At 41.8% G+C, this 64,285-nt stretch overlaps 4 protein-coding genes across 9 annotated transcripts in view; 1 reads left to right on the forward strand and 3 right to left on the reverse strand.

The window, feature by feature from the left end:
* Window positions 1-1,734, reverse strand: part of LOC308092662 (uncharacterized protein) — a 14,579-nt gene extending 12,845 nt beyond the window's left edge. Inside the window, exons 1-2 of the mRNA XM_080438720.1 lie at window positions 1,551-1,734; window positions 1,247-1,327 (exon numbers count right to left, since the gene is read on the reverse strand). Of these exons, the coding sequence (XP_080294846.1) occupies window positions 1,247-1,327; window positions 1,551-1,657 (188 nt within the window). The 5' untranslated portion in view covers window positions 1,658-1,734. The remainder of the gene's footprint in view (window positions 1-1,246; window positions 1,328-1,550) is intronic.
* A 5,908-nt stretch (window positions 1,735-7,642) lies between these two features.
* LOC308092637 (CCR4-NOT transcription complex subunit 1) lies at window positions 7,643-41,613 on the forward strand. 6 transcript variants are annotated; one of them, XM_080438661.1, is made up of 49 exons: window positions 7,643-7,783; window positions 10,106-10,402; window positions 10,503-10,610; window positions 11,205-11,303; window positions 13,628-13,696; window positions 13,782-13,836; window positions 14,022-14,225; window positions 14,353-14,521; window positions 15,375-15,501; window positions 15,638-15,748; window positions 16,174-16,344; window positions 16,452-16,579; window positions 16,691-16,931; window positions 17,296-17,415; window positions 18,751-18,873; window positions 19,079-19,230; window positions 19,595-19,745; window positions 20,147-20,360; window positions 20,761-20,898; window positions 21,407-21,531; window positions 22,435-22,721; window positions 22,803-22,881; window positions 23,168-23,413; window positions 24,097-24,237; window positions 24,973-25,152; window positions 25,328-25,444; window positions 25,940-26,050; window positions 26,277-26,354; window positions 26,515-26,695; window positions 28,385-28,545; window positions 29,247-29,543; window positions 29,872-30,012; window positions 30,976-31,080; window positions 31,428-31,547; window positions 31,777-31,971; window positions 32,356-32,498; window positions 34,610-34,718; window positions 35,172-35,341; window positions 35,621-35,852; window positions 35,955-36,203; window positions 36,647-36,810; window positions 37,037-37,154; window positions 37,738-37,839; window positions 38,172-38,345; window positions 38,698-38,847; window positions 39,495-39,675; window positions 39,781-39,913; window positions 40,301-40,435; window positions 40,613-41,613. In XM_080438661.1, exons 2-49 carry the CDS (start codon window positions 10,301-10,303, stop codon window positions 40,689-40,691), a joined length of 7,185 nt encoding a protein of 2,394 aa, XP_080294787.1. In that variant the 5' UTR covers window positions 7,643-7,783; window positions 10,106-10,300; the 3' UTR covers window positions 40,692-41,613. The 6 variants fall into 6 exon arrangements, with proteins under 6 accessions (XP_080294787.1, XP_080294785.1, XP_080294789.1 ...); XM_080438659.1 differs by having other exon boundaries at window positions 22,803-22,880; window positions 23,158-23,413; XM_080438663.1 differs by having other exon boundaries at window positions 20,147-20,348.
* Window positions 41,614-41,779: 166 nt separating this feature from the next.
* setd6 (SET domain containing 6, protein lysine methyltransferase) lies at window positions 41,780-47,683 on the reverse strand. The gene is made up of 9 exons (XM_080438669.1): window positions 47,490-47,683; window positions 45,989-46,069; window positions 45,581-45,725; window positions 45,176-45,317; window positions 44,582-44,776; window positions 44,334-44,472; window positions 43,813-43,993; window positions 43,393-43,529; window positions 41,780-42,727 (listed from the first exon to the last, which is right to left on the reverse strand). Exons 1-9 carry the CDS (start codon window positions 47,514-47,516, stop codon window positions 42,359-42,361), a joined length of 1,416 nt encoding a protein of 471 aa, XP_080294795.1. The 5' UTR covers window positions 47,517-47,683; the 3' UTR covers window positions 41,780-42,358.
* Window positions 47,684-48,922: 1,239 nt separating this feature from the next.
* LOC308092053 (cytochrome P450 2F2-like) lies at window positions 48,923-55,543 on the reverse strand. The gene is made up of 10 exons (XM_080437845.1): window positions 55,328-55,543; window positions 53,870-54,032; window positions 52,866-53,018; window positions 52,496-52,656; window positions 52,051-52,227; window positions 51,649-51,787; window positions 50,199-50,284; window positions 49,931-50,032; window positions 49,658-49,799; window positions 48,923-49,308 (listed from the first exon to the last, which is right to left on the reverse strand). Exons 1-10 carry the CDS (start codon window positions 55,487-55,489, stop codon window positions 49,115-49,117), a joined length of 1,479 nt encoding a protein of 492 aa, XP_080293971.1. The 5' UTR covers window positions 55,490-55,543; the 3' UTR covers window positions 48,923-49,114.
* Between the last annotated feature and the right edge of the window lie 8,742 nt (window positions 55,544-64,285).

The following is a 64,285-nucleotide window of genomic DNA, read 5'->3' on the forward strand; positions in this document are numbered from 1 at the left end:
CAGGTTCGATTCCAGGCTATCCCAGCATATGTGCCGATGATATGAAATTTGTCCCTGAGCAAGACTCTTAACCCCAATTGCTCACAGGTTCTCATTGGAAACAAGACCGCAAGGACTTTCATGAACGACCTGTTAAAAGGAATTATCCCAAATTAATACGTATTAAAAATCTTCCAAATATTCCACATTTGATTTCAAAATGTGTTGAAAATAGCAGATCTACAAGCGGATGTGTGGTGTATTCAAGACTGAAACAGTAAAATAAGAAATTACTATGATATTAATAACATTAGAACCCAGGACTTGTTAAAAGTGTCTCATAACTTGGGGATACCAAAAGGCTGTTAGTGGGGGATATCAGCTGCGGTTGTCTGCTACAGTGGAGGTAATCAAGATAACACCTCCAGCTATCCTGTCTATTGTCTTAGGTGTGAACCTAAAACACCACACCCGGCCGAGCTAAATAAACAGTACTGGGTTTGGTGATGCTCTATATTGTCTGAATCAACTTTGTTTGTGTTGGTTTACGAGCTAAAAGAGTGACTTTGAAAGCTGTTTCAGCATACAATGTAAGTCAATGAGGAGCATATTTTGAATTATCAATTTCTAATCAACGGAGCCATTATTTTTTATTTCTTGCACACCTTTGGAGTTACATCATGGGAAGGTAACTACACAACCCAAACCTCTACCAAAGTGGTCTTGCCCTTTAACTATAAAGATGCAACGCGTTGTGAGCTTGTAGATCGTCTATTTTCAAATAGCCGATGTATAAAGTATATGGGTTTAAAGTTCTCCTGTAGCCTAGTCGTTTATTTTGGGCTGGGTTTTCCTAGACCTGGTTGCTCAGTTCTCTCACAAAATCTGGCAACGCTGATTATCAGTTGTTGGCCATTTATAACGCGCGTGAGCTCAGAGCAGCGTCTCCCTGGCGCTTCCTCTTCTCTTTTGGGGGAGGTTTCTAAACGTTCACCGTTATTGTGTTGACAAAATGTGCTGTTACCCAAATCGCAAGTATAGCAAGACAATGTCATCTGTTAAGAACCATTTGATCGTAAAAGCCTGTCACAATTATTACATAATTGCAATTATTTGTGATAATAGCAATTATTTTTGTATAATCGTTTCCATGTTGAAAAATGTTCATACATTTTCAAATATAAAAAAGAAAGCAGAAATAGCAGATCTACACGCTTCTGATTCTATTAATCTATAATTATACTATGAATGAACAGCGTTAAAGTACCTTTCTTGTGTGTTGTCTCGTTCCTCTGGTTTGGAGTAGGGAGCTGGTCTCCTGAACGCCCGGTGGGGCTGCAGGGGGCCGCTGCACAACAACAAAAACATCAGCGCTATGATCAGCTACCTTTAGTTAGCTCGTTCCCGGGTGGTTAATATACCACACAATGCAATACAAAAATAATAGAGATATATACTGTATTATATTCATCCACACGATACTGCTGACCGGTGGCTAACGTTAGCGTACTTAGCATTATGTCCACGCTAAACCCCCGGCCTTAATTCAAGGAAGCCCTCCTTTTATTTACCTTCCATTCGGGTTGGACTGAGGCCGCCTGCCGCCACCAGACGGTTTTGCCCAAGACGCCATCAGACTTGTTGGTAAACCAACTTCAGAAGAAATCCACTCGTTCATTCACAACTAGAGATAATTCCTGCTTGGTTTGACTTTGTGTTTAATTCTCACTGTAGTAACTGTCTCGACTCGTTCAGTTACCTACACTAGTGTTGCCAGATATTGAAAGAGAAATAAGCATTAGCAACCACGTCTATGAAAACAAGCCTAAAAGAAGCGAGCCTTTTGCCCTTTAAACATATCATTGGCTATTTGAAAATAGCCGATCTACAAGCTCACAAAGCGAGCTCGTAGGTATGCTGGTATGTGGTTTAAACATTTTAACAACACAAATCTTTTATGGGTGGGGGGTCCCTGGCACAAAATATTTTCAGATGGGGCATGGGGGTCCTTGACATGAAAATGTTGGAGAACCACTGGTTTCAGCCATGATTTAAAAAAAAATACAAAAAAAAACAAGCCCAAATACAACTCAACTCAATTCAACTTTTCGATTAATTGAGTACAAAGGACCCCAATCGAAACAAGCCATAGTGCTTTCTTGGGTTTAAAATCCTCTTAACAGACCTTGTATGAACTGTACTTGCAAACTGATTGAGTGTTCACTCAATCAATCAATCAATCAACTACACTTTAGAAACAAGCCCAAATAAGCAACTAGACTTTAGAAACGAGCCCAAATAAGCAACTACACTTTAAACAAGCCCAAAAAAACGCAACCCACAACTTCACCAAGTAATAATAAGCGGACATGGCAACCCTGGTTACCTGCTCTTATTGGTTCAATCCAACCCCAACCCGAATGAGTCCCACCCATAGAGTTAGAATGTGTCCCACCCTCCTCCTACCTCAAGGCAGACACACTGTAACGTTATCTTTTTTTACACTAAAACCCTCATCATGACACGCAGCTCGAAACTATACTCCCATGTATAGTGAGTACATGTGTAAGGCCTACAGACTGAACATAATTCAGTAAATGTAGCCTCTAGGGCCAGTGATTCTCAACCTGTGGGCCGTGAGGATATTGTAAGTGTGTGTGGACCCCCAGTTTGGCAAAATACTAAGATTTGAATGATTATATAACGTTAATATAAAAAAAAGAATGTTTCTTTACAACTTTTAAAAATGAGTTTTCATTGAGATACCGATAAATAGGAACTTAATGTTTGTTCCATCGATCCAAGCAGGAACATAAATGAATATGCTCTGAAAATGCATGTGGCCCACCGAACTGACCAATAACATGGCAGCTGTATTAAGTAGTCTTTCACGTCTTCAGGTCTTTCAGGATTTTCAAGTGCGGCTTGATCCAGAAAAGGTTCAGAATCACTGGCCTAGGCTACTCTTTATTATCTCCGCCTAGCCGGAATGACCGGGTGTTGGAAATTATGTTAACACCCCTGTTCATCCGTCTGTTTGTCTGTTTGTCGATCTGTGATGCATGTCTGTGAACAGCTAATCTCCAGCACCTTTGCACTTGCACCGATCTTGAAACTTTGCACGCACACTACCAGTTTGTGCACCAAGGAAGAACCTCCATCCCCAAATGTTTCAAATCGGCCTTGTTGTGGCACTAAAACAGGCTGCTTGCGTTCACTTCTGGGGGTGCCACAGACGCAAACAGTTGCACCTTAGCTTCCTCGTGTTCGGACGACTGCACCCCACCTGACACAGCCCTAGCCTCGTTCCCAGCCTCACTCATCTGCGAAGAGAAGAGCCTGGTCACGACCTAAACCAGTGAGTGTCTCGGAAGTCCTGAGTGGACAGGATTTCCGTCGTACGTGTTTCCCCCGGAAACGATATTTTTTGACCAATCACAACACTTGTTTCATTCACGGAGAATGTTAACAGATTTGTAAAGCATTAACGTCATTTCCTTGGGCGTTACTTCCTCCAAATTCAACCATTTCCGCCTAGACAACCAACAGTCCAGGTCTTGCCCAGCGTGACACAGCCCTGGGTAGGTGAGCACGCCTGGCAAAGATCTGTGCTACAAGGAGCGCATTGTTCTTTTCTTTTTGTTATGTCGCTGCAATTCTGGCATTACATTATTATTATTTAATAATAACAATATTATTATTATTATATTACTTTAATTATGTGTCACTGTCAACACTATTTAACTATATACAATATTTGATTTTGTGAATAACTTATTTAAAAGGCACCTGATTTTAACCAGGTAAACCTGTCATGTTGAAAATATGTCATGTTGTTTTCTGTTTGAATACCAACTCCTCCCTACAATGGAAACAAGTTGACAATGCAGAATGCTCTGAATGTGGCTGCCAGGTGGCAAGCCTATACTGTAAAAATACTCTATATGTATCTGTAAATCAGAAACCATAAAATATAAATTTACACAACGCTAGTCTTGAAATCATATCAGAGCTGGTACATTGTGTCTAGATAAGTGAATATAAATGCGCACATCAGAAGCCATGGGGGAAAAGGGAAGTACACAAGCCATACTTGAAGCATAATACAGGTATGAGCTCTGGAAGGCATTCAACAATGAGTCATACAGTCACTCACGATAAGGTAAGGTATTGATTGATTGAATATTTTATTGAAATGTTTTTAATTACAGCAATACAATGAGTTAAAAACACAAAAATAATGATACACAAAAAAAAAAATGGCAAAGGCTTACGGTCCATTAAACACTCAACACAAACAACTGGACAAACAGTGCAAAAAGAACTAGTAAGGTGTAATTTTGGAAAATTGCAAGTTTGGTTGCCCCGACGCGAGTCGTGGGTTGCGGCTGCTGGGACACGAGGAATCCGCTGGGAGGAATAGCATCGGAGGCCATGCCACATGCGAATCCAATTTGGTGCTGATCCTGCGTCGCTGACAAATGGTGTTTTAAGAAATGTTTTTGCTATTCTAAGTATTCGTTGAGTACACAAACTTCGACATTTGATTAAAATTTGGGGTCGATTGGACGTTTCGTTCATGATTTCTGGCATTTTTTGTAAAATAGGCCCCTCCCATTAACTTTGGATGCCTATTACGGACGAACGGTAGGGATTATCAAAATTCCACCTATATATATGATTATCACATAGGTCCAGAGATCATGTGTACAAATATGTGTGAGATTTGGACAAAATATGTAGGAGGAGGAGCAAATAGTGTGTTTTAAAGAAAATTCAAAATGGCGGAAAATCTATACAGACGCAAATGGGCGTGGCCTACATGGGGACTTGCGTCATGACATGATATTTGGATTCTACGACCTACGGTTCAAGAGTTAGTCCAAAACGTAAAGTGAGCTGTTATAGCACCACCATGAGTCCAACTGGTTATTTTTTCATAGGCCAATGGACTATGAACATCCTCTCCAAATCTTGTGACTGTGTAGACCTTACGGTTTTCGAGAGAAAAATACTTGAATGGGAGTTTTCGCATTTTCCCATTCAAGTCAATGGGAACAATTAATTCACTAATATAATATAAATTAATCTATACAACCTTGCGTAGCACAATGGAAGCGTACATATAAATTATATGCCGCAGTAATCCTCACAAAAATATGAATATTCAGTCAAACATTCACATGATACAGCATTTATGATGCCCACACACACAATTAGGACTGAGAGAATAGGTAGGACGTATAAGCGTTTTTTTTAAAAGATGACACAGTTGAAGCAGATATCAGCTCATCAGTTAGGTAGACAGTAGGACCTATAGTGACTAAAAGCACTTTCACCACGGGTAGATATACAGTTAAGAGACAAGTATCTGATGATTATTTGACTTTCAAATTCAACCTTAAGAAATGGCTTAAAGCAAACCAAACTTGTTAATGGGTAATTATAAGCTCAATTAGTCACTGGTGTCATTTTTCATATTATACCATAACTGTTCTGTCTCCTGTACTATGTTTACTTGTCTTGTATTGATATGTCTGTTTTGTATTGATAGTTATATCATCACTTTTAACAGCCTGCTCAAGGACTACACATAAAAATTTGCTCTTTGTTAACCCTGGCTCATTTACATGGATGTGAAAAGTGAAATGTTGATTAATGTGCACTGTCCCTGGTAAATAAATAAATACATCGGACAGGTCTGATTGGTTGTTATAGGCAGAGTTTACAGTTACGATGTGAATTCAGGAGCTAAACCTTGTAAGAGCTTTGTAAATAAGTATATATATATTTATTTTTAAACCTTCGTGGGTTTGGCCACTTTCTATGTGAAAGGCCCCTGTAGGCCCTGACGGATACAGGTTCAGTGGGCAGCGAAACAGTGTGGCCAGCTCAATGTTAAATGGGCATTTGCTTCCAAAATATAAAAACAATGAAGTGTAATAAGGAAAATGGTGGGGAATAATATAAAGTATCCATGATTTTAACATGCATGTGACATCTCCTGTGATCTTAACTTAGTCCTGAAAATAATATCCTATGGAAGAAGAGATATGTTTTATAATTTTTCGTTGTATGAACAAGTTTTGGTCAGTGAGAGAGGTGCATGTCGTCTCATCTTTTGCTGCCAATGGTCGATAGGAATATTTTGACAACCTTAATACAAGATATGTCTTGAGATTTTATGCTAGAAACAGATCTGCCAACTCCACTCCACCTGATAAACACTGCGTGATAATGAATGATTGAGAGAGAGAAAAAAGAATGAGAAAACAGCTTTCTTATCCTCTGTTCTTTGAATGGATTAAAGTTACAATCTCGCGGGCTTACAGTCACCTCTCGCGCGAGTATTAAGTACTATACCGTACAAATGAAAACGGTTGCTTATCAGGCAATACCAGAACTTTTGCTGCCAAAAAGGGCATGTGAATTGCTATTCCAGCAAGTTATGCTAATTATTTTGCTGGAAAAAAATCTGGCACTGTAGTGAAAACGTGGCATTAGAGGCCAAGGAAAAACCTCTGCCATGCATTTTTCACATCTGCCTTTTATAGCGCCACCAGGAGGCCAATTTTTGCAAAACTTTTTTTTTTATATTACTCCTACAGATTTTGTCCAAACATCACGCAAATCGGTACACAATATCTCTGTAGTCATTATCTCTATAGTCATCAAGACGGATCTGTCCGATTTTTCATATTCCATCAACATTGCTGGCCCACAATAACCTATACCTGACCTGACCTGTGCTCCGAGGAGCACTTTTTCTAGCTGGCTTTCTGTTTTGTTCATTTTATTTCCTTTATCTCAAAAACACTTTGTAACATTGTTAAGAAAGGTGCTAAATAAATAAAGTTTATAAAAGTGCTTCACAAGAACAGTGTTGGTTTAACTGAATTTTTTTTAAATTTTGTTTTACATTCATGTATTATATTTTGTTTTACATTCATGTATTATGACATAACTTTCATGTGTTTTAACCCTTTCACTTTTATTTCACCTGGCACTTCAGGCTTGGCCTGGCAGTTCTGTTCTGTGATGTCATCATGCATGTCGTGGCCATGGCAGGTTGCATAATCACAGATGCAAAAATGGATGCATTGCATAAGGGTTTCTAGCTAGAAGCTAATTTGTTGCAAACTGTAAAAAGCTTTCTCACAATTAAATAATGATGCAATTTAATTGATTTCTTATCCATGAAATGCAGTGTTTATATAAATACTGATGGCTATAGATAGATAGACTATAATAAAATGTTGGGTTGTGCCATTGCTATACCTAGTTTGAGCCAATAGAGGTCTCTGCTAGATCCAAGATCCATAGACTGGGTTAAATGTTTTGCATAATAACATGTCCCTTGGGCAAGGCAGGATCTACCCAGACTTTGCAGTTTGCACCAACACAGTAGCCTACCTCATCTTCTTCTACCGACACGAAGTTAGCCATTTAGTGTCCTATTTGATATTGGCCCCTTTTAATTAGTAAATACAGAATCGATGTCAAGATACCCCAGGGGAGGGTTGGACACGTTCAAGAGCATATACATGTTATTATTTGTTTTGCAATTAAGCAATTAACTACTAGTCTAGGACTAGGAGGACTAAGTTTAGTGTGATGATCCATTTGCGTGTCGCGAGCGTGGACTCGTGCATTAGCACTGTGAGCGCGCCGTGGCGGTGACGGTCGCCATTTTATTTTGAAAATCAAACAGAGCTGTTAGGCAGAGCGACCCTTGTTTTTTTCGTCAAGTTTAGTGAAGTGATCACGAAGGGATGAACATCTAAATTACCTTCTCTGAAGCATGGTGAGTTTTATCACACACATCCAAAAACGAACGGACGGTAGTACTCCTTCCATGTAATCCAGGAGCAGCTGTGCAGCAATGAGGCCGTCATAGCCACCAGCAGCAGTGTGGGACACGTCTATCTGCTGGGAGGGAAATGTCGGTTTCGTCGTATCGGTTGAGACGTTAGGTTAATATTTCAGCGAGCGAGAACGACTTCGTTCTATTTTTCCACGCACATACCGAGCGAAGAAACTTAAGCTTGTACGTCGTTGTAACGTGGACGTTGTGTGAGCTACGCTCTCTCAGCGTCAGCAGACGGTTGTAACAGTTTGACACCTTCTGCGAGCCCCGACTATCGTATGGCAACGGCTAACGTCCCGTTAGCCGTTGCCATACAATAGTCGGGGCTCGCAGAAGAGAAGATGACTAACGTTAGCTGCTAAGCTACATGCTAACCGCAATGCTTGCGGCCGTGTGGGGTTCACACACGGCCTCGTTTGTAACGTTTTACCGATGAACCCCGACTGACCAGTTAGTCGGCCAGCAGATGCCTAGTTTCATCTACCACTAAATACAGTGAAACACGAGTGGTTACTGTTTTCAACAAGCACAAGCACTGCATTAAACTGTCCCTAGAAGACGTGCTGCTAACAGTAGTGTGTGTTTGCTAGCATTGGTTTAGACGATCAGCCCCAGAAGATCTGCACCTCCAGATCGGCGGTGGGGATGTGTGGATTAATATTATGATAACTGTTATTATGAGTATTGATCCCATAACAGAGACACACTGTATGGTTTATAGTGACAGCTGTAACACATTGTGTGATGTTGGTATCGGGTGTTGACATGTCAGCTAACGTTGTTTTGTTAGCATGACCTCCTCGGCTAACGTTAACTCGCGCCGTGTTTATTCATTCATTGTGAATACCTCTCGAAGAGTTCTGTAGTTGAGATTACGATGGTATATCTTCTGGTCCAGTGTTCGGAGCAGACATGGCTGGTTACCACTAAACCAACCAGCTTAATGTCGGGTTGTGTTCCGCAATGTGCTGCTAGCTGTCGGTGCAGCTCTGGCACCATTAGCTGTCTCTTTGTCTAAGCCAGTGGTTGTCAACCTTTTCAGGCCGTGACCCCCTCAAAGTAATCTTATTTGAAGTACTGGGGACCCCCCAAAATAATCTTATTCGAACTGGGGACTCTCCAAAAAATAATCATATTTGATTGAGGCATTACATTTAGTTTGACTCGGTTCTACACATAAATATTGTGGAAAATAGCCGATCTACAAGCTCACAACGCCTCGCTAAGTGAGTCGATGTGAGCTTGCAGATCGGCTATTTTTTTTGCCTCTTACTTATATTATTTGGCCAATGTTTGACCAGTTTTTATAGTATAGTTTATTGATTACTTTTGATGCAGTACGGTCTTTTTTTTCTTTTTTTTCTGTATTAAAAAGGTCTTTAAAGTCCTTAAATGGACACTTCACTGTCATCTGGGGACCCCCCCCAAAATCATGTGGGGACTCTCCTGGGGGTCCCGAGCCACAGGTCGAGAACCACTGGTCTAAGCTAACAAACAAGCAGCATATTTGTTCTCCAGTCGCTCCAGCTAAACCAGCCAGAGAGACACGACTCTGGTGCTTATCGTAATATCGTTGTTGTGTCTGTGTGTAGCACTTTACTACGTTTACAAAGTTAACAGTCTGTTATTTGACAGATTTGTTGGTGGCTTTGCTTTTGCGTCTATTATTAAAGTGCCTTGTCTTGCGGTAACGTCGAGGCCACTGGTGCTGAAAAAGTTACGCGTGAATATTTGACAATAATTCTCTGAATGAACTATGCTGTCCAAGTGTACTATAATCCAGGAACCGTATTCGACTGAAAACTGCGTATTATATATACGAAAACATTATAAATAATTATTAATAGCCCGTTGGGTCGTCATGTTAGCAAGGCCTCAAAGCCTGTCACAGTATGACCAGTAGATCATTTGTGTGTCACTTGTCTAATGTTTGCACAGTTTATAAAATAAGTGTATATATTATTTCATTAGGTTCAAGTACATTAGCAAATTCATATTTAGCTTTTATTGAAGTATTGTACTGTTATTACATGTAACCCATTTCTCTTATGTAAGTTGGGCAGAGCCTGCTTTAAATTTGGTCCTCTATGAATTGAATACACAGGACCACAATGGAAATAAGCCCTCAGGGCTTTTTGTGTTATCCTTTTAGCACCGTTGTATAATCATACCACTGTATTATTTGCTAACTGTTAATAAAGTATTCAATCAATCAAAGAAAAAACATGTTCAACATGTGTACATATTTTTACGTTACAGATGCTGAACTTGATGGTAAACTGAGGGACTCTACCTGCACCAGGAGCCGCTGAGAGTTTACACTCATCTGGAATTTGATATATTTTTTACACCTTTGGGGGGGGGGGAAGCAGTAACCTATCACTGAAGTGACCTAAAGGGGAATAATGGTGATTTTGCGCCGGGCACGGCCGCCTGCTTCCGCCCCAACCAGCAATGAATCTTGACTCGCTCTCGCTGGCTTTGTCTCAGATCAGCTACCTGGTGGACAATTTAACAAAGAAAAACTACAGAGCCAGCCAGCAGGAAATACAGCATGTGAGTAGCAATAATGACATTTATGCTCTTGTTTATATATGCAGTTCTTGAATGCCATGCTTGTGACATGTACACTGATGTTTTTCATCTGTCATTCCAGATTGTTAATCGTCACGGTCCTGAGGCAGACAGGCATCTACTTCGCTGTCTCTTCTCCCATGTGGATTTTAGTGGCGATGGTAAAAGCAGTGGCAAGGACTTCCATCAGGTAAGATAAGGAACAACATTATTTGTAGGAATAATTTTCTTTAAAAGCTGCAATCCGTATTTTTTATGTATTTAAATGGAGAGGTAATTGCAACTGTATAATGTATTATCTGTGTCTCCCTCGTGGGAGACCACACATCTGTCACTACCCAGAGGAAATATGCATTTGGCCATATTAGCTTCAGGCAGGGCAAAACCCTGCTGTCCTACCTGACACCAGGGTCTACATTTCTCAGTGGAAGAGTAGGAGGGTACCACATAATTTTGTATTCATTGCAATAAGGATTGCGGCTTTAAATGTTGTTGGAAGATTATATTTTTGGGGGTTCCCCTTAACTTCTCATAATGACAAATGTCGGTACAGTTAGTTTGCAAACAATGACAATGGTGTCAAACATCTTTTCACATCGAGTGTACAGAATGTATGCCCGATAACGTGAAACAACACGTTTTAAGTCTTGAAATTAAACATTTTTGTAGCGTTAAATTTGTGGATGATTGTCCTGATGTTTCTTTTTTGTAACTTACCGTTTTTGATTTTGTTTTTCTCACTCCCTTACTCTACCCTATATTCTCATTTTTCATCTTGCCCAAGACACAGTTTCTGATCCAGGAGTGTGTGTCGCTGATCTCAAAGCCAAATTTTATCTCAACTCTCTGCTACGCCATCGACAATCCATTGCACTACCAGAAGGTAAGAGGCAGTGTAATTGATCATGTAGATCCTTTTAAGAATGCTATTTTTTATTTTGCCACAAAAAACTGTTTTATTTAGTTATTAAATAATAAACTTAATTCATCTCCCATGGGGCAGTAAAAAATAGCACAAAATAACTTTTCTTGAGCTGTTGCATTTGGTGGCATTATACTCCACCTTATCAAACAACCCTGCTTCACCAGACATGTGAGTAGAGTGCCGCGACACGTCTGCCGCCTCCACTATAATCAGGTGAAGGTGCTACACTTGTCACATGTCGTGTGGGTAATCTCTGTTTTTGTGACATGAGGTTGCTTTTACAAAGTAACAATAGGTGAAACTACATAGATAGAATGCTGTTTAAAAAAACTATAATTCATTTAAATGTGTTTAAAATTAACGCTATAGTGTATGAATGCAAGGCAGCACAATTATATTTGGCACAGAACATCTGGTAATGTAGGTGCAGACTCAATCTTAAACCTCCCAAAGGTTTTGTGTTGCCCTGATCATTTCAAACTTGTTCAGTATTTATTGGTTACAATCTGGATGGTTCTCAGAGGAGCAAGCTGTACAAGTTTGTTGGACAACTTGGAGGATGGAGGAGTCAAGTTCTTATTTGTCATATGTGAACAGTACAGCCAGCACCTTTTGCGGACTGTGAAATATTTATTCAAGCTTTCCTCGACAGTAAAATAATTTATATTGTAAAATAAGTATGCTACATTGTAAACAAGAAAAATGTGTTGAAATCAAAGAAAAACGTAAGTAGCTATTGCTCAGTTTACAATGACAATTATTTATTGGATCTGGATTGGACTGTTGGATATTCTAGGCTATGAACCCGTTAGAAACTCGGAACTTTGATATTTAGTAGGCTATTATAGACTTTGATGGCAGAACATTGCACTGTCTGCACAGCAAAAGCGTGTATTTAACTCTGGGAGAGTCGGTTGACTACAAAATAAACCAAACAGACCAATTTTTACACAATCCGAGTATTATGAACACTGAGGATTTGGCTGTGTTCATGGATAGTGGAATACATGATCGCACACCCCACATACTTATTTTCTATGGGGGTATAGTTTGATGTGCTCTGAGTCTGTGCGCTCTACGCTCTCACTGAATTGACATGCTCTACCGATCAGCGACAGGTCTTTTCGGATCCACTCAGGTATTATACATACATAATGATAATCAGATCCGAGATAATGGAACCGGGCCTGAGTGATTATGGTAAAACAAGGATCTGGACCCATAAGGGTCTCGGGTCCTGTCGGAATCGGGGGACCCGTGAAGAGCTCTACTATGTAGCCCACCTTGAGTGTGTGTAGTCATGTTAGCCTCCCGTTCATCTATGAGGGATTTGGACAGGTGGATAACTATTGCATAGTTTAACTGACTATTGACAGGTGGACAGCTATAAACTATTGCGCCGTTTACGTAACTTTCACAAGTGGACAACTATAAACCTTGAGTGGTACATTAATTTACCTGCATTATATTCATTACTTACTATGCAAAATATATGAACAGTAATAAAATATTTGATAATTTTCTTTTTAGCTCTGTTGTAAGCCCTAGTATATACTTTTTAAGAATCATTATTTTTCATAATTAAATTGTGAGTTTTTGTTTTTACCTACATGAATATAACCATAAATACAGTATAACTATATAAAATCAAAACAAGTGAATTGCTGAATTTAAAGAAAATATGTAATGAGTAACAGTTTTCCCTGTCTGACACCCATCAGCACATGACATTTTCTCTTGGTTTTGTGTCTCTTTATTCTCTGTTTTGATAAAGTCACAGTTGGAAAGTTTCACTGTTGGAAAGTCTCCTAAAATGTAAAATCACCATTAAAGTTGCACAGTTGGAAAGTATCCTTGGCAACGTGGCTCCCACACCACAGAAATACAGCTGTTGTAGCAGGTAAACCACTGCACCCTGCCTCGCTCCGCGCCGTCAATTGTATGTGTCTGGTGTAGCAGGGGCATAAGACAAGACTACTTGTCATACAGCCTGCACTGGTTTTGTTAAATTAAGCAGTGTGAATGTATGTGTTGTCATGGGTTCAAGAACTATACAACTGCTTTTGCTTATGCTCCGCAAAACAACCCTCAACCCTGGCTTGACAGATGCAGGATGCGACTCGAAGGAGCCCTGTTGCAATGAAATTAAAGTTTTCCCTAAACCTTTAAAACACCAGTTGTAAAAAGTAGGATAAACATTATTGTGCATTTGAATGTATGAATGAGAATTCACACTTCTTGTAATGATAAAATAATTAATTTACCTGAATCTCATCTTTCAGAGTTTAAAACCGTCGACACACTTATTTACTCAGTTGAGTAAAGTTCTTAAGCTCAGCAAGGTCCAAGAGGTAAGCCAGCTTTATTGTAATGATTTTGAAAGAGAAACATTCAGCAATTGAGAACAATCTAATATAGTAATTGTTTTCCCCCCAGGTGATTTTCGGCCTTGCTTTGCTAAATTCTTCCAACGGAGACCTACGAGGTTTTGGTAAGTAATCAAAAGATGTATTCAGTATTAGGTATCCAAATGGGAGCTGCTATCAAAAAAAAGAAATTGCACAATGACAAAACATTTTCATCCAAGTTGGGTAGTTAACACAAAAATAATACAGATCTGCACAAAACACCCAATTATTGATAAAACTTCTGAAATGTTGTGTGTTCTGTTCTTAGCGACGCAATTCATAAAGCAGAAGCTCCCGGATCTCCTGCGGTCGTACGTGGACGCAGATCTTGGAGGAAACCAGGAAGGTGGCTTCCAGGACATTGCGATAGAGGTCCTGCACCTGCTCCTCTCCCATCTAATATTTGGTCAGAAGGGAGCTTGTGGTGTAGGGCAAGAGCAGATTGACGCCTTCCTCAAGACACTGTGCAGAGGTAAGCTTTAACATTGTGGGGACCATCTGGGGCAGACATATGGTGATTGTCGCATAGTGGAGTAACTGAAACGGTGCTGATTATGCTGTGCCAAGTTTGCTCATAGAAAGTGCTTGTTGTGCTTCAGATTTCCCCCAGGAGCGCTGTCCTGTGGTGCTTGCACCACTTTTGTACCCTGAAAAACGGGACATTCTGATGGACAGGATCCTTCCAGACTCGGGAGAGTTAGCTAAAACCATGATGGAGAGTTCTCTTGCAGAGTTCATGCAAGAAGTAGGCTATGGCTTCTGTGCAAGGTGAATATTATTGTTGCCGTAACTAGCTTTGTCTCTTAAGCTAATTCTTTGTGAATGACTTGTATGATTGGCCTAGCCTCTGTTCAGTAGAGCATTGATACAACTGCTACATTTTAGTAGTCTACTCCTAAAAAGTAGTTGATTAATTTTGGGTGGTGTATCATTTTCTTCACCCAATAACAATTCTGGTCGAAAAGGTCTCAAATACAACCTTGGGGTACGTGAAATAGTATATTCTGCGATTGGCTCCGAGAGGCTGTTTACAAATAAGCCGCAATCTGATTCCACTAAAACCCCAGCAAGCTTGTCTGAGCTGAAGATACTGTTTGTCTATAGTAACAACATGACTGTATTCTTGCAGGGATTCCCTTCTGTTAATACCTTAAATGATGTTTATTTAACACAACATTGTTGAAAATGATGGGTTGTTGTTGAACGAATGTATTGGTTTATTGAAATCAATATTTGTGCTACGACAAATCTACATGCTAAATACTAAAACCATAGATGAACAATTAGTCTACAACTATGCACAGTGTCGAATAGTGGTTTTGATAGTCACATGGATTAAAGTTCTCAGTCGCTACTTAAAGTTCTCAGTCTGTGATTTCTTCACCTGGTTGGCAGTATGTAGACTAGCAGTATAACAGCATTACTAAATCATCATAATTTTACATACTGTGTTAATTGAACAGCACTAGTGTGGGGGGCTCCTTTCACAGTGTTTCACAAATCGCATAATAGGACTTCGGCATGCATTTTTTTTCAGTCAAGATTTTACGCATTTGCCTTGGAATTGTTCTAATGTGTCGAATGCCAAATTCTAATAGAGCTGTGTGTACTGTCTTCCTAGTCTTGATGAGTGCCGAAACATAATCCTTCAGTATGGGGTGAGAGAGGTGACGGCCAGCCAGGTGGCCAGGGTTCTGGGCATGATGGCTCGCACACACTCTGGACTGGCTGATGGCATCCCACTACAGGTGAGCTGCTAACACTCCAGTGAATTATTAACCCTGGCGTCCCTATTCTGATGGGGATGCCTGGCTATCATTAACCTGAGTTAATTTGTTGGCAAATTGAATGTGTTTAAAATGTTCTGTCCATATTCTCCCACAGTCCATCTCTGCTCCAGGAAGTGGTATCTGGAGTGATGGGAAGGACAAGAATGATGGCTCGCAGGCACACACCTGGAACGTTGAAGTTCTCATTGATGTGGTTAAAGAAGTGGTAAGTTGATGGTTTCATTTTAGAATTGTATGCACTTGTAGGGCTTTCCACAAGGATTTGGAGTAGGCAGCCAGCGGGAAAAAGTAGCCAGCCAAGCGTAAAATGCCCAAATCTGGTTACCTCTGGCACATTCTAAAGCCACCATTCCATTATATACAATACACTGATCTTCAAGTATTGCATATTTTAACACTTATATAAATGACTTATCGGTAGTTGACTGGGGTCCTCCAAGGCTCTAGCGGCCCTATCTTGCCTTTCTAAAGGCATTTCTTTACTATTTTGAAAAACATTTAAAAATGGTTCAAATAGCCAATCTACAAGCCCAGTACAAATGTCGTAAAATGTGTTAAATGACCATTAACAACGTGTAACATTTCCATCCCTGAATGAAATGGCTCCCTTTCCTTATCTTCTTCCTATAGAACCCCAATCTGAATTTCAAGGAGGTGACATACGAGTTGGACCACCCTGGTTTCATGATCCGGGACAGTAAGGGTCTAAAGATGGTGGTCTGTGGAATCCAGCGGGGGCTGGGCATGGAGGTTTTCCCTGTTGACCTCATTTATCGGCCATGGAAACATGCCGAAGGGCAGGTAAATGAGTCACCGGCACCACCTTTACATGTATAAAGCCTGGTTTATACTGTCACTCTGAAAATAGGAATTCTACAAGCTCACAAAATAAACTTTTCTTCTTCCAGCTGTCATTCATCCAGCACTCCCTGATGAGCCCAGAAGTGTTTTGTTTTGCTGACTACCCCTGCCATACAGTGGCCATCGATATACTCAAGGCCCCACCAGAAGATGACAATAGGGAGATTGCCACCTGGTACAGCTCGCATAGACTATAAACACACACACACAGCAATATAACATTAGCTGTTAAGACCACTATTCCCTGGAAGCGGAGCATTTGAGCTTCATTTTCCTCCATTCACAGGAAGAGCCTGGACCTGGTGGAGAGCCTGCTGCGACTGTCTGAGGTGGGGCAGTATGAGCAGGTGAAACAGCTGTTCAGCTTTCCCATTAAGCATTGTCCGGACATGCTCGTGCTGGCGCTGCTGCAGATCTCCACCTCCTGGCACACGCTTCGCCATGAGCTCATCTCCACCCTCATGCCCATCTTCCTGGGCAACCACCCCAACTCTGCCATCATCCTGCACTACGCCTGGCATGGACAGGTGAGTGGTACTGTTAACAGCTGACCGATAGTTTCTATGGATTAACCACTTAAACCCTCTATTCTTAGTAAACTCATACTTGATTGATGGTCGTCCGCTCTGTACTTGCTCTGTCCGATCTATAAGCTGAAGCTCACAACACGTCGCAACTGCTACTTTTTACGAATGTTGCCCCCAGAATAGGGAGACTAGAGTTCAAGTGGTTAATGCTACTGTTGCTTTTAGAGCTATCTTTACTATAGTTGAGTGTATGTGTGCACACGCTTTACAGGGTTTGAGGCCACAGGTTTCTGACCTGGGCTTTCAGCTTAGGCACGTTTTTTGTGTTGCCTCTGTCTCTAAAACTTAGTGGTTGTGTTTCTAGGGCCAGTCCCCATCCATTCGCCAGCTAATCATGCACTCAATGGCTGAGTGGTACATGAGAGGCGAGCAGTACGACCAGGCCAAGCTGTCTCGTATCTTGGATGTGGCCCAGGACTTGAAGGTATGTACAAAGGTACCAAATAATCATCATAACAATGCAGCAGATCAGTATGTTTTACCTCCAAAACAAGAGGAAAAACGAAAGTTTTATGGGAGGGGGTTCAGTAACTTTTGGTGAAATTTGCTGTTTTGGATCTAATATAGGTCATGTAAGTGACTTGTGTTGGTCCCATTACAAAATACATTTTGTTTCGTTTGGGGGTTATGAGCGTACTGAAAGCGTGACGTGTGTGAATCTACTGTCGGCATGCATCTGAAGATGTGGAGCCATTTAAGAGACAGTCTGTAACCTGTTTAGGAACATTGTTAACCATCTTGCTAGCTACACTAATGTAGAAGCAAGGCTCCCGCATCCTGTGTTCAAAATAAAATGCAAATACAATTCAAATTTTTGGTCCATAGACCAGATCTATACCAGGTCCGTATATTCAAATAACTTGATGAAGGTCTACAGACCGAGACGTTGTGATTCCCATTCAACATTTTATTAGAATTTGAAGACTGCGAGAGTCTTGCTTCTACATTGCCCGGCCCTTGATCTTCTCCGACACACCTGTTGTAGTTTGTCTGTAGGTGTTCAAGAGTTTTACTCGTGTAAGATACAGTAATGTTACCATTTTGTTAAGTTGGCAGATAGATAACCTAAAGCTGTTGGCAAACGGCAAGATAATTTACAAAATACTAAGTGTCACTCACTCAGAGTAACAGATGGTAACATTAGCTTGCTCATGTTACAACATTGTTACATTTCCAACAGTGTGAACTAACTATAAAGTCAGCTAACCTCCAAAAATAATGTTAATAATGTTTACTTTCAGACTGAGTGATTTTAAGAGAAAATTATGTATATAAGTGAAGCGGGTGGAAGCAGGGATCAAGTGGAGATGGAGCTGGTTGTGGCTGAAATTGGAGGTCAAAATTGAGGTTAAAGGACAAGAGCATACAGTATGTATCGGATCAGATTCAGTTGATCCATTTTAACAGTGACGCCGTTTAAATTGTTTGTAAGAAAACAGTTGGTAATAGAACAGCTCAATCGACCACACAAACCGGTCACAAACATACTGTTTGTGGGGTCGAGATGCACGACTTGAGCGTTCCAAAGGGACTACAGTGCCTAAGGCCTGCTCTCCTCTCGCACGCGTGTTTATAGCAGCTGCAACTGGCTGCGAGTGATGGGTGCGTTGCTGAAGCAACTGTGCAAAGCACATAGTTATAAATTAGTTTATGTAATTGTGATATAAAACAAATTATTTGGGTTAATCCTGAAACTCTGGCGGGCAACTTGAATAATGGCAGCTTTAGTCTAAGTCATTGTTCTTTGTTTGTTCTCCAGTCCCTATCCATGCTGCTGAATGGTACTCCTTTTGCCTTTGTTATTGACCTTGCTGCACTTGCCTCTCGCCGTGAATACCTCAAACTTGACAAATGGCTGACTGACAAAATTAGAGAGCATGGGGTGAGTCTTTGACTATACGACAATGGTTTCTTTCCAGTAGTATTCTGAAAATATCAGTGATAGTTCTAGGGCTTATTTCTGTGTGCTATGGCGTTCTCAAGTATATTTTTTAAATACATTTTGTGCATATTATGTTCATTACATTTTTGGAGTTCCATGAGAGAATCTTGTGTTTGCGTGTCAATGTGCAATATTTTTGTTCCAGGAGCCCTTTATCCAAGCCTGTGTGACGTTCCTAAAGAGGCGTTGCCCATCCATCATGGGGGGCCTGGCCCCAGATAAGGACCAGCCTAAAAGCGCCCAGTTGCCCCCTGAGACGTTGGCCACAATGCTGGCCTGCTTGCAGTCTTGTGCAGGGTAAGAAACTATCTTGTTGACATAGTTGTTTTGTTATTGTTGTTGGTTTTACTTGTAGCTGTTAATTGAGTATAGAATATTATGGTCTCATTAAAAGAAAGTAATGAGACAAACACTCAGTCTTGACGCAAACAGTATCTATTTAATAGGCCAAGATTTCTCTGTCAGTGCATGATGTCCCATAGTTTATTTCAACCCGGCACGGTCACAAAATCTAGGATGTCCGGGCAGACATAAGCTGCTGACGAACGTTTACGTCATGTGGACCCTTGCGGCTACGCAGTCGCAGAAAGTATAATTTGGCCTTAACTGATACTGCTGGTTTGACTGCATTTTTTCCCTTGTATTTTTTTTTCTTTCCCAGGAGCGTTTCCCAAGAGTTGTCAGAGACCATCCTGACCATGGTTGCCAACTGCAGCAATGTAATGAACAAAGCCAGACAGCCACCACCAGGGGTGATGCCAAAGGGTCGCGCTCCCAGTACCAGCAGCCTCGACGCCATCTCTCCTGTACAGGTATCATTGTTTATTTCACCTTCTGGGTGGAGGGTACCGTCTGGCTGCTGCATACCTATCACAGGGTTGTTTCCTGGCTTGCCCCCAAATATAAAACCTGGATTGTTCCTGACCCCAAAGCATTGTGCGAAATATGCGCCAAAGCAATTGACATCGCCAGCATAGGAGAGTCATCATTGGTCAGCAATTTGCAGGGCATATGATATGCAAGTCTTGCTGCCAGTTATATTAGATTACCACTAGTCATGAAAAGATAGAACAAAACCAAACACTTACCCCCCCCCCACACACACACACACTATTTTAACGTTTATTTTAAATAATAACAAAGGAATGGCTTTGGACATGCACGGTTTCCACCCGACAGCACCGATTTTGTTTTCTCTTTCTCCCTCCTGCAGATGGACGCTCTGTCAGCAATGGGTTCTCTGAACCTGGGTGGCACAGCCACCTCTCATACCCAGAGCATGCAGGGCTTCCCCTCCTCCTTGAGCTCGGCCTTCAGCAACCCTCAGTCCCCTGCCAAGGCCTTCCCACCACTCTCCAACCCCAACCCCAGCACACCGTTTGGGGGTATTGGCAGCCTTTCATCGCAGCTTCCTAGTATGGACTCTGGTACTTATACTTTTTGATTTTTTTCTACCACAATACACACGTCAGTTTTCAATGTGTCCTCTTTTTAGGTTTGTTTCAACCCCAAAAATTAAGGGAACAAGACTTTGTTCATTGTTCTAACAACGGCAATAAAGCTTCACAGGTTTTGTGTAACTACATGCTGTTGATGAACACAAAACAGGCTTTAAAGTTTTTAAATGGCAAATAGCAATCATTTTCATATTGCATTTCCTTGTTTTTATCTTTAAAACATAGTCTTGATTCCTCTTACTGGTTTTTATTTTGGGCCACTACCCAACACTGAAGTCAAATAGATTATTTCTAAGAAATAAACAATTCTAGTATGAATTGTAAAGTTTGAAGAGGTAATTTACTAAACACTCTTTTGCTACCATTTCAGGTCCTCTAGGTTCAGGCATCGGCTCTGGTATTGTTTCTGGTCTTGGTTCTGGTCTGGGGATGCCGGCGGTGAGCAGTGACCCATTTGGCACAAGGAAGATGAGCACACCAGGCCTGAACCCTCCCACCTTTCAGCAGAGTAAGATGAAGGCCTGTAAGTGGCGGCAGTGGTGTGACTGAGAGCCCCGCCCTGCGCTGCTCAACACTGTATTTCCTCTCCAATTATTTCTAGATCAATTTCTTAGTACCAGGTTTTGACTGACAAATGTTCTCAAAATGTGACAGGTTTTCTGTCACTGACGGCCTCTTGACATCAATGAGGCTATTCGTGTTAACTTAGAGAAATGCCTGACATTTTGTACTACCTATAAAGACAACGTATAGCATTTTAACCTTTTTAAAATGGATGAGGAAATACAGATCAGTCTTCCATTCTGTGTCAGCCCCACTTGAGTGTCACAAGTGTGCTTTTGCCATCAAAAAAAGCTCCGACTTTATCAGTTGGAATTCTTTTGATGTATTTTATGTTGCTTTGAGGTTTTACCCATACCTTTTTTATGTTTTGCTGTATTTGTTGTTACCAATACTTTATTAGTGTTAAGAATGTTCAAGAGGACTAAGGTAATTTTTCCCTCTCCTCTCCTTAGCGGACCTCTCTCAGGTGTGGCCAGAGGCAAACCAGCACTTTAGTAAGGAGATAGATGATGAAGCTAACAGTTATTTTCAACGCATCTACAACCATCCACCACACCCCACCATGTCTGTGGATGAGGTAGGTAGCTAATGGCTATATAAGCACACTTCGGTTTATTATGTCTACCATGTTGTTCAAATTCCTTCTTTAAAACCCAGTATATCAAACTGCAGCATTTCAGAATCATTTCCATCTTGGGGGGTGATTACACTAAGAAATATCAATAGAAATGCAACAGCTGCAAAACCATTGTTTTCCTAATGTACTGTGTGCCTGGTGTGCACGCTCACAGTTGTTCTGGGGTTTTATTTAGGTGCACCCAAGATATTATATTTTGTACTTTTGGGACGAAGGCGCAGAGTTGCAACGCTCATCAATGACGAGGGGTCTGATGGTCATGGAATCTTTATTTTTGTTGATCACCCAATTAATTAACTAAATTGGCATAAACATCTCATCTGGGTGGGGTGGGGTTACCGTGAGTGCACACATGCAGCTTGTTTTACTGATGTCGTGTCGTTGTAAACAACGACGCAAACATGTTGGCAGCCTCTGCATTTACATCAGGGCTGATGATGGAAATAGTCACATTGTTCGACTCGCCAACAAAACATTACAGTAGCCATTTGTTCATGTTTTTCTTTGGTCGCCAATTGATGCCCGCATGCCTGCTAGTGATGCTTCTTGTTGTCACCCCCTTAATTTCTATGTGAAGCAAACTGTTCCCCTGGTTAACATTCCTTTTATATTTTTGGGGCTTTTCTGCCTTATTTGGATAGTAGAGTGACAGGAAACAGAAAGAGACGGGGAGTGACACGCAGTAAAAGTCTTCGGGTTCGGGAATCAAACCTGCGACTCGCTGTCAGGCTGCACTAGAGCCTTTATGTGGTATGCGCCTTAACCACTAGGCCATCAGCGCCCTTGGTTAACTTTCCTGACCCCGGCTTCTCTTTTTCCCTCTTCACACCCTTTTCTCACAAGGTGCTTGAGATGCTGCAGAGGTTTAAGGACTCGACCATCAAACGAGAGCGGGAGGTGTTCAACTGCATGCTGCGCAACCTGTTTGAAGAGTACCGCTTCTTCCCTCAGTATCCGGATAAGGAGCTTCACATCACCGCCTGCCTGTTTGGAGGCATCATTGAGAAGGGCCTGGTCACTTACATGGCCCTAGGGCTGGCCCTCCGATATGTCCTTGAAGCCTTACGAAAACCTTTCGGATCCAAAATGTATTATTTTGGCATTGCTGCTCTAGATAGATTTAAAAACAGGTATGGGACTGAAGAAAAATGATCATTTAGTTTTGTTGTATGCGGGAAGGCAGGCTGTTTGATGTTTCCTTTCCCCTTCAGGCTAAAGGACTATCCCCAGTACTGTCAACACTTGGCCTCGATCGGTCACTTCTTGCAATTTCCCCATCATTTACAAGAGGTAAACAGGTTTCCTTAATCTATGTCCCCTACATTCCCAGTTTTTCTTTGTGCACCTGTCAAAAATGTCTGTAAAAAAATATATATATAAGTTCACAATGTGTTGCAATGTGTTGTTGAAAAAATTATAATAATCATGAAAGTTAATTTGTCCAAGATAGGCACACCAGCGTTAATGTGGTTATTGTCAACCCTAAGCTCTGTCCTAGCCATGGCATGGAGCAGGGAATCCTACTCCTAGATAAATAAATCTCTCGCTCTGCAATTCCCATATCCTGTGCGTGCAGTATATCGAGTATGGCCAGCAGTCACGGGACCCGCCGGTGAAGATGCAGGGATCCATCACCACCCCTGGCAGCCTGGCTCTGGCCCAAGTCCAATCCCAGGGCCAGTCTCAGCAGCCCGGTGTGCCCAAGGCCCCGCAGCAAGGTCCCCCCAGTACCCTGGTCACTACCACTACTACGGCCACCGCCGCTGTCAAGACCACCACCATCACTAGACCCACGCCCAGCACCTTCAAGAAAGATGTGCCAGTAAGTGTGGCTATAACCACCAGCATAGATCCTGTTGTCACTTTTGCCAATGTGATTAATATGATGATCAATTCTTTGTCCGTCCTGGCTATGCCCCATGGTCGAGTTGTAAAATCCTGAGTGTGAATTTTACTCTGAGAGTGTACAAATGTAACGCATGCTACATTTATGCACTCTGTTACAAATTGATAAATGAATACTGAGGATTTTACTGTGTACAATTTAGGCATTTAGAAGACACTTTTATCGAGAGTGACTTACAAGGCGAACGGCAGGGTAAATGGGTCACATAAATACTGAAAGTGCTTCAAAGTAACTAGGTAACCATCAGGTATTCAGATAAACATCAAAGCTAACATCTGAAGAACATGCTTGCCATCTAAATAACATACTTGGGATCTGTGGACAACATAGTATATATCTGTATAAACAACATCGCACTATTAACCAACATACAGTACATCTGCATAGCATAACTAGCAGTGATGAAATTAAATAACGAGTGCTAGGTGGTGAGTTTTGAGAAAGATTGTCCTAAATGCAGTTTTAACCTGCCCAGGATTTTGATTCAACCCCATGCGTGGGCACTTAAAATAGAACCTTGTCTCCAAGTCACCTGTTGAAATTGTATTTGCTACTGCAGCAGCTGTTAGAGAAACAATTGTCTTGTGCTTGCCTTGCAGCCCTCCATCAACACGACCAACATTGACACCCTGCTAGTGGCCACAGACCAGAATGAAAGGATTGTGGAGCCTCCAGAGAATGTCCAGGAGAAGATCGCCTTCATCTTCAACAATCTCTCTCAGTCCAACATGACACAGAAGGTAAAGGATGGAATGAATAGATTTTTGTTGCTGCTTTCAACTTTTCGATCTCAGTGGATCTTCATCATGGAAATTCCTGATAAAGATTGGCTGAGATCTTGTAGACCTGCTATTTTCATTATTAAAAAATAATCTTTCATTAAAGGTAGGGTAAGTGATATTTTTTGGTTAAAACAAAAAGTATTTTTTTTAAAGGTTAAAATACTATATTCTGATCGTAATCATTGCTATAGAGTGTTTGTTCAGTAACAGGAGTCTCCCCGTCTCTCCAGCTCTTTAATAAACAGAAAATACATTTTTCGGTAGGTGTCAAAATCTCAGCCAATCAGGAGAAAGTACCCATTTTTAAGCTTAATTTGTATAGTTTTCAGTTCCAATTTTGCATGCTCATTTCTTAGTGTCATCACTTCCAATTTCACCTGTTTAATCTGTATCCTGATTGAGTTCTCTGTCCTGGTTGGATAAAATTGGAAATGAAACTACAAAAAAAAAAAAAAAAACTACAAAATACATTTTCTGTTTTATAAAGAGCTGGAGAGACATGGAGACTCTTTATATGGACAGGACACTCTATAGTAACGAGCACTATCAGAACATAGACCCATTTTGCAATTATTTGAAACTTTGCAAATCACTTACACTACCTTTAATTGTAATCGAGGCAAAATTTGAAATGATCGTGATATTGATTTGAAGTTGCCAAATCCCATTAAAAAGCTCTAACTATTTTGCCAGGTTGAAGAACTAAAGGAAACGGTGAAGGATGAATTCATGCCCTGGGTGTCTCAGTACCTGGTGATGAAGCGCGTCAGCATTGAGCCTAACTTTCACAGTCTCTACTCCAACTTCCTGGATACACTCAAGAACCCAGAGTTTGTCAAAATGGTCCTTGCCGAGACCTACAGGAACATCAAGGTAAAACGTTGCTGTCTTAATTTAGAAAAGACTTCCAGGGGGGTTTTACATGCTTGGGTGGAAAGATTGCGGTCCAACATGTGAATGAAAAGAAAGCTGTCCTTTGAAAGACTCCCATCCTAAATAAACTGCCTTTCTTCTCTGTTTTCTCCTTTGCCTAATTTCTTTGCTTTAGGTTTTATTGACCTCAGACAAGGCAGCTGCCAATTTCTCTGATCGCTCCCTGCTGAAAAACCTGGGCCACTGGCTGGGCATGATCACGCTGGCCAAAAACAAACCCATCCTGTACACGGTAAGCAGCTTCAGTACCTGAATACAGACTAGGGCTGAGCAATTAACCGAAAATGTATCAAAACCGATATTTTTAACCGATAAACGAGAATTAAGGTTTCTTTTTAATATAATTAATTATTCCTTGTATATCAACAAATTGACATGAAAAAAAATTAATATTGTTTTTATGATGGACTAAGTCGATTGAACCTCTTAACTCTGTAATATACTTTGTTGTACAGTGGTGGTGTAAAAAAAATAGATCTGTCATTTCCACTATTTAAAAAAAACGTTCATTAATCGTAATCGAGGCAAAAGTTTGAAATAATCGATCGTGATATTGATTTGGAGTCTTATCGGCCAGCCCTAATAGAGACTACTTATTATTATTTATTTTGTTTGTTTGTGTGTGTGTGTGTGTGTGTGTGTGTGCACATAAATGATCGTTCAGGGTGCTTTCACCCAGTTCTAACTTTTCTGTTGACCTTCCCAAAACCTTATACCTTCCTTCCAGGACCTGGAAGTGAAGTCTCTCCTGCTGGAGGCCTACGTGAAAGGCCAACAGGAGCTGCTGTATGTGGTTCCTTTTGTGGCCAAAGTCCTGGAGTCCAGTCTGCGTAGCATGGTGAATATCAAATCTAAGTTGGTACATGGAGTATACTACTCTATGTCCATCCTTTCTTTTTTTTAAGGACCCTAATGGCAGGCAAAGCATGGGCTTGCATAGTTTTGATTAAAAACTAAATCCCAATACACGTTATCTTATATAGTTTCTTACAGTATTTTGGAAAAGTCGCTTATGACAATTGTCAATGTACTGTAATTGAATATCTTTCTGCCCTGCATTGTAGATCTTCAGGCCCCAGAACCCCTGGACCATGGCCATCATGAATGTTCTTGCTGAGTTGCATCAGGAGCACGACCTCAAGGTAAGGAAGTGATCATCATCATCTGCAGCGTTTCTGCTGCTCTATGGTCACTACTGAAATATATTTTATTCTGTTAGCATCTAAACATATAATATTAGGCCTAATATTTAGGTGTCTTTTACGCCCTACTGATTAACCTTGTTTGTCTGATTTCCTGTAGTTGAACTTGAAGTTTGAAATTGAAGTTCTATGTAAGAACCTCTCTCTGGACATCAATGATCTCAAACCTGGCACCCTGCTGAAGGACAAGGACAAACTGAAGAGCCTGGAGGAGCAGCTGTCTGCACCAAAGAAAGAGGTGATGAAGCCTCCAGAAGAGATGCTTCCTATAGTTACCACAGGTGGGTGCTTGAGTGTATACCTTGTTCACCTTGTGTCCTAATGGCCTTTGCTTTGTACCCGAGTTTCTTTACAGCGTTTACCCCAGAATTTCTCTTAGCAGTGTGGTTGTGCTGCCTGAGTAAGCATAGTTGTTCTTTTTATATTTACAGCTTTTTAGGGTTGGATGGTATTCACAAATTAACACCCCAAATTAGTTATTACCAGATGTTAAAGAGGAGGGGGGGGGGAGGGGAATGTAGACACTATTCCATGTGTCCTAAGTCATAACTCCTAGCATAAATGTAGGCTATATATACTAAATTAATGAACAGCATTACAACATACATTGTTCTTGTGATTGGTCGTGTCTGTCTGCCACTAATCTCCCAAACTACTAGGCCAATCAGCATCATATTTCCTGTGCAGCAGACAAAAGACCTAAATTCTCCTATATTTTTTTGATTCCGTCAACAGCTATTTAATTTGAAGAATTTCATATTGGCAGAACAATTGTTCCTCCAGGCTATGGGATAAGCATCTCGCCACACTATGAACCGGAACTAGACGGTTACAGCAGGCCATGGCTTAATAAGCTATGGCCTGGAACTAGCCAATCGCACAAATGCATGTTGTGATGGTGGTGTTGCTGCAGGAACACAAACGTACCCCCCATGAAATCATTACAGCAACTGACTAAGGTTTCTGCATGTATGGTCATCGACCATAAATGCCATCGTTTTACTAGTTGTCCGATTTGAAAAGGATATAACCGATAATGCTCGGTGCAGTACAAACAGTGACATACACACAGACAGACGGAGAGAGAGGGAGTGTTGAGATGAGAGAGAGACATAAGAAACTCATTATACCACCAACTTCGTCATCTGACATAATGTGTTCAAGTGACACTGCCTAGTGTAGATTGTATATCCAACGGAACCACATCACTATGTTCTACAATTTGTCCACCAAGAGAGAGAGAGAGAGAGGGAGACGAACAATTTGACAACTTGAAACATAATACCGCATCAGGAAGATCCATGTTGTATTTGATCATGCGATTATATCTGTTCAATGTCAAGACTGTAATCTGCAATGGAAACAAAACTGTCTTTTGAAATGCAACTGAAATGTGAATATACCTCATAGCCATGACCCTTTTCCTCCTCTAGAAACACTCCCTGAACCTCACTAATATTGACACACTGTTGTCGTAATGTATTAACTTATGGGGTTAACGAGGAGGCTGGAAATTCAGCTGTGGCTGTACATGTCTGGAAATCCTGCTTTATGCTGTGATCTGTTATATTCTAAAAAGTCCATATAAGTCTTGCTAATTTGTGTTTTTATTACCTCTGCCAAGGAGGTTATGTTTTTGCGCTGTATGTTTGTCTGCCTGTGACCAACATGTTGAAAAGGAGTTCATGACATTCAAGCTTCCAAGACGAAGAAACCTATTGATTTTTCAGGTTGTCCTCTTGCACCACCATCAGTCCAAACTTTAAAATGAAAAAAAGATTTTTGTCAAAGGTCTACACTGTACCGAGTGCATTCTTGTTTGAACTAAGGAATTTGATTGGTTTAGAATTTGCATCTGTACTGCAAGCATGTGTGTCCATGCTTTCTGCTTGCTTTCTTGCTTTGCTTATCCAGCCTCTCAGGCTTCCCCTTAATGGATTTTAACCATAAAATCGTTTTGTAACCAACAGGAGAATTTCTTCCATTTGCAGTTGCCCCATCCACCCCTGTTGCCACCACCACCACTGGGCTCACCACAACCACTGGGCCCCCCACCCCACAGTTTAGTTACCATGACATCAATGTGTACGCCCTGGCAGGCCTGGCCCCACACATCAATATCAACGTAAATGTAAGTACGCAGGTCATCGGAAAGTTGGTTTCACATAGGACTGTAAAGAAAGTGATGCTGTCACAGGGTTTAGAGGACAGCCTGCAGCTGAAATCCTGGTCCACTCATCAAATGCCGCAGCCTCTAAGTCTGGGACAAGCTTGATTGAAAGATGTTCAAAACCCACTGGATGGGTGAATTGAGATCTGATGGTAGTCTTGTCTCCCCTCGTTCCCCTTTCTGTCCTCTTTTCTCTTTATCTCCTCTTCTGCTCTTTATCTTGTCTTCTGGATCTCTTTACCTAACTTCCCCCCCCCCTGTACTCTTCTTTCCCCTCTTCTGCTCTTTATCTCCTCTTCTGCTCCTTATCTCCTCTTCTGGATCTCTTTTCCTAACTGTTTTCCCCCCCTGTACTCTTCTTTCCTGTGTCTTATATTGACTTCTACCTCCCCATAGTGCGTGCCTGCGGGCTACTGCATAGGGTATATTCTGTTTGTGTTCTGGTTGCTTACATTTTGCATAAGCATAGTTACGACAGAATGATTGTGTATTTCTGTCATGCATAGTGCAGGCTATGTATGCTATTCATTATTGATGGTGTTTTACCCTGTATCTTTCAGTACTTACTGTGTCTGTGCTTGACTTTTGTGCTGCCACTGTTGACTGAATTTCCCCCACGGGGTCAATAAAGGTCTTATTTGTCCATCTCCACACTCCTCTAGATCCCCCTGCTACAAGCCCACCCTCAGCTGAAGCAGTGTGTACGTCAGTCAGTGGAGCGGGCCGTCCAGGAGCTGGTTCATCCTGTCGTCGATCGCTCCATCAAGATCGCCATGACGACCTGCGAGCAGATCGTCAGGAAGGACTTTGCCCTGGACTCGGAGGAGTCCCGCATGCGCGTGGCCGCCCACCACATGATGAGGAACCTGACCGCCGGCATGGCCATGATCACCTGCCGAGAGCCGCTGCTCATGAGCATCGCCACCAACCTCAAGAACAGCTTTGCTGCTGCTCTTAGGGTGCGTTTGAGACCTGCCAAAGGGTCTATTTTAAGGGCTTCAACTATTGATTATTTTCTTTCGATAACTTTTTCGGATAATCAATAAGCACGTTTAAAACAAAACAATAGTTAAAACAGCTGATCTACAAGCTCACGACTCATCTTTGTGAGCTTGTAGATCAGCTATTTTAACTACTTTTTAAAACCTTTTGCCCACCCCTAGTTATTTCCTTAAAAGGCAATGTTATTCTTCTTGGGCAATCATTGATCTTTGTATGCTTGAAAACGAAGGTCTTTTTAAACATACGTCTTCCATCCGTCTCTCATTCCCCCATTTGATTCCCCAGGCGCCAACGCCCCAACAGAGGGAGATGATGGAGGAGGCTGCAGCCAGGATCGCCCAGGACAACTGTGAGCTAGCTTGCTGCTTCATTCAGAAAACGGCCGTGGAGAAGGCTGGCCCAGAAATGGATAAGAGACTGGCCACGGTGAGACCTGCAGGCTGACTAGTGTAAACTAGTTGTGCTGACAATTGAAGACCCCTTGCATTGGTTGTTAATTTGATTTCATACTAACCCTGCCACTACTGTACTTAAAGTTCACGGCTTTCAGAAATCTGTTGACACGTTATTTTGACCCTGTAATGCTTGAATGACAAAAGAGGTTATTTTTGGGCGGTGTAGCCGCCCCTATAAGTGGGGTGGGGACACCTCATTAGTATTAGTTTCCTGCACTGTGATTGGCCCATTAGTAGACCCTAGCTGTACTGTGATTGGCTGACTCTATTCAGCACTGTGATTGGCTAGCGAGACACATGATGACATTAATAACCTATAAATAGGATTATGCACTTCCAAAAATCAATTTTTTTTGGAAGTGAGCTTCCATCACTATGATGACCACTGTGATGACCACACCGCCCACTTCACACTGGGTGTGATTTTTGGGCGGTGAAACCGCCCCTATAAGTGACGTTTGGAAATTTGTACAATTATCCTGCGCTGTGATTGGCCAAAAAGTACCCCGCCTAACCCTGCACCGTGATTGGCCAATCACAGTCTATTCAGGACTGTGATTGGCCAGTGTCACATGAGACATGTGCATAGCCCTATATAAGAAACCATAACTTGTTTTTTTTAAGTTATGGTTTCGTCCATCATAAAGAGTGTTTCAATAAATGTATTTATTTTTTGTACATGATTGGTTGACTCCATTCAGTATTGTGATTAGCTAGCAAGACACCGCCCACTTCACACAGGGTGTGATCTTTTTTTTTTACAATGGGTAACCCATTTATATCTATCTCTTATCACCCTAAAGTCCTCTTTGACAGTTTACAGAATCCCTGTGCCACAGTCAAGTCACTAGTAATCTGTAGTAGCAGTTCTCTGGAAAAAGCATGTTCTCTGTAGATGATATGAGTTTAATTCAGCATTTCTGTCTTCTTCCAGGAGTTTGAGCTAAGGAAGCACGCACGGCAGGAGGGCCGTCGTTACTGTGACCCTGTGGTGTTGACCTATCAGGCTGAACGTATGCCTGAGCAGATCAGACTCAAGGTGGGACCACAGTTACCCACCATCAGCTTAACGCACCACACTTCTAGCTTCTAATAAACACAGTGACTAATGAGTAAACTACAGCTAACCATTGCTACTAGAGAAACATTCAGTGACTTGTGGGAGGACCTTATATGCTATATATACCTTATAGACCTTATAATATTATATGCTGATCAAGATCTATTGACACCATGATCACCTCATTTAGATGAGGTTAAGAATGGCTTGTTTAACTTGAATGCAGATAAAGATGGCTTTTTTAACTTGAATGCAGATAAAGATGAGTCCCTGCTACCTCAACTGTTGAATTGACTGTTAAGTACATAACATTTTTGTCTGTGTAGGTGGGAGGAGTGGACCCTAAGCAACTGGCTGTGTATGAGGAGTTTGCCAGAAACGTTCCAGGTTTCCTACCCAGCAATGATCTCTCCCAACCCACTGGGTTCTTGGCTCAGCCCATGAAGGTGGGTTTATATTGGTAGTCTGATAAAATGGCAACATCAGCAACCAATAATTAACAACACACAATTAAATCTTCCATTGGCTTGTTGCACCGCAATCAAAGTGGTTATTTGTTAGTACTGACTGAATTTTATATGGTAGATTTTACAAAGGATTGACAAATTAATGGAAGTGTGAAATAACATTTGAGGGATACAGTGTCTTATACCATGTCTCCCTTCTGGTTCACAGCAACAAGCATGGGCCACAGATGATGTGGCTCAGATCTATGACAAGTGCATGGCAGACTTGGAGCAGCACCTCCATGCCATCCCCCCAGCCCTGGCCATGAACCCCCAGACCCAGGCCCTACGGACCCTTCTGGAGTCGGTGGCCTTGGCCAGGAACTCCAGGGATGGAATCGCTGCTTTGGGCCTGCTGCAAAAAGTAAGACAAATATTCTACCCTTGCAATCTCATGTAGACAGATGTACCTTTTAATACCCTCTTACAGGATATTTAAAAAATAATGGAGGCTGTTGTGCAATCTTGGGCCAATCTCCAGGACCACAGCGACTTTGTTCTTCCTCCAACATGGTCTTTCGAATCAAGCTAATTTAAAATATTACATGGCAGTGGTGCTTGGCCAAATGGCTTAATGTACATGTTGCAAACATAATTTAAATGCTCAATACAGTATTATGCCTTATTGACGGCAAGAACACTTGGGTCCAACTACCCAGGCATTGCATGAACTGCTTTCAGTCTATTAATATTAGTCATTTATTTCCTTTCCTTCCGTCATTTTCCGTCATTTTCCTTCATTTCCTAGGCGGTGGAGGGTCTATTGGATGCCACCAGTGGGGCAGATGCTGACCTCCTACTGCGATACAGAGAGTGTCATCTGCTCGTCCTGAAAGCCCTGCAGGATGGACGAGCCTATGGACCACAGTGGTGCAACAAGCAGATCACAAGGTGAGGACCAACAGGCTTTGGCAACCGGTATATTTTGTATAGGAATGCAACTATCGATATTCTTCGTGAATTTCTATTGATTACTTTCAATTAATCACATTTTTGAATATACAATTTTATAAATCAACTTAAATATTTTAGATTTTTTAATAATTAACTAAATCGATAAGTCTGGGGGCGCCGATAGCCGAGTGGTTAGGGTGCGTACCATATAGGGTCCGATGCCTGACAGCGAGTCCCTGGGTTTGATTCTCCGATTTTCTCTCCCTGTTTCCTGTCTCTATTCCCTGTGGACTATCAATAAAGGCAGAAAAAGCCCCCAACAATATATTTTTAAAATAAAATAAATCGATCAGTCTGATTAACCACTTAAGCCCTATTTTATACTTTGTTGTCATGCGAAAGTAGCTGAAATATAACCTCACAATGCATTGGTGCGTTGTGAGCTTGTAGATAAGCTATTTTCCCTATTATTTTTATTAAAGTCGATATCTTGTTTTAATCCATTAGTACAATTAACTGTTGCACCCCTAATTTTGTATATTCTCTTAGTTCTAATGGGTGGAAAGCTTGAGAGCTCCTGCTGTGACAGAGCATCTACAGAATGTCTAGGACGTGTGTGTGTGTGTGTGTGTGTGTGTGTGTGTGTGACTACTTTTTATTGCTGCTACAATGTATGAGGGACCAACAAAATATTTCATGTACATAATAAAGAAACCTTACAAACATTACAAAATGTCTGATTTACCTTTCCCAGAGTAAAGCTTCTTTGGTACTAAACCAATATATTAAAAAAAACACAATATCCAAACATGTATGACAGCAGCACTCACCAATTAACTTAAAAAAATAAATAAAAAAAAGACAGACAGACAGTGCCTTAGTTTCACCCATTTCTTGTTTTGCTGAACTCAAAGTTTGTATCCTGGCTGTAATTGATGACAAGCAGACATGGACTCATGTACACAAGATGTAATAATAAAGAAACCTTGAACATACAAAATAGGACACATATTCAATTTGGCCTACAAATATATAAACGTTGTCAGTGCAATGAATGGAGGAGTTGGATTCACCCATGGGCTGCAATACGTTTCAAACTTCTTTGAGGTGAGGATTTCATACATTTTCTCATCGTCTCCATTGTCAAAAGTAAACGTGTTGGGGGCACGGTGGCGCAGTCGGTAGCGCTGTCGCCTCACAGCTAGAAGGTCCTGGGTTCAATTCCCGCCGGGGACGCTGTGGGCGCTGGGAGTGTGTTCTCTCCTCCGCGTCATCAGTGCCCATACCCTAGGTGGGGTTGGCGAAAGGGCCTTTCTGTGTGGAGTTTGCATGTTCTCCCCGTGTCTCCTAGGGTAGTTAATACCCTCACAAAAACATGCAGTAATCCTGGTCACTATACTGCCTCCCCCTGGTCAGCCAGGGCGCCTGATGGAGGGGAAAGGAATTGGTTGGAATAACGTGTTCCTTCCACACGCTACGTCTAACCAGGGAACCTCCCCCTGTCGGGTGATAAGAAGCGGCCTGCTTGCTCCTCATGCATTGAAGGAGGCATGAGCTTCAGCTTGGGCTCTCCCTAGGCTGGCAGAGGGAGAGTAGCGCCCAGGATTACATAGGCAATTGGCACTGGGTGAAAAAATATGGGTTACAAAATCGTGGGATAAAAATTATAAAATAAAAAAAAGTGTTTAATACACTAAAGCCTCTTCTCCAATAGTATGCATCGAGTGAAGATGTTATAGTTTGTTTGGGTTCTTTTATAATAATAATAACTTGACACACTTGGTGAGTAGTTTTGTAGCAGCACCTTCGGTTTACTGAGAACATTAGAACAGACAGGCTTGAGTTGTTGATCACACGTCATGTCAGTGCAGTACTCTCAATTGAACACAGAGTACAATATATCACAGGTGAGGAGCCAATAGATGCCAGCCCACGTATCTATTGTCAGCTTTTTTTGTCTTAATTTATTTTTCGGTCAGTTTTTCCAAGGCAGGTTGTGCACTTTCAAAGTTTTACACGACTCACCCAGTCATCAGACGGCACACCAGTGTGCCGAGGCACACCGGTTGAAAAACACTGGTCTAACCTGTTAACATGTCTCTGTCCAGGTGTCTGATCGAGTGTCGTGATGAGTACAAGTACAACGTGGAAGCAGTGGAGCTGCTGATCAGAAACCACCTGGTCAACATGCAGCAGTACGACCTGCACCTGGCACAGGTACACACAGGGAAATGACTCCTGTCACTCATATGTGCTAGAGTAGTAATTGTCAAACAGTTGAATTTCAAGGACCTGGTATGCATTAGGCCACGGACCCACATAACTCTGAGAGTGTGCAAATGGAACCAAATGGACCCATACGAGTTCATTTAGTTCCAAGACCCTCCATGCCTTCCATTTGTACACTCTCAGAGTTAGTGGCTGTGGGTGTTTTAAGTTCGGTGTGCCCAGAGCCATGGGTGTGACCATGTGCAAACATAAACGTATTGACCCACCAAAATCTAACGCACCCATGATTAATTTAACTGCAGCTGTGTTGCTTACATCTAAGGTCTTATGCAGCCTTCCCAACAGAATGATATGTATGGGCAACTTAAAGTCACAGCTCTTGTGTGAACTGTGAAATATATTTGAACTGTAGGCTAAGCTGTTTTCTCCATCCCCTTCCAGTCAATGGAGAACGGGTTACACTACATGGCAGTAGCGTTTGCCATGCAGTTGGTGAAGCTGCTATTGGTGGATGAGCGCAGTGTCAGCCACATCACTGAGGCTGACCTCTTCCACACCATCGAGACCCTGATGAGGACCAGCGCTCACTCCAGGGCAAATGCTCCAGAAGGGTAAGAGACGACTCTAAAGGCCCCTACATCCCAAACTGACTGACTACTACAGACTGCGGTCGGGAGAGCAGTTGGGTCAGACAGGTGTTTAAAGAAATCGCTGTCTCCATGCTTTGTGAGCTGGTAGATCGGCTATTTTTGAAAACACTGTCCCCTATGATTTTGTATATGTAATTGATTAGTTAAATTAACTGTTGCACTATTATATTCGGCAGACTCCTATGCTCTCTTGTCTGATCACCTTTTCTCCTGCCATGCGTTTCTCCTCCCTGCTCCCAGTCTTCCGCAGCTGATGGACGTTGTTCGTTCCAACTATGAGGCCATGATTGATCGTGCTCATGGTGGACCCAACTTCATGATGCACTCCGGGATCTCCCAGGCGTCGGAGTACGACGACCCTCCTGGCCTTAGGGAGAAAGCAGAGTACCTCCTGAGAGAGTGGGTCAACCTCTACCACTCTGCTGCCGCTGGCAGGGACAGCACCAAGGCCTTCTCTGCCTTTGTAGGACAGGTACAAACACCTGAACTTGCATTACTGTCCGATCTTCAATGAAAATGTCAAAGTGTCATTTTATTTACAGTACATAACTGTGCTTCCTCACCCCATCCCCAGATGCACCAACAAGGCATCCTGAAAACGGATGACCTCATTACACGGTTCTTCCGGCTTTGTACAGAGATGTGTGTGGAGATCAGCTACCGTGCACAGGCCGAGCAGCAGCACAACCCAGCTGCCAGTGCAGCAATCATCAGGGCCAAGTGCTACCACAATCTGGATGCCTTTGTTAGGCTCATTGCCCTGCTGGTGAAACATTCTGGAGAAGCCACCAACACGGTTACTAAGATCAACCTGCTCAACAAGGTAGAACTATACATACATGTGTAAACTAACAATAAGATTTTAAACGGGTCTAGGAATGTTAAAACTCCAGATCGGACCCATGTTTGCAATGCAAACCTTTGAAGGAGTTGAAATATGGATAACATCACTTTTGTAAGTTATAAAAATAAAATAAATGTCTGTTATGGAACTTCCTCTTTCACCTCTTCATGGTGGTGAATGTTGAAAACTTGCGTCCCTATTCTTGGGTGAACATTCAGTAAAAGTAACCGCTCTACAAGCTCTTCGCAACGCAATTCTTCCTCAGCAATTCTTGCTGAGGAAATTTATTGTAGAGGAGGAAAAGGGGGTTCCTAATGTTTAAGTGGTTAAAAAAGGAGATGCACAAAGATCATATGTAGCTGTCTTCTTTTTGGCTATGTACTGTATTTCTGCTTATGTGCATTGTTTGTGTGTGCGTCCAGGTGCTGGGTATTGTAGTAGGGGTATTGATTCAGGACCATGACGTGCGTCAAACGGAGTTCCAGCAGCTGCCATACCATCGCATCTTCATCATGCTACTGTTGGAGCTCAACGCCCCCGAACACGTCCTGGAGACCATCAACTTCCAGACACTCACTGCTTTCTGGTAGGATAACTGAACATCCGACATGGTCTCTGAACATCCGACATGGTCTCACACTGTATTCAAGTATTCACAGATACTCTGTTGCTCGATAGTAAAAAAGACATAATTTAATCTGAACCTAAAACATCTATGTCCAAATTCTGAAGAATATCAATCTGGAAATATAAAGGTTTCAGAGAGTTTGTCCTTGTTGAACCCATTTTTACTGGATTTCCTGTCCTTGCAGTAACACCTTCCACATCCTGCGGCCCACTAAAGCACCTGGCTTCGTCTATGCTTGGCTGGAGCTCATCTCCCACCGCATCTTCATTGCCAGGATGCTGGCACACACACCACAGCAGAAGGTAAGCAAGGTGCACATCCATATATTTGCAGTCCAATAGTACACGCACATCCGAACAGGAATTGAAATGGTGCAGGATAAAAAAAACTAGCTAAAGAAAAAGGATATCTGCACACTTCTTGATGCTTCCAAAGTGCAATGTATTTAGTGTAGTAAAGTATTTTAACCTGAATGGTCTTCGTCAGAATCTGTTTTTAATGTACCTGGCAAAGCATTCAGGTACAAATGTGTTTTATTTGGGAGCAAGGGCAGTGTGTGGATATACTATCCTTTTCTTGCACCTCCATACATTGTCATACATACAGATATTACAAATAGATAATGTTGTTTACTTTTGGTAGTTTATTCATATTAGAATTCAAATCACATTGCTTTTTCCCTGTCATTTAACCACTTAAGCCCTATATACTTTGTCGTCGTATGACAAATACATATCCGATCTACAAGCTCAGAGTGAGCAATTTTCAATATTTTGGAATGTATTTGAATATGCCAAAATGTGTGCACATATCATTTGACAAATTGTGGATGCCAGTTTAAAAGTTGTTATGCTCCAATAACATAGTGATGTTTCTTTCTTTCAGGGTTGGCCCATGTACGCTCAGCTGCTCATCGACCTCTTTAAGTACCTGGCACCCTTCCTAAGGAATGTAGAACTCAACAAACCTATGCAAATCCTCTACAAGGTATTCCACTTCCCCCCTTGTTAATTTATTTACCATAGAGAACAGAACGTAGCTGTAATATGAAATATGAATAATTTTTTAGACTTTGAGATCTTCTGTCTAGTGAAATACAAATAATGCTATTAAATATATTAAATATATATAATATAATATAATATATATATATAGACACTCGTTACGCAGCCAAAAAAAAGGTTATTTAAGAAGAATTACTTTTCTAAAGCTTCATTTATGATCCATTGCGTGATGGTGTCACTTGTGACAAGATCCGATCTACAAGCTCAAAACGCTTCATGACACGTTGCTTGACCCACATTGCTTCCACTCCTCAGGGCACCCTACGCGTCCTCCTGGTGCTGCTGCACGACTTCCCAGAGTTCCTGTGTGACTACCATTATGGTTTCTGTGACGTCATCCCGCCCAACTGCATCCAGCTCCGCAACCTCATCCTCAGTGCCTTTCCACGCAACATGAGGCTGCCTGACCCCTTTACGCCCAACCTGAAGGTAGACAAATGCACACGAAAAGGCTCACTATCGTCTATCACCTGGGACAAAACACCCTCAAGATATCTGCTTTCTTCCCACTCCCATTTCTTCCCACTCCCATGGTGGGCCCCTGACCCACCATCACTGACAACATGCACACAAACATGTGTTATGCTTACTCCAGCTGACATTGTTAGTTGTATTGAACAAAATGTATAGCATGTATAGCAGCAATCATATCACATACTAGGCAGATATTTACGGTACATGTCAGCTGTGTTCTATTTGTAAAAAAGAAAGTGTATACACTATAGTATATGACATTTGGGTCTGATGTGGCGTTTTTCTGTTGTCCATGTCTGTGCTTCAGGTGGACATGCTGAGTGAGATCAATATCGCTCCCCGTATCCTCACCAACTTCACTGGAGTCATGCCCTCCCAGTTCAAGAAGGATCTGGACTCGTATCTGAAGACACGCTCACCAGTCACCTTCCTCTCTGAGTTGCGCAGCAACCTGCAGGTAAGGGAATGGCAACAGTAATGAGAAAGGTGGGTGCGGATAGTTTTGCCTTTGTGCAAGGCACCCAGCCTCTAGAGTTGCACCGGTTGCTAAATGCTTGAGAAAGAAATGTTCCTCAAAACAATGGCATCTGTGTTCTGAAATGGTAAAGAAAAAAAATCACTGAATGAATTGAGAACTCTGGATAGTTTGGAGAGCACTCCACATAGCCAGTAGGAAAGTGTTTTGCTTATTTTAATGAAGAAATAATAACTTATTTTATGATGACGTATGTGAGTACAATATAACTAGTACATCTGCACTGGTTGGAGATGGTCTCCCTACTTGCCTACAGTACTGTTTGACACTGTCAAAGTTATTTGCAGCAGACTGCGCACAGGATTGAACACTAGATGATCCGCCATCTTTAGTGTAGTTCGCACATCATTGCAATTGCATATCTCCAGAAGGAGACAATGGACATAAAAGTAGGAATTTTAGCTGTAATTTAGCCAAGGACATGAGTGCATGTCATCACAGTGATGGTCAAATTAAATGAAAGTGGGCAGACAAATAAATGGCAATGAAGAGCATGATGTGTAAGACAATTAGTATCAATCGCACACATCTTCCTGCATGAAGGTTGACTGGTTGTTGTGCAATGGCAGGTTTCACAGGACCCAGGGAACCGTTACAACATCCAGCTGATCAACGCTCTAGTGCTGTACGTGGGGACGCAGGCCATTGCTCACATCCACAACAAGGGCAGCACCCCCTCCATGAGCACCATCACCCACTCTGCTCACATGGACATCTTCCAGAATCTAGCTGTGGACCTGGACACGGAGGGTAAGACGCATTTCACTGATGGATGATTTGTTTAAAGACCGTTATATTTCACGATATAACGGAATGAAAAATTCTGATTGGTTGGCTTGCTTTATATTTCTCCAGGGCGTTACCTGTTCTTGAATGCAATAGCCAATCAGCTGCGCTACCCCAACAGCCACACCCACTACTTCAGCTGCACCATGCTTTACCTGTTTGCTGAGGCAAACACTGAAGCTATTCAGGAGCAGATCACCAGGTAAGACTGTGTTCAGAGGTTTTATTCTGTAACACTTTGCTTTGACCAACACGCTGGTCATGCAGTGTATATGATGTGTCTGTGTAATTGCAAATTGTGTGCACTGGATTAAACAATTGGCAATTGATCCGCTCTGATCCTGTAGACATAAACACTTTGTTTAAGGATTGTACCTACATGTTCCACAGCAACAGTACCCATTACCGATAGTAAACTAAGGCCTCCCTCTAGGAAAGCGAGACCTTTTGTAGTCCCACAGGAGAAATTAAGTTTAATCTTCAACCAGATGGTTATGATGAGCACTCATGGGGGGAGCATTTAGGGGTTTCTGTTTCCCAGACGTTGTGGTCATTCTCTGTGTGTGTTTGTGTGTGTCCATCTCGCCAGGGTTCTGTTGGAGAGGCTGATAGTGAATAGGCCACACCCATGGGGACTCCTCATCACCTTCATTGAGTTGATCAAGAATCCTGCCTTCAAGTTCTGGAGCCATGACTTTGTGCACTGTGCCCCCGAGATTGAAAAGTAGGTTCTGCACTTTTCCCAGTTCTTTAATTCACGCTTCAGCACTCATCACTCAGTTGCTTTAATACAAAATGTGTGGGAGGCATGTACTCTCATTGATCTTATTGTTTTTGGATGTAGAGCCTGTGTTTGAAGTGCAGCAATAGAACTATGTATGTTCTGCCTCTCCCCTCTCAGGCTGTTCCAGTCTGTAGCCCAGTGCTGCATGGGACAGAAGCAGGCCCAGCAGGTGATGGAAGGTACTGGTGCCAGCTAGTCTGGGCACCAGGCAGCTAGCGTGTGGCTTATGGGAGAGATGCTGGGGCTGACCCACCCCACACACAGCTCCTTGACCCCCCCTCATCCCAACCCTCTTACTGCTGGCACTGGACAAACTGGCAACGACACTCATTCTAAATGTGGATACAAGGACTACTGCTCATGGATCTAAGAGTTTGATTTTTGTTTTTTTCCCCTTGGGGCTGAATACAGAGACGAAGAGAGGGTTTTGGACTTGCTGTTTAATATAATTTTTGATGCTTTGCTGTAAATATTGGGAAAAAAGGGAGGGGAGAGCTAGACTAGATAAGTGGAAAGAATGTGTTCCATAAAAATGTAACATGACATGTAAAGATACATGTAAACATATTTTCATTCACTACCAAAGTCCCTTGTTTGCCTCCCTCTCTCACAAGATCTATTTTTTTCCTCAGAACTTTTTTTGGTGCATTCAGAAGCTGAATGGTATAGGATTTAAGAATAAATCTGCCTGCTACTTTGTTTTTGTTTTTTTCCCCCTTCTCTCCAAGTGGGAAGAAAGCGGGGGAATGATCCACTCCTTGTGTGTATGGGGGGATGCAGTGTGTGTGTGTGTGTGTGTGCGCGCGCGTGTGGTTGTCGGAGACAGTTGTCGACGGTGCACCCTTTGAAACTGGCTCGGAAGGCCTCTCTCCCTGGCACTTGTAAAATTTGTGGAAAAAGTTAAAGATGGTGAAGTTGTATGTTCAAAGTTTGTACAAAGATCCAAATTGCAGAACAACAAAAGGAGGACCAATACAGCCCATTTTGTAAGGATTTTGAATGTTTTGTAAATGTATTGGTCCGTGTGTTGTATTTTGTAGTCCTTTGTAGTTGCCTTTAGTTCTTGCTACTTACTGCAGTAAGCATACATACATAACACATTAAACAATTGAACTGCATCTGTCTGTTTTTGTTTATTTAGGACAATTAAAAATTACTTTATGCTGATGCTTGTGTAAAAAGAGAAAATGGTCAATTAAAACCTAAACAATGTGAATTTCCACCCTCAGAAGGAACCTGTAAATATAATGCAAGACACATTTTGAAGTTCTAATGGTTTAAAAATGTGGAGCTTTGATTGTGCAAGTTTGGTGAAACTGGATGTTTGATGTGCAAGTTCATTAGCCCCATTCAGCAGCTCAAGTGTGTGTGTGTGTGTGTACCATGAGAGGATGACTCAAACAAGTGACATGATTTAGTAAGCCAATCTAGAGGTTGAATTCTGTGCCACATAATAGAAACATGAGGGCAGCTTTATTTAGACAATACACCAAAGTGAAGAATTGTTCTGAGGAGCGTTTTGGATTTGATCTAAATTAGAAAAGAAAAGTTGTCATTCTGACCCACACATACATAAAGGCGTAACCACATGAACCCTTGCGTTCCTATCCTAGTCGAGTCCGAACCAGGTGATAATTCGGCGAAGAATAGCTTGCAGATCTGCTTTTTTCGCTGAATGTTCACCCCAGAACAGGGATGCTAGGGTACATGTGAGAAATGCCATGAATGAAATAGAAGTTCAAAGCAGGCATATTTTCTCGTTGATGAAAAACACAAAAATAGATGACTGTTGCTGGAGATGGATGTTTCGTGAACGACCAGGCAAAAAGAAGATGGCTCTGGTTTTGCTGTGTGCACCTGGATTCATGAGCTGGTGAGCTCCATCAGTTTGTACAGGATGCTCTTCTGGCCATACCGCACCTGCAGCGCCCTCTGCTGCCGGCTGTTCAGTTGTGCGAGCAAGCCATTGTCCCCCATCAGTGCTTGGTCACTATCTATGACCTGTAGATAGGAGGAGGAGGAGGGCTCTTCTCTCTTCCCCTCTTTGTAAGACTCCAGAGTGACGCGAGCTGCTTCATGGATCATCCTTCGCCATTGAGCCTTTAGGCTGGGGAGACCATCGCTGGAGAAAGCCTGGGAGATCTTATCTTCATCATCCTCTTCATCCTCTTCCTCCTCCCATCCCTCATTCTCTCTGAAATCAACAAACTCCTCCTTTGACATGCAAAGCACCTGGGAATGGAGAGAGGGAACAGATGTACACTTTACATTTCAGTTGGAAATGGCAAAATATAAGTGTAAAGTGATAACCGTGCACAGCAGAGCTCTTCACGGGCCCCCCGATTCCGAAAATACCCCACAGGACCCGAGACCCGCACGGGTCGGATCCGTGTTTTATCATAATCGGCGCTATTACCTCGGAACTCGGGTCACTCTGTCTAGCATTATGTGTAATACCGGAGTGGATCCGAGAAGACCTGTACTGTTTAAACTTGTGTGTGATGTTTTAGACAGACCTAGGATCAGGTTAGTGCATCTTGATGTTTAGGCTGGTTTAAGATCAGATTACTGCAGCGCAGTAATTTGAGCTACGCAATGCATGCGCACCACCATACTGCAAGGCAAGCCAGCTGCCAGGCTGATTTGAAAACACCGGTGTGCAAATCATGGCACACCTTTGATCATAAAATGGTCACTGGTCAATAGGTATGCTATTATTTCATAAAGTCCAAATTTATTTACAAAGAAAACCTTTTTTCCGAACGGCTCGGAATCGGACCAAATTTCCTGGGACCATTTCGGTCGGGTCAATTTTTTTAAACCCTGAAGAGCTCTAGTGCACAGTATAATTTATGGAATATTTCTGGAATGCATATAGCCACTGTTCTAGTTGTTACCTTAAGCGTGGTATGAAGCTCGGTCTCTGTGAGACAGCCCTGTCTGCTGAATATGAAGGCTCTGGTCTCTCCCATCATCTCACGCAGCATCTTCCACATCTCTTCCAGCAGTTGCCGGTCCAAGTCAGACTGAACACCTGGGAACAGGCGAGAAAGAAGAGATGAGGTGTGGTATGAAAGGGGGAAGACGGAATGGGAGGATAGAGTGGAGAGAGGTTAAATGTTGAGACCTGTTCCAACTTTAGCAATAGAAACTGTTAAAATGGCAAAGCTTACACTGAGAATAGATGACGGTGCAGTAAGTGATATTATTTTGCTTGTAATTAGCTACTCACCAACACTGGTGTGTGTGTGTGTGTGTGTGTGTGTGTGTGTGAGAGAGAGTACATTTGCTACACAGTTGATATTGTGGCGCATCACCTTGAGTGGCAACTTTGTAGAGGCCGGCTGTGGGGATGTCAGCCGTTTCGTTGGTGTTGGTGGGATACGGCTCAGTGAAGCCATACATGTGCAGTAACTGCCAGTTGGCCATCTGTCCGAAGGTGTTAAATACCTCCTCCCCTTTACGAATGGGACGCACACACACCATCTTCAAACTGTCCTGAGAGAGACAGAGAGAACGTGAGTGAAGGAATGGAGGCACAGAGAGAAAGGAACAATCACAAGAGTCTGTGAGTATGAGTTAGACAAACACAATGGGGAAGACAGAGATATACTACAAAGTAAAATCCTGAGTTAATTGAAACAGTTCATTGTCTTGCTTTTGCTTTTGATCTCATTATTTAATTGTTCACTTTTAAATGATGATTTAATTATGTTTTCATTTCAAAGTAAACAATGATGAACCATCAAATACAGATGGTGTCATTTCAATAATGGTATTTTTATGTTTCCCATGGAAATTGTGGGCACTAAGAGTAAAGCAGTCTGATGCTACTCACTGGTGTGTACTCTAGATTGGCATTGTGGTTGGACACATGATTGAGCATGTCAGCCATGGGGACCATCATCGGTGGGTTGGGGGCCCTCTCCTCTTCCTCATCCTCTTCTTCATCCTCCTCTTCCAGGGGCTCTTGGAAGCTACAGAGAAGGGACAAGGTCAGGGAGAATGACTGAGTGAGCACAGGTGTGCAAGCGTGCATGTGTGTGTAATGTATGTATGCTTTATCCATGTCCCATGCCTTCTCACCTGTAGGCCATGACAAAGGCCACCAGACGTGTGTAGAGCTCTAGTGTGTGTGTGTTGGGGTTCCACAGGTCAGGGTGTTTGGTGATGAAGGGAAGGACCACATCTGTGTATTCCTTCTGGATGTTCGCCAGGTCTTTGTCCACAGCCTCTGGAACACCTGTACCCCTCAACAGCCTGTCTCTCTCCTCTTTGGGCCTGAACAGGAAAAGGTGTAAGGTGTTACAATTAAAAAATATTGGGGGTAGGATAGCAGCAATGGAACCTTTTTTGGGTGCTACTGTAGATGAGTCTACTGTGGCTGCCTCCATAGCAGTGATGAACTTGTGGTGATAATAATAATAATAATAATAATAGCTTGTCTCGCTAGCCAATCACAGTGCTGAATAGAGTCAGCCAATAGAGTCAGCCAATCACAGTACAGCTAGGGGTCTACTAATGGGCCAATCACAGTGCAGGAAACTAATACTAATGAGGTGTCCCAACCCCACTTATAGGGGCGGCTACACCGCCCAAAAATGAGATGGTGTTCATTCATTTTCCCAAATCCAGTCAACATTTATGTGAGATTCACTCAGGGGTTCTTCGGATCCTCACCAGAACATAGGCTGGTCCAAGGTACTGAAGTCTGTCCAGAGAGAGAGGTAGGGAGCCCAGTGGGACTGTGGGGAGCTGTACTCATACAGCAGGGCCAGCAGCAGGGGAACCCAGCCTGAGGAGTTCTCTAGAGATACCTTGTCTGGGAGACAGAAAGGGAGAAACACAGGAGGAGCAGAGAACTCAGAACACAGATGACACTTTATTGCCACCAGTAGGACTTACAGGATGGGGTTAGGTCAAAGTGCAAAAACATGAAGGATAGGACAATAACAATTTACAAGAAAATCAACAATTGACTGTATCAATTGTCCTTGCAGTGCAGAAAAGTAGTAGAATACATGTGCAATGCATGCACAGTGCACACACACACACACACACATTCTCCTCTTTGCTCATTATTACCTTGATTAAGTAGAGCAGAGACCTTGCTTGTTCCGTGGTGGAGAAGAGCAGACCTGGGGATGGTGAACAGAACCTCCCCCTCTTCTATGTCTGCCTTGGCCAGCATGCCATACTCTGCCACTGTTCCTTCTTTACTCACGTACACCTGAGGTGTGAGAGAGATGACAGTATACCTTTAAAACAGATGCAGCTAGAATGGTGCACTGAGAATAGTGCAAATCTCCACCAGGAGGCAATGCCCTAATAATGATAGTGATGTATGCAGTTAACCCTGTATACATCTTTAGATTTCAGGTTTTTGCAATGGCTATTCAAAAATAGCAGATATACAAGCTACAAATGTAGCCTGATTGACTGATTAAAGGTGGACAGAAAAAAAGTGACATTACATGCTACTGAAACAATTACCTTACTGCTGAGTGTCAGACCGACTTTGTCACACCAGCGTAGGAAGTTCTGTAGTGGCTCCAACTGTGAGCTGTAATCTACCTAAAACACACAGGGTTATTATTAGCCATGGTTCACATGACGCTTGTATACAAGCGTCATGGTGCCGAGTCCCCCTGGTCTAAAGTTGTGTTCGATTTTTTCATATTGCCATCTCTCACATAAACATAAACGTTCAGATTTCAAATATAAAGTGCTTACCACTGAGCCACGGATGTTACAAGGCGATGCGGACCGCGATGAGTACCCGTATCTCCCGTATTGTTCAATAAAAAGCATTTTAATCCCATCGCCGGCCATTTTCTCCAAATTGTCTCCGATACTTTCAACCATGCGACACTAATGGTTGGGAGGTGTATTGCACTCTGATACATTACAAAACAAAAAAAAAGAAAAAAAGAAAATGGCCGGCGATGGGATTAAAATGCTTTTTATTGAACAATACGGGAGATACGGGTACTCATCGTGGTCCGCATCGCCTTGTAACATCCGTGGCTCGGTGGTAAGCACTTTATATTTGAAATCTGAACGTTTATGTTTATGTGAGAGATGGCAATGTGAAAAAATCGAACACAACTTTAGACCAGGGGGACTCGGCACCATGACTGTCATGGTATGACAGTCATGTTTCAGGGCTAGGTTATTATGTGCTTCAAATACATAGCCTACAACATAAAAGAGGAATCGTCTCCTACACAGACAGCAACCAGCAACCATGGCTAGCTAACAGCTATAATAATATTAGCCTTGGATCAAGACTATCATAGATGTATTTTATCGAGTCTGACTTTTACTTTCGTATCTACGATAGTCTTGGCCTGCAACTCCCAGTGCGTCCTGTACTTTCACCAGTAAAGCCCGTACTTCTCCGTACATGTACAACAAATATATATAAGGTGCTTACCCGGTTGCCCCAAATGTTAACTCAGCATTCGGAGTCTTTGTGCAATGTATTAGTCCATATTTTTCAATAGATATGTGTTTTAATCCCGTCTGTGCCCGAACGCCGCCCCCCCCCCTCGTTCACTTCCTGTTTACACTCTGTAATTCCGGCTTTCACCGGATGCGCCCCGTCACTACCGCTCATTGAACTTCCGACAGAATCCGACACAGACGGGATTAAAACACTTCTTTATTGAAAGATACGGACTAATACATTGCACAAAGACTCCGAAGGGCGAGTTAACATGTGGGGAAACCGGGTAAGCACCTTATATATTTTTTTAGTACATTTACGGAGAAGTACGGGCTTTACTGGTGAAAGTGCAGGACGCACTGGGGAGGTGCAGGCCAAGACTATCGTAGATACGAAAGTAAAAGTCAGACTCGATAAAATACATCTACGATAGTCTTGATCCAAGGTTATAATAATATAATAATACATTCACTGCAAAACATGCACACGTAAGAGTTAAAGCTTTGGGTTTTTCTTAGATGGGGATAAAACAGAATAAACTCTAACCTTTAATCTTTTAGATGCTGTTGCCATTTTGTGAGTCCAAGAGATAAACAGCCCTTAGGCTAACTCAAGCATAAAGTTATGGAACCCAAGTGTCAGTTTAGGCCAACTACACTAATGTTACATACAGTAATAGTAGCATGTGGATTTTACACACTAAATTATACTTCTGTCTTGAGTGAATCTGTGTTACACGAGACGAGAGGTATGTCTCTGCGCATGCGCCTCTGTCTGTATGTGAGGAACTTTGTTTTCTGAATATCGCCACCTACTGCACCGGAGTGTAGTAGATACAGTAGTACAGTGGTTCTCAACCTGTGGGTCGGGACCCCCAGGGGGGTCCCCACATGATTTTGGGGGGTCCCCAGAGGACAGTGAAGTGACAATTTAATGACTGTTAAGACCATTTTAATACCTCAACAAAAAAGAGAGAAAAGAAAAAAGTAATCAACAAACTATACTATTAAAACTGGTCAAACATTGGCCACATAGTCAAATATAAGAAGAGGCAAACATTTTGAAAATAGCTGATCTACAAGCTCACAACACCTCGCAAAGCAAGGCGTTGTGACCTTGTAGATCTGCTATTTTCACAATCTTTATCTATGGAACCGAGTCAAACTAAATGTTATACAATTCCAAGTGCTTGTCAGGTTTTTTTTTTTCTCGTACTCACAGGTCATAGGCATGTAGGCTACTGAAGCAAATAAACAAGGTATCTCAAAACAGTCAAGAAACTGAGTGGAGAACAGGATAGACAAATATTAAGGGTGAGAAAAATTCATTAGGGTATAAACAACAGCAAAAACGAAACAAAAACAAACAAACAACACACACAAAAAAAAAAAAACTAATACACCATGTACAATCTCCAATAAAATGAATATACAAAACAGTCCACGGTCTATAAAAGCAATCTTACATGTCAGTGAGGTGATAAGCATTAAGCAGGTATACACCAAGGGGTTATTTATTACACAACAGAATGACTTCTGCCATTTATGCAGGTTACATACCCCATTGGGTTCCGTTGTGATTGATCAATATTTAACATGACATTATATGTCATGTTATATAGATTCTGACAGAGCCATCCCCTCCCACTAGCATGTGCTGTCAACCTGTGCTGTTTATTCATTACTACATATTTTTCTTACTTATTGCTTCTTCTTTTTTTGTTTATTACATTTAGCAAATACAATAAAGGAAAAGAGAAGGAGAGAAGAGAAAAATGTTAATCCTTTATTTAGTGTGAGGATACAAGTAAAATAATATATATATTAATATATATATATATATAATACAAAAAATGTTCAGCTACTGGAAATACACAGTACAGTACATTTTCTTCACCTCAAGACACAGCTTTACCTTTGTCCTACTGCATTATCAGTCAGTCAAGGACACTGTGACATGTTACTATCTACTGCCTCTGTTGGCAGTTGACTTTTAGACGGTGAATGTTTAATGAAGGATTACAAGCAGGTATAACTTTCTATCCGTCAATCCAAATCTATAGTTCACAATCAAGATGTTATTGATCATTTTCCATTCGTAAATAATTTTTCTTAACCCTAATTTATGCTTTGTGGTAACGACCACGTCGCTCACCAAAAATAATAATATTCCTAGACCTCCTGGCTCTCTCTGAGATGTACAATCATGCGGTAGGGTTTAGGGGCCTGTGTGATGCCAAAGATAGGAGTGAAGTCTGGCGGCCCTGAGTCCTCCGGCCAGACAAACTGAAACTTCCTCAGCAGAGTCACCAAGATCAGAAAGAGCTCCATACGAGCCAAGCCCTCTCCCAGACACATACGGGGACCTGGAGCAGGAGTCAGCACCATATTTTATCAAGAACAAATTTATTATATGCACAGGACAAAGTGATTCATTCGTGTTGTTCATTTAACCACTTAAACCCTATATATATGTATATGTACAGTACTTCCTTGACCGTGGTCCCCCAGGGGTCTGTACTTGGTGCCCTCCTTTTTTCCCCCTCTACACCAAATCGCTTCGTCAAAAACAGCAGAGCTTGTAGATCTGCTATTTTGGGTGAATGTTTGCCTATTATGACATGCCCAGAATAGGGACGCTATAGGGTTCATGTGGTTATGTCTACCCGATAGACTATCTCCCCAAGGACAAAGCCTGTAAATGTGAATTATTACCGATAGAGAAAGGCATGAACGCTTCGAGTTTCACCAGTTCTCCCTGGTCATTTAGAAAGTTTTCAGGGTTGAATTCATATGGGAATTTCCACTCTCCCTCCTCGTACAGCACTGACGACAGGTTAGGGATGACCAAGGTTCCCTGAGAGTGGGAGAGAGCGTGGTAGAGACAGGGACAAAGAAAAGTATCGGGGGGTGACAGATGAGCTTCTGTTGTGTGAGCAGTTATTGTTACTTGCTGTGCTGTATTGTAACCCTGCTCTGTTGCTGTACCTTGGGTATGTGGTATCCCATGAGCTCTGTGTCCTTAGTGGTGGAGTGGTAGACACTGAGAGGCAGGGTGCTGGAGAAACGCTGGGCCTCCTGGATCACTGCCTGCAAGGAAAGTCATCAATAATTAGAATGTTCACAGAATGAGGAACTTGATTAGATAATAAGGACAATAATGGTACGGTTTATGTTACTGATTATGTATCTTTTTTTCCTTTTTTTTTAGGTTACTTATGAGCAATCATTGTTGTATATAATATTTTATCTGTACCTGCGTGTAGGGCATATTGTGTCTGTCTTCAAAACTGACATGGTCCTTGGCCTCCAATGCCAGGTCTATCTCCTGATGACAACGCTCTGGAGGACAAGATGACACATTATAATAATAATAATAATAATAATAATAATAATAATAATACATTTTATTTGTATTGCACTTTACATTTGAAACAAACCTCAAAGTACAGAATAAAAACAAAGGGGAGCGGGGGGGCACTGCCATGGATGCAAATGGTGGGTTAACAGGGAGATTTGTATTCTGTCTGGGAGGAGATGGGAAGCCAGTGCAGTGAGGGGAGGATGGGTGTGATGTGCTCGTATTTACGCACTCTCATCAGGATCCTAGCAGCGCTGTTCTGGATGCATTGGAGCCTTTTAAGGCTCTTGCTTGGGATCCCGATGAGAAGTGCGTTACAGTAGTCAAGTCTGCAGGAGACGAAGGCGTGGACTAGCTTTTCAGCTTCAGGCAGATGCTGAATAGAATAGAACTGTGTTCATGTTATGCTGTGCTTGTGCACACCTCTATTGGAACAGGAGACAATACAAATACAGGATACAAAATTAACTATACAAAAATCCCAGCAACATAAAATAATATCAATAAAAAAATATACAGTTTTATGATTGGGTTAATAAGTGGTTATTATGTGGTTACAGTAATAAGTTCTGCTGATCCTCCAGAACACATCCACAGTCTGGACCCCCCAGAAAAAAATCGATCTAGATCGTTTGTAGAGGACATTCTGAAGATTTCATGTTCCCAGTTTGGCATCAAATGAGTAAAAGTCAAATATGTGGAGGGAGACAGGTTTGTGAGAAAGAGAGAGTGATTGACTTGATTATTCCAACCAACTCAAACATACGAACGTTTCTGCTCACGTGGCCCTACTTTTAGGTGAAGGTGACAAAGTGATAGCCTGGCATTGGCCAGACTGATAACGTGGATTCACTCACACGTTCCTCCCCGGTATCAGTCTGGACTTCGGCCCATAGGGAGCGAGTATGAGAAATCAGAAAAATATTTTGATGCTTTTCACTGTTGTACGGACAGCAGTTGAAACGCAGTCACTGATTGGCCCGATCATTTTCTGATTTCTCATACTCGCTCCTTATGGACCGAAGTCCAGTCTGATGCCGGGGAGGAACGTGAGTGAATCCACGTTATCAGTCTGGCCAATGCCAGGCTAACAGAGTGATAGCACATACAACCGACTTGTTATGAATTGTCAAGGATTTAAATTTGAGACGGTTGTGGCTGTGACGCCATGGGACTATTGGCCCACAATGATGAAGCCAGTTGAGGAAGTTTGCCATCAGACTGGACCTGTGTGCCAGGTTTTGTTCATTTTCATACTTGCGAAGGCAGATTTCCTGATTTGAATAAAGCGGGACCAGCAAAATAGCCCCTAATTATAGACAGAAAGACTGGGAGTGGGACTCACCTTGGATTTCAGTGTGCGTCATGAGATACAGCACAGTAAAGCGGATGGTGTTGGAAGTGGTATCTGTCCCAGCAAACAACAGGTCCAGTAGCATAACCACCATCTGATCTTCATCAAACACACTGCCCCCCTCTGACGTCTAATGACACAAAGGACAGGAAACATTCAATCATGGCAAACGATGAGAGGGTGAAAACATTGGAGAGGTGACATGGAAAGTAGGAAAGGACACACACGCACGCACGCACGCACGCACGCACGCACGCACGCACGCACGCACGCACGCACACACACACACACACACACACACACACACACACACACACACACACACACACACACACACACACACACACACACACACACACACACACACACACACACACACACACACAGCCTTACCCTCTTTTCCATCTGGTCGAGGTAACTGTCAATGACATCCCTTGGCTCATTGGGCGTTCGTGAGGCTCTGTGCTGCTCTATGATGTCTCTGACGTGATGTTTGATGGCGTTATAGGCTTTCAGAGGGTTCTGGAAGGGCAGCGGCAGGGCCCTCAACAAGGGCATGGTGTCATAGATCTACAAAAATTATAATAATGATAATAATGATAAGAAGAAGAAGAAGACATTCTAGTTCTATTTACCCCCATGGTGTTTAAAAATATATAATTATTATGTTGTTATATATATCATTTATTTATTTAAGTTTTAAATAAAGAAATGAAAAATACCTGAAAGATTGTTAAAAAAAGTGAATTGATGTGAATTGTCTGCTTATTCTTAAATAGTAAGTGTAATAACACTCACCGTCCCCCAGGGGCCATTGAATCATAAACGTAACACCCACCATTCCCCAGGGGCCGTTGGCGATCTTGGAGTTGTCAGACATCATCTTTATCATGGCCTGGAAGAAGTCGTGGTCGTATTCATAACGTGCCCCGAACATAATAGAGCAGATGATGTCACAAGAAGCATTGTGGAACAACGTTTGCGGGTCTACTGACTTTCCTGTGCACAGAAAGAGATGAATAGAAGTTTCAACCACTTAAACCCTAGTGTTCCTATTCTGTGATTCGCTAATCTACACACTTTTAGATCAGCTATTTTTACTGAACCTTCACCCCAGAAAAGAGACACTAGGGCTCAAACTCTATACTCCATATAACCGTGTTTGTAGACCCTTAACTATAGGCCGCACTTGATAGATTGATGCTGACCAATGTTATTCTCCAGTATAGCAGCGACATGTTGTGTTTCTCCTAGAATCCTCTGCTCCATAGACTGTTTCCCCAGGCCAAAGTTTCTCAGGGTCGTTAGAGCAAAGCGGCGGTGCTCCCTCCAGCCAGGGCCATAGTCTGCCATGATCACTCCTACAGAAGTAAAATCCTCAGTGTTAATTAAACTCAGAAGAGTGTGCAAATAGATCAGTGATTCAGGCTGCGTATAATAATGACAGACAATTCTGTATTAATAGTAACTGCGTAGTGGTAGTATTAGATGATTTCCTGGTTGAAATTAGTCAGTGGTGTGTTCTACCGTGTTACGCTATATACGTAGTATGACGTGCAGAATGTTTTGAAAAAAAGCATAGCCCTCTACTAACCATTTCATCCATTGACCATGCGCGAGTGTAACCACGACCACACGCAGGGAATGATTATTGTATGCCCTCCGAAAAAAACTTGAACACACCACTGAAATTAGGATATTAGGCAGCAACGAGCCCCGTTTGGAACCTCACTCTGCACGATAGCTCCGAGATGAGGTCCTGCTATCTTGGTTCCCGGCAGAGGAAGAGTCCTTCCAATTGCAGTGAAGATCACCTTTTTCGCAAAACATCGTATCCAAAAAGTAAAGGTCAACCCGGAAGGTCAAGCCATCAACCCGGAACCCCCGACGGCAGGTGCCAGTACTGCTCCCGATTCGGCTACAATGGGAAAACATGGCACAGGCTGACTAAATAAGCGATTTAAACGTTTTTTTTTCAACCCGTCGGTTAAATATTACTTTCTGGTGAAATCTCAGGTGTCTCGGACTACCTTTACTTTTTGGATACGATGTTGCGAAAAATGTCATCTTCACTGCTTTGGATGGACTCTACCTCTGCCGGGACCCGAGACAAACGGGGCTACAACATGGGTGGATGGACCATGAACTGTATTAAAAGTGTAATTTGTTGTGCTTGTGTCTGGTGGAATGACTAGTGTAGAAGTAAACATGCCTTTGCCCTGTGTGAGATGGCTGAGCAGCACTTCATTTGGACGTCCGGCAAAGTCTGTTGCCTTGGTAACCAGGGCTTCTCTCATGGCCTTGGATCCATTCAGAATGACGGCTGGCCGGCTTCCGAAGAACAGGCTGAAAACCTTGCCATAGCGGGCACTAAGCTAGTGAAGAACAACAGAGACGTCTCAGTTAGTTAGTTAGTTAGCCAGCCAGTTAGTCAATTACTGGAATTGTTTGTGTATTTAATCAGTGATTCAGTCTGTTGATAGATTATTAGACTCACAAGTCAGTCTCTAAACGCTTTGCTCAATGGAGACTGAGGATCTCCCAGCTTTTGTAGCTAAAACTGGGTGGAAATAATAATAAAAAAATATTAAAAAAACTGCCTTGCAGAAACAATCCAAAGACGTTAGGGCGGTCCTTCATATTGGGGCAGTGACAGGATTGGTTTCCAAAGCAGTAGGCATAAGTATGTTAGTTAGCGGACATTCTCGCCGCTGTTCTAGCAACTACCTTGCATTTAAGTAGAAGTCCCCAGACGTATAGTAGGCGGAGATCACCGATCATCCGGCAATGCGAGACTAATAGATTACTAGCATTGGCATTGAAAACAGTCAGCTTTGACATAACAATCAAGATATCAGTTGGTCTTTTCATGGTGAGCAAATAGACATGTTGACATTTATTTCATGGTGAAAGTCAAGACATGTTGGTCAGTGGGTCATAGGTCATTTGATCAGCTGGTCAGGTAGCAAGGTATTTGGTTGGTTACTTGAACGCTGAGGAAGACTTGTAGCCGAAACGTGTCAGTATGCCACCATGTTGTCTATTTTTGCAAATAAAATAAGAAGAACCTGAATGGACAGAACATGAGTGCTGTGCACCCAGCAAGATGCAGTAATTACCTAAGTAGGCAGTTGTTTATTAATTGGCTGATAGTTTATTGATTAGTTGTTTTTTCGTTGGTTTGGTTGATTGTTGCGCTTACCATCATGACAATTTATGCATCATAAACACATGTAAATTCAAACACCACAGAACTACTCCCCTTTATATGTGCTGTCAGCCCTGATCAGATATGTGATTCATTGCACCAAATAGATTTGTTCTTCAAGATAAAAGTATACAATACATACAAACAAACTCAAAACTTCTCATCTCATATTCCTACTTGTATAAAATAGTATTTGCAAGTAGTTTTTTCAACCTGCTTATAGCACTAAGTACAGACGGATTGCCACATAAGACTATTGTATAATACTATGGCAATACAATAGCTTTCTGTGAATGCAAAGTTAAATGGTTCTGATGCCGTAAACCCCAACCATAAGGCACAAGCTAGATAAGCCAAAGGATAAGAATGATGTGTAAAAACTATTTGATCAGGTCTGGATATTACATTTCCTGAAATGAATTATATTTTAAACTATTTTCATGATTTCACTGTCATCTTTACCTTCTCCAGATCTGCAATGGGATTCTCCAAATTAAGGTGAAGCAAGTTTCCAAAGAAAGGCAGGGCCATTGGGCCAGGAGGAAAGTTTTTAGCCCTGTGAGTCCGAACGAGAAAAAAGAGGAGGCAGATTGCCAGCCAGATGAGAATCAAAGATCCAAACATGTTTATGTTTATTTTACCTTACTGCCTTCTACTCACAGCCCCCCCACACATCCACTGTATATCTCACTGTCCTGCGTTATAAAGACACACAACTGAAACTGCACATTAAAGGTGGCCATGTGACCACTGAAGCAGTATCATTGGTTGGTGTGGGGGTTGACCTTTTCCTGTTCTGTGGTTCAACGTCCTCATTGTGCCTTTCTGTTTTCTATTCACTCTCACAGAGTGCCTGAAGTGTTGCCTAGCTGGCAACAAACTGTTATGCAATTGCTGTTTATTTTGAAAGCGAATACAACTGTAAACTGCTTGCTGAGTGCCCTAACATTGGTAAATGGCAATGTGGAAATATTGCACTGGTTTGCATATCATTACAGATGAATAAACGATGGTATTAATTATCTTTATGTCAGTGCATACTGTCTTACAGTATGTTCATTGACTATTATTGTATGTCACTGAAACGTGATCCATTGGGTAAATGTAGCCTTACTAAACTGGACTTTTTTGTAACCTTCATTGTCTTGTGGCAAGTAAGCAGTGTAATTGTCTCTCTCTATTGGCTATTTTGTTGCTCAGTCTAATAAAGGTTCCTGTGTTCTTAATGTGCTGCCAAGCCTTAAGCCACACTGAAAATATGCATATTTTAATTTCTAATTACTCATATTGAGCTTGTGACCTACCTGTAAACCTACACACAGAAATGCATGAATTGATCTACTTGAGGTTGAAAGAACATCCACAATATTGTCTTTCTCCTTCCTCTCACGTTTCCACCGTAAACACAGTTAACATATACTTTGATTCTGAAGAATGTGAGAACAACAGCTTAGTAGAGAAATGTATGTCCTGCGTTTGTCTGTAGGTTATTGTTCTGGTGAAGTCTATAGAAGACATTAGCAGAGGCCTTCTATACCTTCTCCTGCTACTGACCTAATTCAGTGGACAATGTCAGGTTGAAATTTGACATGTCCACCACTAGTGGGCAGGTTGTATCAACCTTTGTATTAGACCTGGCATCAATTTAGCTCTATTTTCTAATATAGAGTGCAGTATAATAGTTGGAATAGTATGACTATTACATAAAACTAAACATGTAGTAGCTGAATAGATCTGTGTCCATGTAGGCCTACTTGCATCTAGTGGTAGAGTGACATGATATGCATACAACATAAGTTAAATGGCAAAAAAGAGCCAAGTTAGACTCATAATGGTTCTTTTGAGATTCATGTTAAATCTAAAACTATACTAGCCTACTAATTTTGGACAATATTTTCTTAGACTTTCTTAACTATTTAAAAACCCTCTGACAGATTAAAATAAATGTAATGTAAACAGAACAGTAAGGAGCTATAAACAAAATTTAAAAAAGTGTCCAACTGTGACACTTTTTTCAGATGTTTGCTGTCAGCTTGAGTGCCTTTTACCACAAACAAGACGGTGTCTGGCTTCCATGTGGATCACGGCTATCAAGTTGATGACATCATATTGACACTGTGATGTCATATCGCTGTGATGTTATTAGTTCCAAATACAGAGTTATTTCCTTTCCAACCTCTACAGTGCCACCAAACCTTCAAAACAAGATAAATGTTTGGATGACCTTAGTCCTATACTACCCATGACTAAAATAATCAAATTGTTTTCTTCCCATTTACAGAATCAACGTTACAGACGCCACATTACAGGGTTTATTTGGGTTCTCATAATGTCTGCAATGCACGTACAGTAGCAAAATGTAAAAAACAAAACCAAAAAAGGAATTTGTTTGGAGGTCAATGTTCCTGTTCTCATGTAGGAATGGTGTGGGTGCATGGGGGACACTTTTCCTGGGAATGGCCTTGAAGTAACAGCAAAATATGTCCCAGCTGCTTTGAACACCTGTGTGTGCATGCGTGTGTGCATGCGTGCGTTGTGTGTGTGTGTGTGTGTGTGTGTGTGTGTGTGTGTGTGTGCGTGTGTGCGCGTGTGTGCGTGTGTGTGTGTGTTTAACTTTTGTGCACACACATGCACACTGATGAGGGGAGGAGAGGGAGGTCTATCTATAACAGATAAAAACTAGATAAATACTGCCACCTTGTTGTACTTTGAGGGAAGGGAATTGCTTTGATCATGTGTTCAGCCCCAGGCAGTTTCACAACCCAGAGCGGAAATAACTATTAACTAGAAAATCATTTTTTGTTGTCACATGACCCATGAGATCATTTGTCTAATTTGGTGAAACCCAATTTGTCCATGATCCAAGGAATCCAGGGGATTTAGGTTTTGTCATTGCACGACCTGCGGTTCAAGAGTTATAGGCCAAAATGTAAAGCGTCCCTGGTATAGTATCACAATAAAGCCTGTTTAGAAAAATGTTGGGTGGAGTGTCTGGCTCACTGGGAGTGTGCATGCAAGGTTTGATGCTGATCTGCCCTGCGGTGCCAGAGATTATCTGCTCACAGACACACACGTCAAAAAGTGTGCCATCTGAGTTGGCATGCCATGGTGGACAGAATAGGTTTCGAAATTGGAATTGCAAATATGCAGGACATTGAGTGAAAGAAAATGAATGCTCCCCTCTCCCCCACACAACCATAAATGACTAGGGTCCTAGAATGTAGTCCTGAAACGGCTGCCTTTATAATTGTGTTTCCTTTGCTTTATGTTTAGTGTAAAGCACAATGAATTGTTGTTGAAATGTGCTATACAAATAAAATTGCCTTGCCTGGGCCATATATCTGCCTCGGGGGGATGAGTGTGGCTCAATGTGCTTTGCCCACCACCTAGCACATTATTGAGGGGATAAGGATACATATGCATGTCAAACACCACGGTTCAGAAAAACAAACCTGTTCAAACTTCATGTTTATTTTTGTTGCTGAGAATGTTGTGCACTTGTTGTACAGTATGTATCAGGGTCCTAATGGGCCTTGTACTTTAGCCTACATCCAGGGTTGATGTTAGGAAGCAGGGATACAGAGTCGGCCAGAAACAGTAAGTGGGGAAAATACATAGGCTACTCTCTTTGTTTTGAATAATTTATCAAAACAAACTATTTAGCTATCACTAGCGGATGTTAACTGTTATATGGATGCCTATGGCACACACTAACTGATGATTTCTCACTGTGAATGACATTTACAGTCGGAAGTTATTTCACAGTAATTGTATTTGCCTTGATTAAGTGAATAATAATCCTTGAGATATGCTGAAACTGCTTCTCACTGTGTGTCTGTATGTTTCTCACACACACACACACACACACACACACACACACACACACACACACACACACACACACACACACACACACACTCTCTCTATCGCTCTCTCTTTGATTTTTCCTTGGACTCTGACCCCTTCGCCACAGACTTTATTTGAACCCATTACATAACAGAGAAATACTGTTTTATATTCCTCAATGGTTCACAATAAAAGTTGCCTTTGACGGAAACAGGTTCCTGTAGCTTTGAATGAAAAACAAATATTGTAACCAATTAACAACAAGGAGATGCTGCAAAGTCATTATCATCCCAAGTTATATGCACCTGTCAAACAAGTTAGTATTGATTATGTGAGGTTACAGTAAATTCAGAATTATTGTAAATAATACCTAAGTTCACCTGTGAGACATTAATGAAAGTGAGAAAACATTGTAAAGTAATGCAGTCAAAGATACTCAGAAAAGTTGTATTGCTGAATTAAAAAACAAAACAAAACCTGACTATATGTTATTATTAGCCGGTGACATTCCATGTCTGGCATTCTAAACTCTTACCACTCATACCAAGGCTTCACGTGCTTCTTTCACAATGAGAGGGTTTAGTAATCACAATAGAAAGTCTGGCATTTCTACTATTCGGCAGTGTTTACGTGGTGTGCAGAGCTTTCCATGGTGGTGAGAATTCCGCACGTGGTCTACTGTATGTATGTACACATCCAGCCAGTGTTGTAGAGCTGGACCCCTCTCAAAGGGGGGGGGGCTGGTGATGTCATCGGAATGGAATGCTTGGGTCATGTTAGGCTTCTGGTGTTTTGAGTTGAGCTCTATAGACCAGTTGAGGGAGTCATCAAGCCACTAGCAGCTATACAGCTCAGAGAGGCCCCCCCGAGGATATACAGTTTTACTTGTAGGTAGAGGGTCATGACTCATGACTAAACTGCCAACAGTTGCAAACTTCACCGGATGTGCAGTACATCCTGTACAAGTAAGCAAGTGAGACAGTGAGAAAGAGAGAGTTAGAGAGAAAGAGAACCAGGGAGACAAAATGAAGATGAAGATAAAATATGCTATATTTTCTTTTTGTTGGAAGTGCTGGAAATAAGGTAATCTTCTGTTGTTGCTGTTAGCAGTAGCCTAGTAGTTGGTAGTAGATATAGGTTAAGTTATAACCAAATATGGTTTTCTCTTGTGTGCTCGTATATGAGATGTAACAAAGAAAAATCTTGAATCTCTTAACCACTTGATCCCTAGCATCCTTATTATGGGATTTATGGGATTTCTTGATGGGCATTCTGAAAAAATAGATATTTTTTTCGGTGAAGAGATTTAAGAAGAATTGAGGGTGCCTTGGCCCCTGGGGTGCCCTGGTCAGTGAACTAGTACAGTATATAGGGTTTAGGTTGGTTAATAGATAGATAAATAAACCAATCAGATAAGATTGGATAAATGAGACAAGAAGAAAGAAGAATTTCTAGCTTCCAGGAAATTGTAGTGGTCAAGGATCGACTTTTCTCCTCGGTCCCCTCCCCCGTTTTTTGTCCACATTCCAATCCGCCCACATGTATCCACACGCACTCGCTCGCTCACTCACTCACTCACTCACTCACTCACTCACTCACTCACTCACTCACTCACACACACACACACACACACGCGCACACACGCACGCACACACACGCATGCACATACAGTATACAAATGCACAAATCTCCAATATTCACTTCTCAACCACTTCCTTAAAGGGAAATTCAGCTTTCTTCAACCTGGGCCCTATTTCCCACAACCCATCACATAGAATGGTTAACTCGTGCCACTTATTTTCTTGTAAATTGAAATGATAACTAGAAAAAGTGCTCCTCGGAGCACAGGTCTCCGCCAGGTCAGGTAGGTTATTGTGGCCTCCTGGTGGCGCTATAATAGGCCAATATTTAAAGGGTGCCATTTGTTCTTAGGCCTTGCACGGCAATCGGACACTGCATTCATGGTTTGAGGCATTTTGTGCAAAAAAAAGTTTTGCTAAATTAGACCTGCTGGTGGCGCTATAACAGGCCAATGTTAAAAGGGTGGCATTTGTTCCTCAACATAGTGTGAATGTGCGTGCAAAGTTTAACCGCAATCGGACGGTGCGTTCATGATTTGCGGAATTTTGTTCAAAACAAGCCACTACTGCTAACTTTAGATGTCAATCTTAGCCAATGAGGATGGAATATGAAAAAATAAACACATCCATCTTGATCACATGACTATGGAGATCATGTGTACCGATTTGCGTGAAATTTGGATAAAATCGGAAGGAGTAATATAAAGAAATGTGTTTTACATAAGTCGGACTCCTGGTGGCGCTATAAAAGGCAGATGTGAAAAATGCAGGGCAAAGGTTTTTCCTTGACCTCTAGGGAGTGCGCATACAAAGTTTTACACAGATCGGTGCAGTTATAGGTAAAAACATGAATCGGCCTGTTATAGCGCCACCATCAGGCTGATTTGAAATTTTTCAAGTGGCATTTCTTCCTCGGCATAGTGGAAATATGCGTGCAAAATTTCACCGAAATTGCATGCTGTGTTCATGATTTGAGGCATTTTGTTGAAAATGGAGCACTCCTGCAAACTTTGGAAAACATTTTTAGCCAATCAGGATGATTTATGAAAAATCCGAAAGACCCGTTTTGTTTAATGACAATAGAGATACTGTGTACCGATTTGCGAGATTTTTGGACAAAATCTGTAGGAGTACTGTCAAAAAATATGTTTTGCACAAATCAGCCTCCTGGTGGCGCTATAAAAGGCCCATGTGAAAAATTTGGGGAAGAAGTTCGGAATTGGCATCCAGGGAGTGTGTGTGCACAGTTTCGCTGCGATCAAGCCAACGGTGGCGGAGATTAGCTGGTCACAGACGGACACACACACACACACACACACACACACACACACACACACACACACACACACACACACACACACACACACACACACACACACACACACACACACACACACACACACACACACACACACGGACACACACGGACACACACGGACGGACGGACGGAGGGTAAAACATACTCTCTCGCCATGCCTTTCGGCCTGGCGGAGACAACAATAATAAATGGTTTATGAGGTTGATCATAGTCTCATCAGATTGTATTAAACAGCTCCACGGAATGGCAATTCAGGTGGTAATGGGTCTTTTTGTAAAGCAACTAAAGTTTTCAAATAATTGTAGTGGAGTAAAAGTACAATATTTGCCTAGTGGTAGTGGAGTAGAAGTAAAAGTATTGACATTTGGAAATACTCCAGTAAAGTAAAACTACCTAAAAATTGTACCTAGTAAGTACAGTACTTGAGTAAATGTACTTTACACCACTGTTTTGCAGACATTACACTTTTGGCTTGCCCCTCTGTATACTGTACCACTCACACTGATTACTGCAGCAACTCTGACACACTGTGAAAGTTTACTCCCTGCCTGAGATTAATTAATGCACCAAGCGTTTGATGAATTTTACTTTCTTGCCAACCGCCTTCTGGATTACAGTGCGATTACATTTCCTTTGTCATAAGAAAGTGATTTGGATTATGCATAGGAAATGTATTTGTGTTCTGCTATATCGCTGGTGTCCTGTACCTCCATAAAATAAAACAACATTTTAAAACTGTTGTTAAATAACTGCATGGGTGAAAAGAGGAACAAACTGGCACCGATACATATGTCACAATTTGAAGGGAACGAATAGTAGATAGATAGAAGATATGAGGAAGAAAACCAAACGATGGTGGAGACTGGATGACAAGGAAACTACATTTTCCAAAACTTTCCCCTCTCTCTCTATCTTCTTCCATCATTTCCTCTCTTAACCATGATGGTGGAGGTTGCACGACAAGGAAACAAATATATTTGCCAAAAACGGCTCTTGTTCCATCTCTGAACATCAAGTTTATCTAGTTTTGGCGTTCATGCTCTCATTGTCCGGTGATAACGTCATGCTGTTGTAGAAACCCAAACCCTGCTTGTCTTGCTGGGTTGGATAGACATACACTCAGGTAGAGGTGGAGTTATAACTGTTGTTATATAACTGGTGGAACAAGAAGGACACTGGCACTGATAATTAGTCACGTTTTGAGGAGAACCAATAATGAAGGTATGAGGAAGAAAACCAAACAATGATGGTGGAGAATGACAACGGAACTACATTTGCCACAAATTTCCTCTCTCTCCATCTTGTTCCATCCATCTCTGAAGTTGAATATCTAGTTAGGGCTCATTGTAGGTTGATGAAGTCGTAGAAACCTTGCTTGTCTTACTGGGTTGGATAGACAATTAGACATACAACACTCAGGTGCACGTGGAGCCACTCCACGGCACTCCACAATGGCAGAAGAGGCAGAGGTCATAGGTCACAGTGGCAAATGTGTTCCTCATGAGGAGACGCACATGTGTAATGAAGTTTCATGGCTTCTTTTGTTGTGTAAGTTTTAAGTTGTGTATGTGTTGTATGTATATGTATCTTGTTTTTGTTTCGTTTTTTTTAATTCATGATGCATCTATGTATACTATGTTATGCTGGTATAATTGTATTGTTTTTGTGATATAAAATACAATAAAATAAAATAGAATAAAAGTTTCACAGATGTAGGTCAAACATGGTATGAGTTATACCTGTACAAAGTTTGCATTTTCAATTGAGTGATAGTGCCACTCTTTGGCCAATGTTTGTGAGTTTAATTTCTTGCCTGTTTTGCATGACCCTCTAGCATTCTGCCAAGTTTTGTAATAAACGACTGCTTAATGGACCACAATGGAAACAAGCGCCTGAGGCTTTTTGTGTTATCCGCCAGTAGGCCATATGTTGCATGTATATTGCCCGTATGCTATATACAATTGTGAGAGCACAACACACACGTTATGCTATTATTCATGTCAATTAAAAGGTATATTTTGAAAACAAGAATACTGCCGCCCTACAGTGACTAGTAAGTGGTAGGTCTGGTTTGGTGAGTGACCTGCATTTCTAAATGCTGGAGGCATAAATTACATACATTATTTTACTGTACTGTTCAGCCAAAAGAGGTTGGACTGTTCTGTTCTGTCAAGCCACAAAGCATGTTTTGTTTACCGTGTAGACAAGAATGGATGCAGTCTTTTGCTGACAAATGACATTGCCTGATGTGATCTAGTTGGCTCTCATAGAGTAGCTCTGCTGCTCCATCGGCCAAAGTCTGACTCACTCCTTGGTCTCACTGCAGCACAACTCCACCCACCTCATTCAAAAGCAATCGCAAGCATAATTTAACAACTTGAACCCCAAGGTGAACCCAAAGTTCCAGTGGGGCGAAGATTCGTCAGTTGTGAGATTGTAGATCTGCCATTTCTGCCGAAGAGATTCGGTGAAGAAGGAAAATACAGCAGACCAAGTACAGTTGTAACTCGGGTCAGTTTCACTAGTGTTTAAGTCGTTAAAACTTTGTTGCACCAACGGTGGCACTAGCACAAAAAAAAGATTTCAACGAGCAACACCATTGTGGAATTAAATATAAATTAGGCCTCAGGCTATTCCAAATATCTATTTAAATTCAAATACAGTAGGATAGGACAA

Source organism: Gymnoscopelus braueri, assembly GCF_963280865.1.
Source record: "Gymnoscopelus braueri genome assembly, chromosome: 9".
Lineage (NCBI taxonomy): Eukaryota > Metazoa > Chordata > Actinopteri > Myctophiformes > Myctophidae > Gymnoscopelus > Gymnoscopelus braueri.

Bases quoted from the DNA above. Each gene is read 5' to 3' on its own strand.
- LOC308092053 (XM_080437845.1), bottom strand. From the start codon at position 55,489: ATGTTTGGATCTTTGATTCTCATCTGGCTGGCAATCTGCCTCCTCTTT. The intron at 53,019-53,869 runs GCATGTTTACTT...TTACTTCTGTAG, and splicing joins CCATCTCACACAGGGCAAAG to GAGTGATCATGGCAGACTAT. The intron at 50,285-51,648 runs GTGAGTCCCACT...CTTGTCCTCCAG, and splicing joins GACGCACACTGAAATCCAAG to AGCGTTGTCATCAGGAGATA.
- LOC308092637 (XM_080438659.1), top strand. From the start codon at position 10,301: ATGAATCTTGACTCGCTCTCGCTGGCTTTGTCTCAGATCAGCTACCTG. The intron at 16,345-16,451 runs GTAAATGAGTCA...TTCTTCTTCCAG, and splicing joins GGAAACATGCCGAAGGGCAG to CTGTCATTCATCCAGCACTC. The intron at 16,580-16,690 runs GTACAGCTCGCA...CTCCATTCACAG, and splicing joins AATAGGGAGATTGCCACCTG to GAAGAGCCTGGACCTGGTGG.
- setd6 (XM_080438669.1), bottom strand. From the start codon at position 47,516: ATGGCAACAGCATCTAAAAGATTAAAG. The intron at 44,777-45,175 runs GTGAGGATCCGA...TTTCCTGTTCAG, and splicing joins TTGGACCAGCCTATGTTCTG to GCCCAAAGAGGAGAGAGACA. The intron at 44,473-44,581 runs GTGAGAAGGCAT...CCTTCTCTGTAG, and splicing joins GCCTTTGTCATGGCCTACAG to CTTCCAAGAGCCCCTGGAAG.